We start from the raw sequence: 72,089 nt of genomic DNA, 5'->3' as shown, positions 1-72,089 counted from the left end.
GGCCGACACATAGCGACACCGCGACCTGGAGGCTCTCCTCCAGCCACTCACCATCCTGTATTAGAACTATATCTCTGTTACTTCACTACAGCTGGATTAATTTTATTTCTCTGATGTAATGTACCTGTCTCTGTGTATATCTCTGTCTGTGTGTACATGCGTGTTTCTATATATATGTGTGTATCTGAGAATATGTGTGAATGTTTATGTGCCTGTGTCTGTATACCTGTGTTTGCGGGTGTGTACAACTCTGTGTACTGTGTGTGTACACGTGTATATACCTGTGTGTGTATGTGTGTGTATCTTTGTGTGTGCAACTCTGTGTATAATGTGTGTGGGCCTGTACACTGTGTGTATACATGTGATTGTATGTCACTATTGTTTCCTCTCTGAGAGTCTTTTAACCATTTCTAAATCTCTCAGAGGTACAATTGTTGAGTCTGATTGCTTTTTGTGATTGCTATTTATGAATGAGTACAGTGTATTTCAGCATCTTACTCTGAACAACCGTTTGAGAATAATCCTGAATCTGTCATGCTCCAGGACTCAGTGGCATGATGGATCTTAGTCTGAACATGTGTTTGAGGATTATCCTGTACCTGTCAGGCTCTGTGACTCAGCGTGAAGATGCGGTTCAGGATGTGACCTTTCAATCTCTGGGACAGTTTATAAGTTTGCCTTCATTCCACGTAAGTTTCCAGCACAGAAAGAAACCATTGCTGTGGGAGGCTTGAAGCAAACAATGTGTGATAGTTTTGGACCAGCATTTAATATCAGAACACAATTGTGAAAGATAATGTAACCTTCAACCTGATACTGGATTGCTCTGGAAGTTTAACTCAGGTTGTACAGATTGATTTGATCTGTCACACTCAGTCTGATTCTTTCTGAGTCAGAATTTTGACATGAATGTAAAATGGACCACAGTCTGGAATTGCTGCAGTATCTTCCATCCGGAACAGAGTGAGTGAGGATTTTGCAATAGTTTGCAAGTTACAGCTCAGTTCATAGTCAGCGAAATTATATTGCATCTTTTATTTTCATAAATTAGGTGAGTTTTAAACGAGAATCAGTGTTTGTATCTTTGTCGCTTTCAGCATATCTCAATCTGAGAAGGCACCTGATATTTGTGTTTGCTTCTAATGTATTTGTGAGGACGCACTCTGAGGATTAGTACAGCCACCCCTGATGTGAGTGATGTGGCTGGTATTTCACTCTATTCTCAGAGTACATTATTACGGTTAATTGTGTAATTCTAAACCGGAATCCATGTGTCAGTTTTCTCTGATATCGATTATTTCACTAAGCTGCTCCATTGTGGAACTGATACAGTGATGATGAGAATGGGTGAGAATTTGCACTGGGATTTATGGGGCCTCCTGTCAGTGGTACTGTGTTCGGGTGACATGGACACAGCGTCTGTCTCTCCTGCTGTTTGATTGATGGGTTGAAAATGTGTCTCTGGAACTGTTTCTGCTGCCTGAGACTGTGGAACTGATGACCTGTCTGTGTCTCTTTGCTCTGTCAGTGACAATGTACGGATTGTGTGTGGGAAAGAGCTGGCGACACTCTTCCCTGTAACTTGTGTGGAGGAAACATCACCCCTGATCCCGTGTGACTTCACCTTTTGTACTAATCTACCATGAGGGACCTTGTCAAAGGCCTTACTGAAGTCCATATTGACAACATCCACTGCCCTACCTGCATCAATCATCTTAGTGACCTCCTCGAAAAACTCTATCAAGTTAGTGAGACACGACCTCCCCTTCACAAAACCATGCTGCCTCTCACTAATACGTCCATTTGCTTCCAAATGGGAGTAGATCCTGTCTCGAAGAATTCTCTCCAGTAATTTCCCTACCACTGAAGTAAGGCTCACCGGCCTGTAGTTCCCGGGATTATCCTTGATACCCTTCTTAAACAGATGAACAACATTGGCTATTCTCCAGTCCTCCGGGACATCCCCTGAAGACAGTGAGGATCCAAAGATTTCTGTCAAGGCCTCAGCAATTTCCTCTCCAGCCTCCTTCAGTATTCTGGGGTAGATCCCATCAGGCCCTGGGGACTTATCTACCTTAATATTTTTTAAGACACCCAACACCTCGTCTTTTTGGATCTGAATGTGACCCAGGCTATCTACACACCCTTCTCCAGACTGAACATCTACCAATTTCTTCTCTTTGGTGAATACTGATGCAAAGTATTCATTTAGTACCTCGCCCATTTCCTCTGGCTCCACACATAGATTCCCTTGCCTATCCTTCAGTGGGTCAACCCTTTCCCTGGCTACCCTCTTGCTTTTTATGTACGTGTAAAAAGCCTTGGGATTTTCCTTAACCCTATTTGCCAATGACTTTTCGTGACCCCTTCTAGCCCTCCTGACTCCTTGCTTAAGTTCCTTCCTACTTTCCTTATATTCCACGCAGGCTTTGTCTGTTCCCAGCCTTTTAGCCCTGACAAATGCCTCCTTTTTCTTTTGACAAGGCCTACAATATCTCTCGTTATCCAAGGTTCCAGAAAATTGCCGTATTTATCCTTCTGCCTCACAGGAACATGCCGGTCCTGAATTCCTTTCAACTGCCACTTGAAAGCCTCCCACATGTCAGATGTTTATTTGCCCTCAAACATCCGCCCCCAATTTATGTTCTTCAGTTCCCGCCTAATATTGTTATAATTAGCCTTCCCCCAATTTAGCGCATTCATCCTCGGACCACTCTTATCCTTGTCCACCAGTACTTTAAAACTTACTGAATTGTGGGCAGTGTTCCCGAAATGCTCCCCTACTGAAACATCTAGCACCTGGCCGGGCTCATTCCACAATACCAGGTCCAGTACCGCCCCTTCCCTAGTTGGCCTGTCTACATATTGTTTTAAGAAGCCCTCCTGGGTGTTCCTTACAAACTCCGCCCCGTCTAAGCCCCTGGCACTAAGTGAGTCCCAGTCAACATTGGGGAAGTTGAAGTCTCCCATCACCACACCCTGTTGTTTTTACTCTTTTCCAAAATCTGTCTACCTATCTGCTCCTCTATCTCCCGCTGGCTGTTTGGAGGCCTATACTAAACCCCCAACATTGTGACTGCACCCTTCTTATTCCTGATCTCTACCCATATAGCCTCACTGCCCTCTGAGGTGTCCTCCCGCAGTACAGCTGTGATATTCTCCCGAACAAGTAGCGCAACTCCGCCTCCCCTTTTACATCCCCCTCTATCCCGCCTGAAACATCTAAATCCTGGAACATTTAGCTGCCAATCCTGCCCTTCCCTCAACCAGGTCTCTGTAATGGCAACAGCATCATAGTTCCAACTACTAATCCAAGCTCTAAGTTCATCTGCCTTACCCGTAATACTTCTTGCACTAAAACATATGCACTTCAGGCCACCAGACCCGCTGTGTTCAGCAAATTCTCCCTGTCTGCTCTGCCTCAGAGCCCCACTGTCCCTATTCCCTAGCTTTTCCTCAATGCTCTCAACATCTGACCTATTGCTCCCGTGCCCACCCCCCTGCCATACGAGTTTAAACCCTCCCGTGTGACACTAGCAAACCTCGCGGCCAGGATATTTATGCCTCTCCAGTTTAGATGCAACGCGTCCTTCTTATATAGGTCACACCTGCCCCGGAAGAGCTCCCAGTGGTCCAGATAACGGAAACCCTCCCTCCTACACCAGCTGTTTAGCCACGTGTTTAGCTGCTCTATCTTCCTATTTCTAGAGTCACTGGCATGTAATCCCGAGATTACAACCCTAGAGGTCCTGTCTTTTAACTTTCTGCCTAGCTCCCTGAACTCCTGCTGCAGGACCTCATGCCCCTTCCTGCCTATGTCGTTAGTACCAATATGTACAACGACCTCTGCCTGTTTGCCCTCCCCCTTCAGGATGCCCTCTACCCTTTCGGAGACATCCTGGACCCAGGCACCAGGGAGGCAACATACCATCCTGGAGTCTCTTTCACGTCCACAGAAGCGCCTATCTGTGCCCCTGACTATAGAGTCCCCTATTACTATTACGCTTCTGCGCTTTGACCCTCCCTTCTGAACATCAGAGCCAGCCGTGGTGCCACTGCTCTGGCTGCTGCTGTTTTACGCAGATAGGCTATCCCCCCGACAGTATCCAAAGGGGTACACCTGTTCGAGAGGGGGACAACCATAAGGGATTCCTGCACTGATTGCCTGCCCTTTCTGGTGGTCACTCATTTCTCTGCCTGCACCTTGGGTGTGACCACATTTACATAACTGCGATCTATGACGCCGAGCTGTTTATGTTTATGTGGAGCTAATGCTTCCTCTTTTGCGGCATTCTAAAACGTGAGTTCTTAAGCTTAGAGTAAGAGATAGCAAATTTAAAAAACATTTGAGGAAAAACTACTTGTCGGATCGCAGTAATAGTTGTAACGGATGTGTTTGCGCGACATTGTGAGTTTCAAACTGAGGAAGACTGGCCAACAGTTTTTCATTCAGAATTAATGCGCAATTATGTAATTGAGGTGCATAAGATGTACACAGTACTCCAAATGTGGCCTTACCAAAGTTTTGTACAGCTGCATCATCACCTCACGGCTCTTAAATTCAATCCCTCTGCTAATGAACGCTAGCACACCATAGGCATTCTTCACACCTCTATCCACTTGAGTGGCAACTTTCAAAGATGTATGATCATAGACCCCAAGATCTCTCTGCTCCTCCACATTGCCAAGAACTCTACCGCTAACCCTGTATTCCGCATTCATATTTGGCCTTCCAAAATGGACAACCTCACACTTTTCAGGGTTAAACTCCATCTGCCACTTCTCAGCCCAGCTCTGCATCCTATCTATGTCTCTTTGCAGCCGACAACAGCCCTCCTTACTATCCACAACTCCACCAATCTTCGTATCGACTGCAAATTTACTGACCCACCCTTCAACTCCCTCATCCAAGTCATTAATGAAAATCACAAACAGCAGAGCACCCAGAACTGATCCCTCCGGTACGCCATTGGTAACTCGGATCCAGGCTGATTATTTGCCATCCACCACCACTCTCCGACTTCTATCGGTTAGCCAGTACGTTATACAACTGGCCAAATTTCCCACTATCCCATGCCTCCTTACTTTCTGCAGAAGCCTACCATGGGGAACCTTATCAATTCCTTACTAAAATCCATGTACACTACATACACTCTTTACCTTCATCCACATGCTTGGTCACCTCCTCAACGAATTCAATATGACTCGTAAGGCAAGACCTACCCCTCACAAATCCGTGCTGACTATCCCTAATCAAGCAGTGTCTTTCCAGATGCTCAGAAATCCTATCCTTCAGTACCCTTTCCATGACTTTGCCTACCACCGAAGTAAGACTAACTGGCCTGTAATTCCCAGGGTTATCCCTAGTCCCTTTTTTGAACAGGGGCACGACATTCGCCACTCTCCAATCCCCTGGTACCACCCCTGTTGACAGTGAGGACGAAAAGATCATTGCCAACGGCTCTGCAATTTCATCTCTTGCTTCCCATAGAATCCTTGGATATATCCCGTCAGGCCCGGGGGACTTGTCTATCCTCAAGTTTTTCAAAATGCCCAACACATCTTCCTTCCTAACAAGTATTTCCTCGAGCTTACCAGTCTGTTTCACAATGTCCTCTCCAACAATATGGCCCCTCTCATTTGTAAATACAGAAGAAAAGTACTCGTTCAAGACCTCTCCTATCTCTTCAGATTCAATACACAATCTCCCGCTACTTTCCTTGATCGGACCTACCCTCGCTCTAGTCATTCTCATATTTCTCACATATGTACAAAAGGCCTTGGGGTTTTCCTCGATCCCACCCTCCAAAGATTGTTCATGCCCTCTCTTTGCTCTCCTAATCCCTTTCTTCAGTTCCCTCCTTGCTACCTTGTATCCCTCCAACGCCCAGTCTCAACCTTGTTTCCTCAGCCTTACATAAGTCTCCTTTTTCCTCTTAACAAGATATTCAACCTCTCTTGTCAACCATGGTTCCCTCACTCGACCATCTCTTCCCTGCCTGACAGGACACGTAGTACCTGTTCCTTGAACAAGTTCCACATTTCACTTGTGTCCTTCCCTGACAGCCTATGTTCCCAACTTATGCATTTGAATTCTTGTCTGACAACATCGTATTGACCCTTCCCCCAATTGTAAAACTTGCCCTGTTGCACGCACCTATCCCTCCCCATTACTAAAGTGAAAGTCACAGAATTGTGGTCACTATCTCCAAAATTCTCCCCCACTAACAAATCTATCACTTGCCCTGGTTCATTACCAAGTACTAAATCCAATATTGCCCCTCCTCTGGTCGGACAATCTACATATTGTGTTAGAAAAGCTTCCTGACACACTGCACAAACACCACCCCATTCAAACTATTTTGATCTAAAGAGTTTCCACATAATGTTTGGGAAGTTGAAGTCACCCACGACTACTACCCTGTGACTTCTGCACCTTTCCAAAATCTGTTTCCCAATCTGTTCCTCCACATCTCTGCTACTATTGGGGGGCCTATAGAAAACTCCTAACAAGGTGACTGCTCCTTTCCTATTTCTGAATTCAACCCATGCTACCTCAGTAGGCTGATACTCCTCGAACTGCCTTTCTGCAGCTGTTATACTATCTCTAATTAACAATGCCACCCCCAACCCCACCTCTTTTACAACCCTCCCTAATCTTATTGAAACATCTACAACCAGGGACCTCCAACAACCATTTACGCCCCTCTTCTATCCAAGTTTCCGTTATGGCCACCACATCGTAGTCCCTAGTACCGATCCATGCCATAAGTTCACCCACCTTATTCCTGATGCTTCTTGCGTTGAAGTATACACACTTCAACCCATCTCCGTGCCTTCAAATACTCTCCTTTGTCAGTGTTCCCTTCCCCACTGCCTCATTACACGCTTTGGCGTCCTGAATATCGGCTACCTTAGTTGCTGGACTACAAATCCGGTTGTCATTACCCTGCTAAATTAGTTTAAACCCTCCCGAAGAGTACTAGAAAATCTCCCTCCCAGGATATTAGTGCCCCTTTGGTTCAGATGAAACCCGTCCTGCTTGTAGAGGTCCCACCTTCCCCAGAATGCGCTCCAATTATCCAAATACCTGAAGCCCTCCCTCCTACACCATTCCTGCAGCCACGTGTTCAGCTGCACCCTCTCCCTGTTCCTAGCCTCGCTATCACGTGGCACCGGCAACAAACCAGAGATGACAACTCTGTCTGTCCTGGCTTTTAACTTCCACCCTAACTCCCTAAACTCATTTATTGCCTCCACACCCCTTTTCCTACCTATGTCGTTGGTACCAATGTGCACCACGACTTCTGGCTGCTCCCCCTCCCCCTTAAGGATCCTGAAGACACGATCCGAGACATCCCTGGCCCTGGTACCCGGGAGGCAACATACTGGCTGCGAGTCTCGCTCGCGACCACAGAATCTCCTATCTATTCCCCTAACCATTGAATCTCCTACAACTATTGCTTTTCTATTCTCCCCCCTTCCCTTCTGAGCCCCAGAGCCAGACTCAGTGCCAGAGACCTGGCCGCTAGGGCCTTCCCCCGGTTGGTCATCCCCGCCAACAGCGTCCAAAACGGTATACTTGTTTTGAAGAGGAACGGCCACGAGGAATCCCTGCACTGTCTGCTTTTTTTTTCTTTCCCCTGACTCTAACCCAGCTATTCTTGTCCTGTACATTGGGTGTGGTTACCTCCATGTAACTCTTCTCTATCACTCCCTCTCCCTCTCGGATGATCCGAAGTTCATCCAGCTTCAGCTCCAGTTCCCTAACACGGTCTTTGAGGAGCTGGAGTTGGGTGCACTTCCCGCAGGTATAGTCAGCAGGGTCACCGGTGGTATCGCTCACCACCCACATCCTACAGGAGGAGCATGCAACTGGCCTAGCCTCCATCCCCTCTTACCTTACAGAATATAGCTGCCCTGTGGACCAACTGGACCTCCGCCCTCCGACTCCCAGTCAGCTGCACTCTCTGTAAACTCCTGGCTCTCTTCCAACTATTTGTGGAAATGTAGGAAAGAAAATGAAAGGAGCACCTTACTCCCTCCTCACCTAACTCCCTCAGTCACCAAACTCTCACTCTAGCACTCAAATGCACCAAATTCAGCACTCACTCAGTCACCAAACTCTCACTATAGCACTCAAATGCACCAAATTCAGCACTCAGTGCAAACAAAGTCTGCACTGTAGGGGATCACTTTTATACTGTGAATCTAGCCTCTAAAGGCTTGTGATTCTGTGGAATTCGCTACCCCAGAGTGCGGTGGATGCAGGTACAGTGAATAAATTTAAGGAGGAGGTCGAGAGATTTTTGTTGGTATTGAGTGGAAGGGTTATGGAGAACGGGTGGAGTTGCGGCCAGTATGGGATTAGCCAAGATCTCATGGAAGGTGTTAGGCTCAGGAGGCTAAATTGCCTTCTCCCGCTCCTAGGTGATGTGTTATAGTGAGGACGTATTCTAACTGAGATCAATCGCCCTCTTCATCTGTAACACTGTAGGTAACAGATGAGGAACACATCAACCGTGATAGAATGGCGGGGCAGACTCGATGGGTCTAATGGCTTAATTCTGCTCCTATATTATATGAACTTACGTTTTGCGCGACTTCGTGAGATTCAAACTGAGGGGAAGGAACATTTTCCAACTCAGAATTTATGCGCAATTAGGGCAGGGAGTGAAAAGTACCTTTCTCAGCTTTTTATTATTTGGCTTCACCATGGACAGTGTTCGACTGTTCACCGCCCGCCAAGCCCTGAAACAAAAGCTAAAAATCACAGCCTTTTTTCTATATCCTCATGAAGTGGACGAAACAGAGATACAACAGACACGTTACAGACAAGAATAGGATTTGATTCCACGTGTGCAGAGTACAATGGATTATTGTGCATCACCTTAACCACGTGGTACAACCCCTTTACTTCATGTAACTTTAATATCTGATCTTGTCACAGATAAGTAGCCGAAGCACCCCACCAATGTACAATCAGGAGGACGTTCATCCACGAGAGGTGGCAGAAGGTAATAATGGGAGAAGTGAATACGGTAACCTCGACTGCACAGTGGGTAGCCGAAGAAGAATTGGTGGCAATGTGGGGTTAAGCCCCAAACACGTCTGCCTCCGTTCGTACTTCCGTTCGTCCCTCCTCTAACCCAACTCGATGCAAGTGGCCTGACAACTTGGAATAGTTTGTCACATCAGTGATTGCAGATCCATCGTGTAAAATGAATCCCACTTCCGAGAAACAATGGGCGAAAAATCGACGAAGATTGGTTTCGAACCCACGTGTGCAGAGCACAATGGATTAGCAGTCCATCGCCTTAACCACTCGGCCACCTCGTCGCACAAATTTTTGCGGCAATACGTCTTAATTCGTTTTGCACCCATGAACTGATGGAAATTATTTGCCTCTTTCTATTCAACCAGGTGTTCAACAGGGGGAATTGCAGTGGTGGTGGTATAGTGGTGAGCATCACTTCTTTTGAAACCGTTGACTCCGTTTCAATTCCCGGCCATCGCAGTAGTAGTTGAATCGGATGTTTTTCGCGACATCCTGAGTTTCAAACTGAGGAAGACTGGTCAACTGTTTCTCATTCAGAATTTATGCGGATTATCTAAGTGAGGTGTTTAAGATGCGAAAAGGTGTAGATATTGTAGACGTGGAGTTGATGTTACCTGTTGTGGGTCAGTCTAAAACGAGAGGTCATCATCTTAGAATATGAAGCTGCAAATTTACAAAAGATTTAAAGAAAAACTACTTCTCCCAAAGGGTTTTAATTCTGTGGAATTCACTTCCTCAGAGTGTGGTGGATGCAGGGACAGTGAGAAAGTTAAGTAGGACTTAGAGAGACTTTTATTGGTAATGAGTTGAAGGGTTCTGGAGAACGGGCAGGACGGTGGTGTTGAGGCCATTATGTTTGATCAGGCAAGATCACATGGAAGGTTTTACGCCCAAGAGGCTGAATTGCACATCCCAGCTCCAATGTTATGTGTTCTCGGGAGCGAGGTGTTCTGGCTGATATCTCAATCGATCTCTTGTTCCGGAACATTTCAGGTAGCAGATGATGAACATTTCAGTCATGATCGAATGGCTGGCAGACTCGATGGGTCGAATGACGTAACACTGCTCACATATCTGAAGAATCTATCGTTTGCGCGGCTTCATGACTTTCTAACTGAGGGAAAGAAATAGTTTCCAACTCAGAATTTGTGCGCAATTATGGGGGGAAGTGAATTAAGTAACTTTCTCGTCATTTTCTAAAGTGGTTTCAATATGCAAAGTGTTCGATTATTCACAACCCCAAGTCCCAAACACTAAAAATCACAGCATTTTTCCGTCACCCTCATGAAGTGGATCAAACAGAGACACAACAGACACGTTACAGACGAGGATTGGATTCGAACTCAAGTGCGCAGAGCACAAAGGTTTCTTGTGCATCCCCTTAACCACGTGGTACAACTCCTTACTTCATGGAACTTTAATGTCTGACCTTCTCACAGACAAGTGACCGAAGCAACCCTCCAGTGCACAAACAGGAGGATGTTCATCCAGGAGAGGTGGCAGAAGGTAATTATGGGCGAAGTCAACCCGGTATCCTCGACTGTACTGTGGATAGCCGAAGAAGAACTGGTGTCAAATAACGGTTTAGCCCCAAACCCGTCTGCCTTCGTTCCTCCGTCCTCTAACCCAACTCGCTGCAATCTGGCCTGACAACTTGGAATAGATTGTCACATCAGTGATTGCAGATCCATCTAGGAAAAATAAGGCCCACGTCCGAGAAAAGTGGATTTAAAACCAACGAGAATGGAATTCGAACACACGTATATAGAGTACAATGGATTAGCAGTCCATCGCCTTAACCACTCGGCCACCTCGTCCCACAACTGTACATGTCAACAGGTTTTAATTCGTTTTGCATCCATGAACTGATGGAATGTATCTGCTTCCTTCTATTCACCTGGTGTTCAAAATTGGAAATGCAGCGATGGTGGGAGAGTGGTGAGCAAAGTTTTCTTCCAAGCAGTTGTCCCAGTTCGATTCCTGGTCATCGATCGAATAGTTGAATCGGATGTTATTGTGCGACATCGTGAGTTTTAAACTGAGGAAGACTGGTCCACAGTTTCTCACTCAGAATGTATGCGTAATTATCTAATTGAGATGTTCAAGGTACCAAAAGGTATGTAAAACGTTGACGTGGGGCTGTTACTTCCTCTTGTGGGGCATTCTAAAACGAGAGGTCATGCTCTTAGAATAACAGATTGCAATTTTTAAAAAAAATTGAGGAAAAACTACTTATCCCAAAGGGTTTATGATTCCGTGGAATTCGGTACCCCAGATTGCGTTGGATGGAGGGAGAGTGAGTAAGTTTAAGGAGGAGGTAGAGAGATTTTATTGGTAAGGAGTTCAAGGGATACGGAGAACGGGAAGACAGTGGAGTTGAGGCCAGGATGGGATCAGCCAACATCACATGGGAGGAGTTAGGCTCAGGAGGCTAAATTGCCTACTCCCGCTCCGAGGTCATGCGTTCTAGGGAGAAGGTGTTCCTGCTGATAACGCAATCGACCTTTTCGTCTGTAACATTGTAGGTCGCAGATGGGGAAGATATCAGCCATGATAGAATGGCTGGGCAGACTCGATGGGTCTAATGGCTGAAGTCTGCTTCTTTATTTTATGAACTTATCTTTTGCGCGACTTTGTGAGTTTCAAACTGAGAGGACGGAACTGTTTCTAACTCAGAATTTATACGCAATTAGGTCAGGGAGTGAAATAAGTAGCTTTCTAACCTTTTTATAATGTGGTTTCAACATGGACAGTGTTCGTCGAATTCACCACCCGCCAAGCCCGTGAACCAAAGCAAAAAATCACAGCATTTGTACTTCATGCTCATGAAGTGGACCAAACAGAGACACAACAGACACATTACAGACGAGGATGGGATTTGAATCCACGTGTGCAGAGTACAATGGATTATTGTGCGTCTCCTTAACCACATGATACAACTCATTTACTTCAATGGAATTTTAATATGCGATCTTATTACAGGCAAGTAGCCAAAGAACCCCTCCAGTCTACAAACAGGAGGAAGTTCATTCTGGAGAGGTGGGTGAGGAGAATTATGGGAGACGTCATCCCGGTAACCTCAACTGTACTGTGGGTAGCCGAAGAACTGGTGTCACGGTGCGGTTCCATTGACAACGTATCCAGAGGCACATATAGTGACGAAGACTGACAGGTTCAGAATGTCTCTTACACTCTCACACATTACCCGAGAGTGACAGGAATCCCCCATTTACAACCGGGACCAGAGAAGGGCAGAGAGAATGCACGTCACTCCCACATACAACATGTTGACGGATTCAACACAACCAAAATATAAGAAAAGATCATCACCACATATTATCTTCTTCGAAATCCCGCCGTCCCAACTTTAATATAATAAAACAATTTTTATCAGTTGTGTCTCACTCTAATCTGTGAACTTCGCTCTACCACAGTGTGTTGACATATACTGGCCACGACACAGAACCGCAACAGAGTGGGGGAGATTCACATGAACTGTCGGTGATAGAATGTGATCGGGTGGACGGAGAGGTGTTAGGAGTATGTAAAATTTAAACAATCTATATTCATGCATTTCCCAATGGAATTGGTGGAATTTGGAAGTGTTTATCTTGAGGATCAATTGAGCAGAGACTTTAAAGCATTTTATCTGTGGTTCCCTCTGTGTGAGCTATGCAACATTGTACTGTGTCATGCTGTCTCCTTCATTCCTGGGACGAGACTGCAAGAAGGATTCTGAAAGGTATTTGCTGCAAAGCAAACAGGAACGTGCGTGATGTTTACTTTTGCTGTGAGGTAGAATGTAAATAGCAGAGAATAGCCTCGATTCCTCGACCTCGGGCTAATGGCCCAGCACGCTTCGGCTGCGGCACGCTGCTCCTTAAACCAGGAGCTACAACAGTACTGCCTGGCTGTAGCCACACAACTATTCACTTCCGCATTTGTTCTTTCAACAAGAACACACGTTTGAGCACACTGATTCTGGTCTGCATAGTTCAGTTAATTTACTTTCGTGCTGAACGGTTGTTCTATGAAGGGCATGTGATTTATTCTGTGACTTTGTTCTGATGAGAAAGTGGGGAATGACTGGAATCACCTTCATAGAAGGAAGTTCGGGACGGCAGTTTCACCTCTTTGGGAACATTGATCACGCTCTTACTGATTTCTTCAAGCTTTGCTTCAAGTCCGACCCCAGAGAAGACAGCTACGAGCAAAGTGGCGCAGCGGACGTGTGCTGGACCCCTAACCCAGAGGTCTATGGATCTAAACCATCCTCTGCTATTTATATTCTCACTCACACGAAACGGAAACGAGTTGCTATATGTCAGCAGCACATCTGCCTTTTTCTTTATTAGTATCAAAGTTTTGCTTTCAGTCTGATCCGCTCTTTGGCACCGGTTCTTCAGCTACCCACAGTACAGTCGAGGAGACTAAGTTGAGTTCTCCCAGAACATTCTTCTGGCTCCTCTAGTGGATGAACGTTCACCTGATTGGACACTGGAGGGGTTCTTCGGCTACTTGTCCGTGAAAGCAGTACCGGAAGCAGCTGTGGAGAGAGATTGCAGTCGCCAGAATGCAACTCTCCATTTGTACACTTCACGTCGCTCAGATCTTAGTCTCTCAATAGCTTCGTGTGAGGAAGAGGTAGAGCGGGAATTCGGTTCTTGTTGATTGGAGCAAACTGTTCAATGCAGCAATGAGAAGCTCCTTCACCCCCAGCGGGTTGGATAAGGATGGCACTCAGATAAGGGCTCTGGCTAGGGATTAAAAGTAGGGAAAGCATCTATTGTTTGAAATGAAATGACGATGAAGATAGAATTTATGTCGATTTGCGAGTGGATCTTAGTTTGGACGACAGCCGAGTGGTCTAAGTTGCTGCGTTTAGATCGAAGTCTCTACTAGAGGCGTGGGTTTGACTCCCACAACTGATATTGCCTTTTTTCTCCATGAGGTTAAATTTCTCCAGCAAGATTTTCAACATCAGGAAGATCCAATACCTCCCTTTCAGTGGAAAAGCGTTGGTCTCAAGACATGAGATTCTTGTTTAAATACGCACAGCAAGACCACACAGGCAAAAGCGCAGTTAATGCCTCGATAATCTGCTTCAGTGACTCTGGTTGAGGAATTAATATTGAGCACAGGACTCCGGGTAAAATTCGTCTTATCTTCTTGTAAATAGTCTGGCTGGTTGGAGTGATTACATCCGTCTGAGAGGGGAAGTTGGAAACTCGGTTTCTATTGTGATTTACTGCTGGATAAAACTTTATTTCCTTATTGGCCCCCTGTGAGGTATTACTGGATATCGTTATTTCTCTATATTGCCCCTCTGTTGGGTACTATTGGATAACGTTTCCAGTCCAACTTTGACAAATGGTCACCTGGACTCGAAACGTTTGCTCTTTCTTCTCCCTACAGATGCTGTCAGATCTGCTGAGGCTTTAAGGCATTTTCTCTGTGGTTCCCTATGTGTGAGCTTTACAATGTTGTACTGCGTCATGCTGTCTCCTTCATTCTTGGGACTAATGTCGGGATGAGACTGCAAGAATGTTTCTGATAGGTATTTGCTGCAAAGCAAACAGGAACGTGTGTTATGTTTTCTTTTTGTGTCAGGGAGAATGTAAATAGCAGAGAACTACCTCTATTCCTCGACCTCGGGCTATTGGCCCAGCACGCTTCCGCTGCGGCACTCTGCTCCTTAAACCAGGAGCTACGATTTTACTGCCCTGCGGTAGCCACACAGGTATTCACTTCCTCATTTTTTTTCTTTCAACTAGAACACACGTTTGAGCACAGTAATTCTGGTCAGCATATTTCAGATAATTTACTTGCGTTCTGAATGTTGTTCTGTGAAGGTGATGTGATTTCTTGTGTGACGTTTTTCTGATGATAAAGTGGGGAGTGACTGGAATCACCTTCATAGAATGAAGTTCGGGGCGGCAGTTTCACCTCTCTGGGAACATTGATCACGCTGTTATTGATTTCTTCAAACATTGCCTCAAGTCCGACCCCGGACAGAGTCAACCACGAGCAGCGTGGAGCAGCGGCCCATAACCCAGTGGTCGATGGATCGAAACCACTCTCTGCTATATATATTCTCAATCACACCAAACGACAACAAGTCGCTATTAGTCAGCAGCACATCTACCCTTTTCTTTATTAGTATCAACGTTTTGCTTACAGTCTGATCCGCTCTTTGACACCTGTTCTTCAGCTACCCACAGTATAGTCGAGGTGACAAAGTTGACTTCTCCCAGAACACTCTTCTGGCGCCTCTCCTGGATGAACGTTCTCCTGTTTGGACACAGGAGGGATTCTTCGGCTACTTCTCTGTGAAAGCAGCACCGGAAGCAGCTGTGGAGAGAGAATGTAGTCGTCAGGATGCAACTCTCCAATTGGATACTTCACGTCGCTCAGATCTTAGACTCTCAATATCTTCGAGTAAGGAACATGTAGAGCGGGAATTCGTTCCTGGTTGATTGGAGCAAACTGATCAATGCAGCAATGAGGAGCTCCTTAACCCTCAGCGGCCTGGACAAGGATGACACTCAGATACAGGACTCTGGCTGGTGTTCAAAAGTAGGATAAGCATATCTTGTTTGAAATGGAATGACGATGAAGATAGAATTTGAGACGATGTGTGCACGGATCTTAGTTTCGGCGACAACGCATCAGGGTGACCGAGCGGTCAAAGGTTCAGGTCGCAGTCTCTTCTGGAAGCGTGGGTGCGAATCCCACTCCTGATATTGACCTTTCCCCCACGAGGTTAATTTTCTCCAGCGAGATTTTCAACCTCACGAATGTCCAATACCTTCCTTTCAATGGAAAAGCGTTGGTCTCAGAACATGAGATTCCCGCTTAAATACGCACAGCAAGACCACACAGGCAAAAGCGCAGTTAATGACTCGATAATCTGCTTCAGTGACTTTGGTTGAGGAATTAATATTAATCCCAGGACTCCGGGTAAAATTCGTCTTCTCTTGGAAATAGTCAGGCAGGTTCGATTGTTCACATCCGCCCGAGAGGGGAAGATGGAAACTTAGTTTCTATTGTGATTTGTTGCTCGATAAAGCTTTATTTCCTTATATGCCCCATGTGAGTTATTAATGGATATCGTTATATATCTATATTGCCCCTTTGTGGGGTACTACTGGATATCGTATCCGGTCCAGCTTTGACAAAGTGTCATCTGGACTCGAAACGTTAACCCTTTTCTCTCCCTGCAGATCTGGTCAGTCTTGCTGAGACTTTAAAGCATTTTCTCTGTGGTTCCCTCTGTGTGAGCTTTACAATGTTGGAAGGTGTCATGCTGTCTGCTTTATCCTGGGTTTAATGTCGGGATGAGACTGCAAGAAAGTTTCTGATCGGTATTTACTGCAAAGCAAACAGGAACGTGCGTTATTTTTACTTTACGTGTCAGGGAGGATGTAAATAGCAGAGAATAGCCTCGATTCCTCGACCTCGGGCTAATGACCCAACACGCATCCGCTGCGGCACTCTGCTCCTTAAACCAGGAGCTACAACATTACTGCCCTGCGGTAGCCACACAACTATTCACTTCCTCATTTTTTCTTTCAACAAGAACACACGTTTGAGCACACTGATTCTGGTCAGCATAGTTCAGATAATTTACTTTCGTGCTGAATGGTTATTCTGTGAAGGGGAGGTGATTTCTTCTGTGACGTTGTTCTGATGGGAAAGTGGGGAGTGACTGGAATCACCTTCATAAAATGAAGTTCGGGGCGGCAGTTTCACCTCTCGGGGAACATTGATCACTCTGTTACTAATTTCTTCAAGCTTTACCTGTATTTATAGAACGAATACACAAACAATGAAGCGGGAGAATGTATTAAATCAGAGATTGGATATTCTTGTAACCAATACGGCTGTAATGGGAATCCTTCATTTTCCGATAAATCGGGATGAACAGATCGCTCAGTCAGAAATCAGATATCTGGGGATTTAAATGTGATTACTACAGTGATAATATTAACCATGTTAATGTTATTTTGCTCCAATTGAAACGTATCACGAATACCTCGTTAACTTGTTGCACAACTTGCTTTCAGCCAGGAGATGGCAGAAGTGCGCAATAGTTTGGGTCTCCTGATTGTGTCCACAGATCTCGATGGGAATGGAGCTGCTGCTTCCCGGGGAGCTGCCAAGCAAGAGGCACAGATACTGACCAACTGCACCCGCTCCAAATAGATTCCCCAAATTACTGAACAAAACAAAAACAAGCACAAATCATATTTTAAGAAACTATGACAGTGACTCTGAAAACAATACACCATGACCTCTGAAAGAATCGATTTGCTGTAACTAATCAAAGATGAACCGTTTCAATATCAGCCGTAATTCCTTACCAGTTCTCAGACAGGCACCGACTAGTTAGAAGTTTGCTTCACTTTTCAAGGTCTGGCTCAATAAAATCAATCACAGGCCCATGATCTGCTTTCCTCCTGTTCTCAGACACATCCACTTTGTACAAGGGCGCACTAACTGGTTTTCAGAGTAAGAGTCAGACTGCAGTCACTTCGTTCTCTCTCGATCCCTTTATCCCAGAACCACCTCACAACCAGGAATGGAACTTCTCACAGAGCCAAGAATGGAATAGTTTGTCGATTCTTCCACTGATTCAGGACCGCCCATCGCCAGGATGTATTCGTCCAAAAGAGTTGGGATGAAATAGGGCTGAGTTTCACTGTATCCAATCAGTCCCCGGAGAAGCACAAAAACAGTGAGTGAGGGAGAGAGAAAGAAACAAAGAAACAGATAGAGAGATAAAATATGTTCCATTTCTACCACGATCTTTTTACCCCAAAAAACATTCAGCTGAATGAAACCGAACCACGTTTCCATTCGCTGCCGTTGCTGCTTCTCCTTCCAAACGTTGCAGGAAACGTTATTATTTATTGATTGTTGTTTTGAGTGCGAGCTTCTTTATATTTCGTTCAGTTTCCAAAACAAATGCTGAACATCTGACTGACTCAAACCGTTCATTTACAAACATTCCAATTCATTCTCGAGTCAGTGGCTTGCAAACACTTCGAAACACAGTCGCTGCGAGCAGAGTTCGAACCAGCGTGGGGAAGCCCCACGGGATTTCAAGTCTAACGCCTTAACCACTCGGCCATCGCAGCTGTAATTTGGTTTCATTAGTAATTTGGTCGATAGAATACATTCTAAAACCAGCCTGGAATCACTCCAGGAAGTTATTGCATTCAAACGATCAACGGGGCCCCGGTGTTTATATGAGGAGGGGTTGAATCTTCGTGGAAAATGACCATAGGATTTGGAGAGAGGCCTTGAGAGACTCGAAAACCTCAGCTCCCGAAACGCACAATTCCACCGATTAAATAGATTGTGGAACAACATCAGTTACATTGGAAATATATTGGAAATTCAAATGGAACAGGACCACACTTTACAGTCTGGAAGAAAAATTAAATGATGAAATCTAGAAATTACAGCACAGAAGGAGACCTGTGCAGGCCGAACGGTCACCTGATGACGCAACTAAAATGGTCACGTGTCGGGATTTCGGCAGTTCCCCGGATCGCGGTCAGAGCACAAGCCAGGAGGTGCTGCTCAATTATTAAGTCAGTTATTTTTTATTACATGTCATTGGTCGTCAGTCATTGAGAGACCAGCATTCCTACATGGTATCAGGGGTGGGCAGAACGTCTTCACCGCATCAACATGCTTGTATCACAGAATCGTAGAATATCCAGCTCAGAAGTAGGCCATTCGGCCCAACAAGTCAGCACTGACCTTCCGAATGAGCACCGCAGCAACTCTCTTCAAGAAGAGGTTTAATAGACAGTGCACCAGCAGCCCGGCTAGCTCAGTCGGTAGAGCATGGGGCTCTTAATCCCAGGGTCGTGGGTTCGAGCCCCACGTTGGGTGCTTTCTTGTTATTATCTGAAAATATTGATGCTGAATGAACTGTCTTCATAACAGGAACACAAGGTTCTGTCCCTTGACTGGGAATCCAGAGCTCTAAACGAACCTCGTGACAAAATTTAATAAATATGTAATTAAAATTTCGTCTCAGAAACGGCGCAGAAAGGTTCTGCTTCCGACGGATCTTACTTCCACAACTGGGAACACATTACTAGTATGGCAGGGGGGTGGGTACGGGAGCAATAGGTCAGAAGGGCAGGGGGGTGGGTACGGGAGCAATAGGTCAGAAGGTGAGAGCATTGAGGGAGAACGAGGGAATAGGGACAGTGTGGCTCTGAGGCAGAGCAGACTGGGAAAAGTTGCTGAACACAGCGGGTCTGGTGGCCTGAAGTGCATATGTTTTAATGCAAGGAGCATTACGGGTAAGGCAGATGAACTTAGAGCTTGGATTACTACTTGGAACTATGATGTTATTGCCATTACAGAGACCTGGTTGAGGGAAGGGCAGGATTGGCAGCTAAACGTTCCAGGATTTAGATGTTTCAGGCGGGATAGAGGGGGATGTAAAAGGGGAGGCGGAGTTGCGCTACTTGTTCGGGAGAATATCACAGCTATACTGCGAGAGGACACCTCAGAGGGCAGTGAGGCTATATGGGTAGAGATCAGGAATAAGAAGGGTGCAGTCACAATGTTGGGGGTATACTACAGGCCTCCCAACAGCCAGCGGGAGATAGAGGAGCAGATAGGTAGACAGATTTTGGAAAAGAGTAAAAACAACAGGGTTGTGGTGATGGGAGACTTCAACTTCCCCAATATTGACTGGGACTCACTTAGTGCCAGGGGCTTAGACGCGGCGGAGTTTGTAAGGAGCATCCAGGAGGGCTTCTTAAAACAATATGTAAACAGTCCAACTAGGGAAGGGGCAGTACTGGACCTGGTATTGGGGAATGAGCCCGGCCAGGTGGTAGATGTTTCAGTAGGGGAGCATTTCGGTAACAGTGACCACAATTCAGTAAGTTTTAAAGTACTGGTGGACAAGGATAAGAGTGGTCCGAGGATGAATGTGCTAAATTGGGGGAAGGCTAATTATGACAATATTAGGCGGGAACTGAAGAACATAGATTGGGGGCGGATGCTTGAGGGCAAATCAACATCTGACATGTGGGAGGCTTTCAAGTGTCAGTTGAAGGGAATACAGGACAGGCATGTTCCTGTGAGGAAGAAAGGTAAATACGGCAATTTTCGGGAACCTTGGATGACGAGTGATATTGTAGGCCTCGTCAAAAAGAAAAAGGAGGCATTTGTCAGGGCTAAAAGGCTGGGAACAGACGAAGCCTGTGTGGCATATAAGGAAAGTAGGAAGGAACTTAAGCAAGGAGTCAGGAGGGCTAGAAGGGGTCATGAAAAGTCATTGGCAAATAGGGTTAAGGAAAATCCCAATGCTTTTTACACGTACATAAAAAGCAAGAGGGTAGCCAGGGAAAGGGTTGGCCCACTGAAGGATAGGCAAGGGAATCTATGTGTGGAGCCAGAGGAAATGGGCGAGGTACTAAATGAATACTTTGAATCAGTATTCACCAAAGAGAAGGAATTGGTAGATGTTGAGTCTGGAGAAGGGGGTGTAGATAGCCTGGGTCACATTGTGATCCAAAAAGACGAGGTGTTGGGTGTCTTAAAAAATATTAAGGTAGATAAGTCCCCAGGGCTTGATGGGATCTACCCCAGAATACTGAAGGAGGCTGGAGAGGAAATTGCTGAGGCCTTGACAGAAATCTTTGGATCCTCGCTGTCTTCAGGGGATGTCCCGGACGACTGGAGAATAGCCAATGTTGTTCCTCTGTTTAAGAAGGGTAGCAAGGATAATCCCGGGAACTACAGGCCGGTGAGCCTTACTTCAGTGGCAGGGAAATTACTGGAGAGAATTCTTCGAGACAAGATCTACTCCCATTTGGAAGCAAATGGACGTATTAGTGAGAGGCAGCACGGTTTTGTGAAGGGGAGGTCGTGTCTCACTAACTTGATAGAGTTTTTCGAGGAGGTCACTAAGATGATTGATGCAGGTAGGGCAGTAGATGTTGTCTATATGGACTTCAGTAAGGCCTTTGACAAGGTCCCTCATGGTAGACTAGTACAAAAGGTGAAGTCACACGGGATCAGGGGTGAACTGGCAAGGTGGATACAGAACTGGCTAGGCCATAGAAGGCAGAGGGTAGCAATGGAGGGATGCTTTTCTAATTGGAGGGCTGTGACCAGTGGTGTTCCACAGGGATCAGTGCTGGGACCTTTGCTCTTTGTAGTATATATAAATGATTTGGAGGAAAATGTAACTGGTCTGATTAGTAAGTTTGCAGACGACACAAAGGTTGGTGGAATTGCGGATAGCGATGAGGACTGTCTGAGGATACAGCAGGATTTAGATTGTCTGGAGACTTGGGCGGAGAGATGGCAGATGGAGTTTAATCCGGACAAATGTGAGGTAATGCATTTTGGAAGGGCTAATGCAGGTAGGGAATATACAGTGAATGGTAGAACCCTCAAGAGTATTGAAAGTCAAAGAGATCTAGGAGTACAGGTCCACAGGTCACTGAAATGGGCAACACAGGTGGAGAAGGTAGTCAAGAAGGCATACGGCATGCTTGCCTTCATTGGCCGGGGCATTGAGTATAAGAATTGGCAAGTCATGTTGCAGCTGTATAGAACCTTAGTTAGGCCACACTTGGAGTATAATGTTCAATTCTGGTCGCCACACTACCAGAAGGATGTGGAGGCTTTAGAGGGGGTGCAGAAGAGATTTACCAGAATGTTGCCTGGTATGGAGGGCATAAGCTATGAGGAGCGATTGAATAAACTCGGTTTGTTCTCTCTGGAACGAAGGAGGTTGAGGGGCGACCTGATAGAGGTATACAAAATTATGAGGGGCATAGACAGAGTGGATAGTCAGAGGCTTTTCACCAGGGTAGAGGGGTCAATTACTAGGGGGCATATGTTTAAGGTGAGAGGGGCAAGATTTAGAGTAGATGTACGAGGCAAGTTTTTTACGCAGAGGGTAGTGGGTGCCTGGAACTCGCTACCGGAGGAGGTAGTGGAAGCAGGGACGATAGGGACATTTAAGGGGCATCTTGACAAATATATGAATAGGATGGGAATAGAAGGATACGGACCCAGGAAGTGTAGAAGATTGTAGTTTAGTCAGGCAGTATGGTCGGCGCGGGCTTGGAGGGCCGAAGGGCCTGTTCCTGTGCTGTACATTTCTTTGTTCTTTGTTCTTTATTACACAACAGATAATGATTTGAAACAACTTCAGTGAAGATCTGTCACCGGCAGTGTCACGGTTCCATGGCAGAGAGCACGGCTACACAGCAGAGAGCTCAGTTACACAGCAAGATATAATTTTACAAACAGGGTCTCTCTGTGTGCAGCAGAAAACACATTTTCCGAAAAAAACAGTTTCTCCATCTCGGCACCTTTTCTGTGTGTCATTGTATGTGTGTCCTGATAGTCTCTTCGTGACTTTTTGTGTATCTTTCTCTGTCTGTTACAGCAGTGCTGCTGTTATGTATTAATCTCACTTTTCCCAAACAGTAATTGTGATTAATAGATACAGAAACATTTCCAAACTGACATTCAGTACCAATGTCTGATAGAGACTGAAACCCACCCTCACATACAGTCCCAGACATTGACTCATAATGAAGGAACCCTGCTCTCACAAACTATTGAGACTGAGGTGCAGAGTGTTCCCTCCACTCGCGAATACTACCTGTGATTTACAGAGACAGAACACATCTCAGTCAGGTGAGTAGCAGAGTTTGATGGGTACAACATGTATTCCACAATCACCTTCTCTGCGCCAGATAATCAGATGCAGACGACATGCGGCGTCTGTGTTGGTTTAACAAGGGTTTTACCCAAGAACAGGAACAGATTTACACAATATCAGGGTATAAGACGTAGGAGCAGAAGTAGGCCATTCAGCCCATCGAATATGCTCCGCATTTCAATGAGATCATGCTTGATCTGATATATGACGTGTTATGGCCTTATACGGTGGCATATTATCACAGTGGTTACCTCACAGAGCCAGCGATCCGGGTTCAATTCCAGCTTTTGGTCACTGACTGTGTGGAGTTTGCACTTTCTCTCCGTGTCTGTGTGGGTTCCCTCCGGGTGCTGCGATTTCCTCGCACAGTCCAAATGTGTGCGCGTTAGGTGGACTGTCCATGCTAAATTGCCCCTTAGTGTTCAGAAAGTTGGGTGGTGTTCCAGGGATGTGATGGGGACACAGAGGCTCTTTCAGAATATCGTTGCCGAGTCCATTGGAAGAATGGCCTCCTTTTACATTTTAATGATCTCATGATAATACTCATGTCCACTTTCCCGGCATTTTATCTCTAGATTTCACGATGAACCTTTAAAACCAGCAATCCCACCAAGCCTCAGGTAGCGGTAACTCCTCAATGGTCGTTAATTTCCCGGCTGTCAGTCATTTGGCCAGTCTTGAGTGAAGTCACATCCTGGAAATGACATACATTGATCCAGTTCTAAAATAAATTAAGTCGCTCTAGTCCCTGATGACCATAGGCCCTTTGAGTCTAAGATCTGACTGGTGGTGATTTAACCTGAGGATCACCATACTTCAGGCGAGGATCAATAATAATAATACTAATAATCTCTTATTGTCACAAGTAGGCTTCAATCAAGTTACTGTGAAAAGCCCGGAGTCGCCACATTCCGGCGCCGGTTCGGGGAGACTGGAACGGGAATTGTGAGATGGCGGGGTTTTCATGTTTCAAGTCGAGTATAACCGTGTGATCTCTATCTAATTAATTTGGTTTTGCTTCTGCTAATCTTGTCTCACAGTGAGGCAAACCTCACTGATTTGATAGACGAGTGATCGTTCTTCAGTCTTGTCATTGTCGGACCCGCTGAATATGCAGGCATATCCTGTGTGGCACGATTTAGCTCCAACTCAAGCTATAAGTTTGTGGATGATACCACTGCGGTAGGTCGTATCGCAAACAATGACGAATCAGATGCAGGAGGTAGATAAATCACATGGTTGCATAGTGCACTGTCATGTGAGTGTACATTTAAGACATGTAAGTTTAAGCAATGCACATTTAAGAAAACAGTGATGTCAGAGAGTGGGTGGAGCTGGGCTTTAGGTCAGCCATTTTGCAGATTTTTACTTTCAGTTTAAAAAGCAGTTTGTGTGTGTCTGTGTGTTTCCAGAGAGCTGCAAGTTTGAAAAGAGATTGGGAGTGTCTTCGTTTGCAGGGTGCTGGATCTCTGACATAAAAGACCATCTCTGGATCATTTGGGTGATTTAAACTGATAATTATAAAGCCTTCAACCTGATGTGATTCTGTTTAAAGGTGTTAAGTCTCTTGGAAGTTTGAAGGAACATTTTAAGGAATTGTTTCTGTTGCGATATTTTCTGAGTTATCTTTGAAGTAAGGGGCGTGAAGAGATCCAATGTTTATTTAAGATGTTAAGTTGAGTTCATGGAATAAACAGTGCTTTGTGTTTAAAAGCCCTCGAGTCCATAATTGTATAATAATAATACACCAAGGGAAAAAGCCGTGTGCCAGGAAAAGCAACAAATCCATTAAAGGGAGAGGTTGGTTGAACTCCATGATACATTTTGGGGTTCTGAAAACGCCTCACCCATAGAAATTGGGGGCTCGTCCGGGATAAAAGTCTATCTATTGGATTGGCTTTTGTGAACTTAAAGACAGTGAAGGATTGTTCCTTTTCCGGTGTGGTATTTTAGTTTACGTGGGGCGAGTGTTGTGAACAATGGTTCTTTCAGAGGCTCAGAAGTTTTTGTGGGTGGAGAATGTCACACGAAGTACTTTACGGGCAGAAACGAACAGCAGACTGTTAGATTTGGCAAGAACATTGCAGTTAACCTTACCTGACAAAATGCGAAAAGATGAAGTAATTATGGCAGTGGTTAAGCATTTAAATTTGCATGCGATAGAGTTTGACTCATTGGAAATGGCAAAAATTCAGTTGCAAATTAAACAAATGGAACATGAGAAAGAATGAAAGCGGCTTGAATATGAGAGGGAGAGAGAGGAAAAAGAAAGAGAAAGAGAGAGAGAGAGGAAAAAGAAAAGGAGAGAGCAGAAAGGCGAAAAGAAAGAATAGTCCTAGCAGAAGAAAAAGAAAAAGAAATGGAAATACAGAGGAGGGAAAAAGATAAAGAGAGCGAGTTTGGACTTCAGAAAATGGCCATGAAACATGACAATCAGTTAACATTGGCAGACGTAAAGGGAAACGTACAGCTGGATGATAGTGATGAGGATAGTGTGAAAGCGCGTCACAGTCGAAGGCTTTTTGGGAAACTATTTAAATATGTCCAAGCACTGCCACGGTTTGACGAGAAGGAAGTGGAAGCCTTTTTCATTTCATTTCAGAAGGTAGCTAAACAAATGAAATGGCCACAGGACATGTGGGCGTTACTGATTCAAACAAAGCTGGTAGGTAGAACTCGTGAAGTGTTTGCATCACGACCGGAGGTGGAATCTGGAACGTATGAGCAGGTGAAGAAACCCATCTTAAGTGCATCTGAGCGAATGCCTGAAGCTTACAGACTAAGGTTTAGAAATTTAAGGAAAGAATTTGGTCAAACATACATGGAGTTTGAAAGGCTGAAACAGAGTAATTTTGATAGGTGGATAAGGGCTTTGAAAATAGACCAAATGTATTAAGTTCTCAGAAAATTATACTTTTGGAGGAGTTTAAAAATTCAATTCCTGATGTAGTGAGAACTCATGTGGAAGAACAGAAGGTTAGAGCTGCGAAATTAGTATCGGAAATGGCAGATGATTATGAATACGTTCATAAATCAAAGATTGTTTTCCGACATCAGTTTCAGCCGATGAGGGATAGAAACTGGGGACATGAGAAATACTCAAGTGGTAAAGGTAAAGGTGATATGATGGGAGACAATAAAGGGAGTGTACCTCTGATTAAAAAATAAATCCAGGAGGGTGGAAAAGAAATGAAAAGTTTCAAATGTTTTCACTGTAATAAACTTGGCCATTAAAGTCACAGTGTTGGTGGTTGAAGACAAGCACTGAGAAGGGTGATGTGGTAAAACACGATAAGACGGTGGGGTTTGTAAGAGTGGTAAAGGAAATCCCAAGGGACGCGAAGGAGGTGCAAACAATTGTACAGCCTGTTCAAGAAGTAATTGTTAAGAAGGTGCCAGATGTATTTAAAGAATTTACTTGTGTGGGTAGAATTTACTTATGTGTATCAAGAGGAGCAGGTGAAGAAGTCACAATGTTTTGAGATACAGTGGCTTGTCAATCTTTAATGGTAAAAATGAGGAATTATGTAGTTTGGGAAGAATGTTGCCAGAAAAGGTGGTGATATGTGGAATTCAGGGTGAGAGGAGTCGCGTTCCATTGTATAAGGTGAGGTTGGAAAGTCCAGTGAAGAATGGTGAAGAGGTAGTATGAGTAATAGATAAACTATCTTGTCCAGGAATACAGTTTATCTTGGGTAATGATATACCTGCATCGCAGGTGGGAGTGATGCCTACTGTGGTTGATAAGCCAGTGGAAAATCAGTCAACTGAAGTGTTGAAGGACGAATATCCTGGGATTTTTCCGGTTTGTGTAGGAACAAGGTCGCAAAGTTACAGGTTAAGACAAGAGGAGAAATCAAAGAGTAAAGGTGAAGTTGAAGTGCAATTATCAGCAACAATTTTTGATCAGATGGTTGAAAAAGAACAAGAACAGGTGGAGGATGAGGCGGATATTTTTAGTTCAGGAATATTTGCGGAGTTATAACAGAAAGATGTGGAAATAAAACGGATATATCAGAAAGCATATACGGAAGAGGAATCTGAGAGTATACCAGTGTGTTATTACCGTAAACATGATGGCCTGATGAGAAAATGGAGACCTGTACATATGCAGGCGGATGAAAAGTGGGCAGAAGATCATCAAGTAGAATTGCCGGTAGGGTATAGAAAGGAGGTGTTGCGAGGTGCACATGAGGTACCAGTGGGAGGTCATTTGGGAATAAGGAAAACACAAGCTAAAATCCAGAATTGTTTTACTCGCCTGGACTACATAAAGATGTAGTTAAATTTTATAAATCATGTCGCACATGTCAAGTGATAGGGAAACCTCAAGCAATGATAAAACCAGCGCTCTTAATACCCATTCCAGCATTTAAGGAACCTTTTACAAGGGTCCTAATCGATTGTGTAGGACCGCTTTCTAAAACAAAATGTGGGAATCAATATCTTTTGACTGTAATGGATGTGTCTACTAGGTTTCCAGAGGCCATTCCAGTACGTAATATTACAGCTAAAAGGATTGTGGAGGAGTTACTTCATTTCTTTACTAGATATGGACTACCACCAGAAATTCAATCCGATCAAGGAACTAATTTTACTTCAAAGTTATTCAAAGAAGTTATGGATAGCTTAGGAATAAAACAATTTAAATCAACTGCGTCCCATCCAGAATCGCAGGGAGCGTCAGAAAGTTTGCATCAGACATTAAAGCCAATGTTGAGGCCGTATTGTCAAGATTAACCAGAGGATTGGGATAAATAAATCCCATTCGTATTGTTTGCAATTAGGGATGCACCTAATGAGTCTATCAAATTTAGTCCTTTAGTCCGCCTAAATTGATTAAGGAAAAATTGGTAGGTGCGAAATCGGAAATTACACTATTGGATTACATGCCAAATTTTAGGAAACGATTAAATAGAGCAGGTGAATTGCCTAGACAACATTTGAAAGTTGTACAAAATGGAATGAAATTGGTAGCGGACAAGAAATCTAAAGTTCTTAGTTTTGCCAGTGGGGATAAAGTTGTTACCAGTGGCAGGGGAGCCTTTAAAAGCTAGGTTTTGTGGACAGTATCAGATAGAAAGGAAATTAAATGAGGTGAATTAAGTGGTAAAAACACCAGATAGAAGGAAGACTCACCGAGTGTGTCATGTGAATATGCTTAAAAGGTACTTTGAAAGGGAAGGAGAGAAAAAGGAGGTTTTAATGATTCTAATTCAAAGTGACGAACCAAATCCAGATGACTGTGAATTTGACATCCTCAAATTAAATTGGATAATGAGGATGTTCTTAAAATTTGGTATGAATTGTTAAGTTACCTTCCAGAGGAAAAACGAACTGACCAGAGAGAGTTATTGAAATCACATGGGCAAGTTTGTAGTGATAAATTGGGTAGTATTAAAATGGCTATACATGATGTAGCTGTAGGAAATGCTGTTCCTATCAAACAACATTCATATAGACTTAATCCTTTAAAATTGGCACAGGTTAACAAAGAGATTGAGAGTATGCTTAAAATGGCATAAATGAAGTGGGTAGCAGCCAATGGAGCTCACCCATAGTGATGGTACCTAAACCAGACGGTACCCAACGGTTGTATGTGGACTATAGAAAGGTGAATGCAGTTACAAGAACTGACTCTTACCCTATCCCACGTTTGAATGATTGCATTGAGAAAGTAGGACAATCTGCTTTTATTTCCAACTTCCAGGTATGGAAAGAACATTTAAAGCATCGTATGGAGTTCTTCGATCGACTTCAGGTGGCGGGGTTGGTAATGAAACTAGCCGAAAGTGAATTTGCAGGAGCCCGAATCACTTTCCTTGAGGAGTTTCTGATACCCTCAAGAGGAAGGGAAATAATGCGATTTCTTCGAATGAGTGGATTTAATCGAACTTTAGTGCAAACGTTTTGTGGCGTGATTACTCCACTGATGGAATTGCTGAAGAAACGTAAAAATATTCAATGGACAGCGTACTTTCAACAGGCATTTGACTGCCTGAAAGCTGTGATCACCAATGTTCCTGTATTGGAGAATTGCAAGGGACTATGTGGTCAGATTGAACTAAAGTATCTGATTCTAAAGAGAAATGCAGAGTAGTAGAGGAATTGATGGATCATTATCATAGAATTTACAGAGCAGAAGGAGGCCATTCAGCCCATCGAGTCTGCACCGGTTCTTGGAAAGAGCACCCTACCCAAGGTCACCCAAGGTCAACACCGCCACCCTATCCCCATAACACAGTAACCCCACGGGCAATTTTGGACACTAAGGGCAATTTATCATGGCCAATCCACCTAACCCGCACATCTTTGGACTGTGGGAGGAAACCGGAGCACCCGGAGGAAACCCACGCACACACGGGGAGGATGTGGAGACTCCGCACAGACAGTGACTCAAGCCAGAATCGAACCTGGGACCCTGGAGCTGTGAAGCAATTGTGCTATCCACAAGGCTACCGTGCTGCCCCCGTGCAGAGATCTCGTGCAGAGATTTTGTTCAAAGAGACTGTCAATCGAGAAGGATTTCGGTTGGAGGAAGAAGAACAAAGAAAAAATGGACGAGATTATTATACCTGTTTGCATGTGTTGTTTTTTTTTTAAGCGAAAGTGTATATTTACTGTGTATATTTCTTATTGAATGGTGCAAAAGTGAAAAATGAAACCATCTTGAAATTGAAGTTTTTTTTTCTTGGGTGGAGGTGTCATGTAAGAGTACCTTTAAGACATGGATGTTTGAGCAATGTACCTTTAAGAAAACAGTGATGCCAGAGAGTGGGTGGAGCTGGGCTTTAGGTCAGCCATTTTTCAGGTTTTTACTTTCAGTTTAAAAAGCAGCTTGCGTTTGTCTGTGTGTTTCCAGGGAGCTGCAAGTTTGAAAAGAGCTTGGGAGTGTCTGTGTTAGCAGGGAGCTGGATCTCTGACATAAAAGACCATCTTTGGAGCATTTGGGTAATTTAAACTGTTGATTGTAAAGCCTTTAACCTGATGTGATTCTGTTTCAAGGTGTTAAGTCTCTTGGAAGTTTGAAGGAACAGTTTAAGGAATTATTTACTGTTGCAATATTTTCTGAGTTATCTTTGAAGTAAGCTGTGGTAAGAGATCCAATGTTTATTTAAGATGTTCAGTTGAGTTCATGGAATAAACAATGTTTTGTGTTTAAAAACCCACGTGTCCATAATTGTAATCCCACACCTAGGGAAAAAGCCATGTGCTAGGAAAAGCAACAAATCCATTAAAGGGAGAGATCGGTAGAACTCTCTGATGCATTTTGGGGTTCGGAAAACGCCTCGCCCATAACAGTACCTAAAACAGCCTGTCTCTAAATATCGGAAAGACCAAGGAACTGATCATCGACGCCATGAAGCGTTGCACAACACACACACCCGTCTGCATCAATGGGTGCTAAGTGGAGATGGTCGATAGCTTTACATCTCTGGTGGTCGCCATCACCAACAGTCTGTCCTGGTCCACTCACGTTGATGCAACAATCTAGAAAGCCCAACATCGTTTCTACCTCCGAAGGAAGGACAAGAAATTCGTCATGTCTGCTTCGACTCTCACAAACTTCTACAGATGCGCCATAGAGAGCATCCTATCGGGCTGCATCATTGCTTGGTATGGCAACTGCCCGGTCCAACTTCGCAAGAAACTGCAATGTGGTGAACTCAGCCCAACCCATCACACAAGCATGCCACACGCACAGTGATTCTGCCTACAACTCCCGCTGCCGCAGGACAGCAGACAACATTATCAGAAACCCTCCCACCCAGGTTTTGACTTTTTACAGACTATTTCATCAGGCAGAAGGCACTGAAGTCTGAAGACCCGCACATCCAGACATAGGAACAGCTTCTTCCCCACAGCTACTAGACTCCTCAACAACTCTCCCTCGGACTGATCTGTTCCCTGTAAGAACACTATTCAGGACGCCCTATGCTGCTCTTGCTCATGGATTTACTTTGTTTGTCCACTTGTTCCGCGCTGTAACCAATCACTGTTTGTCGATGTACCATTTGGCAATGCACTGTGTCGATTATTCTTTTTTTGCCCACTCTGTATGTAATGTGTATGTGCCTTGGTAGCAGAAAAATACTTTTCACTGTACTTCAGTACATGTGACAGTCAGTCAAATCAAAGTGGTTCCTCTCTCCCTATCCGATCAATTCATCTCAATCAGAACAAGACTGAATTTTGAATTCTCGCTTTTCCGACACAGCTCGATGCAATCCGGCCTCACAACCTGGAATGGATTTGCACGTCAGTGATTGCAGATCCATCATCGAAAAATGAGTCCCACTTCCGAGAAAACATCGTATGAAAAATCGACTAGGATGGGATTCGAACGCCGTTACAGAGCGCAAAGGACGAGCAGTACATCGCCTTCACCACTCGGCCACCTCAACCAACAAGTGCATGCGTCGAAACGTCTTAATTCGTTTTTCATCCATGAACTGATGGAAAATATCCGCCCAGAGTCCAAAGATGTGCAGGTTAGGTGGATTGGCCATGATAAATTGCTCTTAGTGTCCAAAAGTGCCCTTAGTGGTGGGTGGAGTTAGTGGGTTATGGGGATAGGGTGGGGGTGTTGACGTTGGGTAGGATGCTCTTTCCAAGAGCCGGTGCAGACTCGAAGGGCCGAATGGCCTCCTTCTGCACTGTAAATTATATGATCTTTGACTCCAGCCCCGTGTTCAATGTTGGAAATGCAGTGTTTTTCAATAAAATGAATTCCCATCACATTCAGGGACTTTTATGAATGGACTGATGTGAAACACTTCAATATTATTTCCAAGAGGTTTCCACACAGTGTGAAAGGCCCCCGCTGAAAGACTGGAATCAACCAGCATTTGACAGCAAAAACAAACGCTCCCGGCCTCACAGAGGAATCCGTCGATCATCGGAACACACATTTCACGATGGACATTTTCTGATCATTCAGTTACAGGTTTCTACTCCTGCCTGGCTTTATTCCCCAGGAAATACCTGTCCAACAGGTATGAGGCACTTGGCTGAAAGAGTGGTGTGCGAAAGAGGGGTTCCTTTTCATGGGACACTGGCATCAGCTTTGGAACAGGGGGGACCTATACCGTTGGGATGGTCTCCACCTGAACCGAGCTGGGACCAGTGTTCTGGCGAAAAGAGTAAATAGGGTGGTCAATAGGACTTAAAACTAAAGATTGGGGGGGAAGGGAAAGTCAGGGAACCAAGAGGTGAAGTAATCAGTGGGAAGCATAGCTGCTTAGGAATACAAAAAAGCACGAAAAGACAAAACTCAGGAGAGGTTACGATAGTCCCCATCCCACAAAATATGACACAGTGTATGGAAAGGCTCAGTAAACCAAGGTACACCACACTCAGAAAACAAAAAGGGACGGTCAATAGAGAATTAAAGGTGCTATATTTAAATGCGCGCAGTGTACGGAACAAGGTAGATGAGCTTGTGGCCCAGATTATGATTGGCAGGTATGACGTGGTAGGCATCACATAGACATGGTTGCAGGGGGTTCAGGATTGGCATTTAAACATCCAGGGATTCACAACCTATCGAAAAGACAGAGAGGTGGGCAGAGGGGGCGGGGTTGCCTTGTTAATTAGGAATGAAATTAAATCAATAGCACTAAACGACATAGGGTCAGATGATGTGGAGTCTCTGTGGGTAGAGTTGAGGAACCACAAAGGCATAAAAAACATAATGGGAGTTACGTACAGGCCTCCAAACAGAGGTCAGGACCGGGGGCACAAAATGCACCACGAAATAGAAAGTGCATGTCAGAAAGGCAAGGTCACAGTGATCATGGGGGACTTCAATATGCAGGTGGACTGGATAAATAATGCTGTCAGTGGACCCAAGGAAAGGGAATTCATTGAATGTTTACAGGAGGGCTTTTTGGAACAGCTTGCGATGGAGCCCACGAGGGAACAGGCCATACTGGACTTAGTGTTATGCAATGAGCCAGACTTGATTAAAGATCTTAAAGTAAGGGAGCACTTAGGAGTTAGGATTAGTGATCATAATATGGTAGAATTCAATCTCCAATTTGAAAGAAAGAAGGTAGAATCAGATCTAAAGGTGTTACAGTTAAATAAAGGTAACGACAGGGGCATGAGGGAGGAACTGGGTGAGAGAGAGAGGGGTGAGAGAGAGAGAGGGCGTGAGAGAGAGAGGGGGGGGTGAGAGAGAGAGGGGTGAGAGAGAGAGGCGGTGGGTGAGAGAGAGGGGGTGGGTGAGAGAGGGGGTGGGTGAGAGAGAGAGGGGGTGGGTGACGAAAATCGACTTGGAGCAGAGCCTAGTGGGAATGACAGTAGAACAGCAATGGCAGGAGTTTCTGGGTGTAATTGAGGACACAGTACAGAGGTTCATCCCAAAGAAAAGAAAGATTATCAGAGGGGGGATTCGGCAGCCATGACTGACAAAGGAAGTTAGGGAATGCATCAAAGCAAAAGAGAAAGCCTATAAATGTGGCAAAGAGTAGTGGGAAGTCAGAAGATTGGGAAGGCTACAAAAACAAACAGAGGATAACAAAGAGAGAAATAAGGAAAGAGAGGATCAAATATGAAGGTAGGCTAGCCAGTAACATTAGGAATGATAGTAAAAGTTTCTTTAAATACATTAAAAACAAACGGGAGGCAAAAGTTGACATTGGGCCGCTCCAAAATGACACTGGTAATCTAGTGATGGGAGACAAGGAAATAGCTGAGGAACTAAATAAGTACTTTGCGTCAGTCTTCACTGTAGAAGACATGAGTAAAAGCCCACCAATTCCGGAGAGTCAGGGGGCAGAGTTGAATATGGTAGCCATCACAAAGGAGAAAGTGCTAGAGAAATTAAGAGGTCTAAAAATTGATAAATCTCCGGGCCCAGATGGGCTACATCCCGGAGTTCTAAAGGAGATTGCTGAAGAAATAGTGGTGGCGTTAGTTATGATCTTTCAAAAGTAACTGGAGTCAGGGTAAGTCCCAGAGGATTGGAAAATCGCTGTTGTAACCCCCTGTTCAAGAAGGGAACAAGGATAAAGAGGGAGAACTATAGGCCAATTAGCCTAACCTCGGTTGTTGGCAAGATTCTAGAATCCATTGTTAAGGATGAGATTTCTAAATTCTTGGAAGTGCAGGGTCGGATTAGGACAAGTCAGCATGGATTTAGTAAGTGGAGGTCGTGCCTGACAAATCTGTTAGAGTTCTTTGAAGAGATAATAAATAGGTTAGACCAAGGAGAGCCCATGGATTATATCTATCTTGACTTCCAAAAGGCCTTTGATAAGGTGCCTCACGGGAGACTGCTGAGTAAAATAAGGGCCCATGGTATTCGAAGCTAGGTACTAACATGGATTGACGATTGGCTGTCAGGCAGAAGGCAGAGAGTTGGGATTAAAGGTTCTTTTTCGGAATTGCAACCGGTGACGAGTGGTCTCCCGCAGGGTTCAGTGTTGGGGCCACAGCTGTTCTCTTTATATATTAACGATCTAGATGACGAGACTGGGGGCATTCTGGCTAAGTTTGCCGGTGATACAAAGATAGGTGGAGGGACAGGTAGTATGGAGGAGGTGGGGAGGCTCCAGAAAGATTTAGACAGTTTAGGAGAGTGGTCCAAGAAATGGCTGATGAAATTCAACGTGGGCAAGCGCGAGGTCTTGAACTTTGGAAAAAAGAATAGAGGCATGGACTATATTCTAAACGGTGACAAAATTCATAATGCTGAAGTGCAAAGGGACTTGTGGGTCCTAGTCCAGGATTCTCTAAAGGTAAACTTGCAGGTTGAGGCCGTAATTAAGAAAGCAAATGCAATGTTGTCATTCATCTCAAGAGGCTTGGAATATAAAAGCAGGGATGTACTTCCGAAGCTTTATAAAGCATTAGTTAGGCCCCATTTAGAATACTGTGAGCAATTTTGGGCACCACGCCTCAGGAAGGACATACTGGCACTGGAGCGGGTCCAGCGGAGATTCACACGGATGATCCCAGGAATGGTAGGCCTAACATACGATGAACGTCTGAGGATCCTGGGATTATATTCATTGGAGCTTAGGAGGTTGAGGGGAGATCTAATAGAAACTTACAAGATAATGAATGGCTTAGATAGGGTGGATGTAGGGAAGTTGTTTCCATTAGCAGGGGAGACTAGGACAGGGGGGCACAGCCGTAGAATAAAAGGGAGTCACGTTAGAACAGAGATGAGGAGAAATTTCTTCTGCCAGAGCGTGGTGGGTCTGTGGAATTCATTGCCACAGAGGGCGGTGGAGGCCGGGACGTTGAGTGTCTTTAAGACAGAAGTTGATAAATTCTTGATTTCTCGAGGAATTAAGGGCTGTGGAGAGAGAGCGGGTAAATGGAGTTGAAATCAGCCATGATTGAATGGCGGAGTGGACTCGATGGGCCGAATGGCCTTACTTCCGCTCCTATTTCTTATGGTCTTATATTTAGCGGATTCGTCCATGACAAGACTGAAGAACGATCACTCGTCTATCCAATCAGTGAGGTCTGCCTCAGCGTGAGACAATATTAACAGAGTGAGAACCAGGTTAATTAGATTCAGATCACACGGTTACAATAGAACTGAATCAGGAAAACCCCGCCTTCACAGCCTTGCCATTCGCCTGAGGTATCGTGATCCTCAGGTTAAATCACCATCAGTCAGATCTCACCGTCAACGGGGAAAGCAGCCTATGGTTATCAGGGACTGAAGCGACTTAATTTACTTTGGAACTGGATCAATTTATGATGTTTCCAGGATGCGACTTCCCTCAGACTGATCAAATGATTGGTAGCCGGAAAATTAGCGCCCATTGAGGAGTTACTGGTACCTGAGGCTTAGTTGGAGTATTGGTTTTAAAGGTTAATCATGAAATCTAGAGATGAAAAGCCGGGAAAGTGGGCATGAGGATCATCATGAAATCATTAAAATGTAAAAGGTGGCCATTCGGCCCATCGACTCTGCACCGACCCTCTGAAAGTGTCCCTATGCCCCAACCACACCCCTGTAACGCACTACCCAACTTTATAAACACAAAGGGGCAATTTAGCATGGGCATTCCACCTCGCCCACACACATTTGGACGTGCGAGGAAATCGCAGCACCCGGAGGAAACCCATAGACAAAGAAAAAAAGTGCAAACTCCATTCAGTCAGTGACCAAAGGCTGGAATTGAACCCGGATCGCGGGCGCTGTGAGGTAGCCACTGTGACAGCGTGCCACCGTATGAGGTCATAACACGTCATATATCAGATCAAGCATTATCTCATTGAAATACAGAGCACATTCGATAGGCTGAATGGTCTACTTCTGCTCCTCCGTCTTATACCCTGATATTGTGTAAATGTGTTCCCGTTCTTGTGTAAAACTCTTGTTAAAACAACACAGACACCGTATGTCGACTGCGTCTAATTATCTGGCGCAGAGAAGGCGATTGTGGAATACATGTCGTACCCATCAAACTCTGCTACTCACCTGACTGAGATTTGTTCTGTATCTGTAAATCACAGGTAGTGTTCGCGAGTGGAGGGAACAGTCTGCACCTCAGTCTCTGGAACAGGTTGTGAGAGCAGGATGCCTTTATTATGAGTCAATGTCTGGTACTTTTTGTGAGAGTGGAATTCAGTCTCTATCAGACATTGGTACTGAATGTCAGTGTGGAAATATTTCTGTATCTGTCAATCACAATTACTGTTTGGGAAAAGTGAGATGAATCCGTAACATCATCACGGCTGTGACAGACAGAGAAAGACACAGAGAAATGCAGGAAGAGACTATCAGGACACACACACAATGACACACGATATGAAGAGACTGTTTTTTTCGGAAAATGTGTTTTCTGCTGTGTCACTGTGCTCTCTGCTGTGTAACTGTGCTCTCTCTGTCGGAACCGTCACTCTGCTGGTGACAGATCTTCACTGTGATTGTGTCAAATCGTTCCCTGTTGTGTAAATGTGTTCCCAGTTGTGGAAGTTGATCCGCCTGAAGCAGAACCTTTCTCTGCCATTACTGAGACGAAATTTCAATTCCAGATTTGTTAAATCTTGTCACTAAGATTAGTTCACCAAGGGTTAGTTCAGACCTCTGGATTCTCAGTCCAGCGACATAACCTTGCCTTCTTGATTGATTCAGCATCAATCTTTACCGATAATAGTAAGGAAGCGCCCAACATGGGGCTCGAACCCACGACTCTGGGATTATAGAGTTTCATGTTTTACCGACTGAGCTAGCCGAGCTGCTGCGTTGCCCATTAAACCTCTTCTTGTGGAGAGTGGCTGCGGTGCTCATTCGGAGGGTAAGTAATGACTTGTTGGGCCGAATGGCTTTCTGCGCTGGAGAATCTACGATTCTATGAAGCAAGGAGGTTGATGCGTTCAAATGCTTCTGCTATAATGTCCACTCCTGACACCATGTAGAAATGGTCGTCTTTGAATGACTGGAAACCAAGGAGTTGTAATAAAAAAATAATTGATTTAATAATTGAGCTGCTCCTCCTGGCTTGTGCTCTGACCGCGATCCGGGGAGAATTGCAGGAATCCAGACACGTGATCATTTTAGTTGCGTCATCACGTGACCATTCGGTCTCCACTGGTCTCCCTCTGTGCTCTATTTTCTAGATTCATCATTTTAATTTTCATCCAGACTGGGAAGTTTAGTGCTGCTGCATTTGAAAAGGAACATGCATTTCTAATATTTTTCCAATGTAACTGATGTTGTTACACAAACTATTTAATCAGTGGAATTGTGCGTTTAGGGAACTCAGATTTTCGAATATCTGAAGGCTTCTCTCCAAATCGAATGGTTATTTTCCACAAGATTCAACCCCTCCTCACATAAACCCCGGGGACGCTTTGATCGCTTGAATGCAATGACTTCCTGGGGTGATTCCAGGCCGGCTTTAGAATGTATTCTATCGACCAAATTACTGTTGATTGATGCAGCTGTGATGGCCGAGTGGTCAAGTCGTTGGACCTCAAATCCAATAGCGTTTCTCCCCCGCAGATTCGAGTGTGATTCGAAATGTTTGTTCAACTCCCCGGAAAAGCTGCCGGCTCGACAATGAATCGGAATTTCGGTTGGTTGTCTGTCAACGGTACTAACATTTATCGAATTCAGTTTTTTAGAAAAACGTTCTTTTTGGAAACTAAACGAAACATAAAGATAAATAAGGAGTTCACACTCAAAGCAGCAATCAATAAATAATAAAGTTTCCTGCAACGTTCGGAAGGAGAAGCAGCAACGGCAGCGAATGGAAACGTGGTTCGGTTTCATTCAGGTGAATGTATTTCTGTGTAAAAAGATCGTGGCAGAAATGGAACATTTAAAAAATATATTTTCTTGTTCTCTTTCTGTTGTCTCTCTATGTTTCTTTCTCTTTCCCTCACTCACTGTTTTTGTGCTTCTCCGGGGGCTGATTGGATACACAGTGAAACTCAGCCCCATCTCATCCCAACTCTTTTGGACGAATACGTCCTGGTGATGGACGGTCGTGAATCAGTAGAAGAATCGACAAACTATTCCATTCTTGCTCTGTAAGAAGTTCCATTCCTGGTTGTGAGGTGGCTCTGGGATAAAGGGATCGAGAGCTAACGAGTCTGACTCTTACTCTTCAAATCATTTCGTGCGCACTTGTAGAAAGTGGATGTGTCTGAGAACAGGAGAAAAGCAGATCATGGGGGTGTGATTGATTTTACTGAACCGGACCTAGAAAAGTGACGGAAACTTCGAAACAGTCAGCTTCTGACTGAGAGCTGGTAAGGAATTACGGCTGACATTGAGGCAGTTCATAGTGAATTCTTACAGCAAATCGAATCTTGAAGCGGTGTTGGCATATTGTTTTCGAAGAGACTGACATAGTTTCTGAAAAGATCAGTTGTGCTTGTTTTTGTTTTGTCCAGTAGTTTGGGGAATCTATTTGGAGCGGGTGCAGTTGGTCAATATCTGTGTCTCTTGCTTGCCCAGCTCGCCGGGCAGCAGCAGCTCCATTCCTCGCCAAATGTGTGGACACAAACGGCAAACCCACATTATTGTATCCCCGTGGAAGTTCGAACCCCGCTCGCAGCGGCTCTGCTCTGGAATATTTACTCAGCTCCATAAACAAACCACTGACCACACAAATGATCGGGGCTCCCTTTGCATCTCAGTGATGGTTTTTACCCAATTTGGCTGTTTCGGGAATGAAAGTAAAAATTTATCGCGTCTGGTAATTAGTATTTTTAAATAAACTGCACTAAACGTATGAAACAATACTTAATAAATGATAATTAACGAATATTAATCAATATTTAAAAAGTGTTCTGCAACGATTGGAAGGAAAAGCCCATCCCATCAGGGCAGGATATGTTGGGAATGGACCGGAGTGAAACATTCCCAGACCATGTCCAACATGTTTCTCCTCAGCATGAAAACTCCCTGCGGAAAGACTGAAACAGACACACATTTGATCACATCATGATTAACATCACTCACACCTTAACCATGAGGCCACTGATGAAGTCATGATGACTTCGAATTTCTCCTAAAATGCCAACTGAACCCACTGACTGGCAGAAATACATTACCGACGTGATTGGCGAGGCGCATCCACAGACCGACTAGGTGAGTGGTGCAAACTGACATCACTGCTTCTGATCAGCGCCAGAACAGAGAGATAAATGTCACATTGTCCATTCATGTTTCTGATTTATAATTGTGTGGGGAAACTGATGTGCTTTGGACGCAATTAAAAGTTGCTTCAAGTGAGATCAAATCAGCGGCTGGCTCGTTGGTCTGGGGAGACCTGTGCCACACAAAGCAACAGAGTCTGCAGATAGAGAATGAATCGAATATTTACATGTCACACCAGAGAACACGTAGGAGAACACTTCAGCAGTCAAGGGCATTGAGCCTCTGATCTCCGGGTAAGCGTTCTGCAAGGCGTCCTTCAGGACACGCGACAATGAAAATCGCCGAACAGAAACTTCTAGCCAAGTTCCGCATTCATGTGTACGGCCTCAACCGGGACCTTGGATTCATGTCGCATTTCATTTATCCCCCACCATCTGGCCTGGGCTTGCGAAATCCTACCAACTGTCCTGGTGTGAGCCAATTCACACCCCTTTAATGGGGGGGTTACTCCTATATGGTTTAGCACAGGGCTAAATCGCTGGCTTTAAAAGCCGACCAAGTCAGATCAGAAGCACGGTTCAATTCTCGTACCAGCCTCCCCTAACAGGCGACGGAATGTGGCTTTTCACGGTAACTTAATTTGAAACCTACTTGTGACAATAAGCGATTTTCATTTTCATTTTCATTTCATCTCTGGACCTGTAAAGACTTAATTACCTGCAAATGCTGGCATTCAAAGCATTGTCTTGCATTTTTGACTTTGCCTATATATATATGTTTCCGGAACATACCTCTTCATTCACCTGAGGAACGAGCAGTGCTCCGAAAGCTAGCGTTTGAAACACACCTGTTGGACTTTAACCTGGTGTTGTAAGACTTGTTACTGGGCACAGCAGGGACTGACAGATAAAGATTCATTCACCACCCAAATGTCTATATGCACCTCCCCCAACACACGCGCATGCCCACTGCCACTGAAAGTTTTGTCATGATTCTGATATGCAGACGTTTTAACGGAAACTAGCAAACAACATAATGATTTTGTCCACTCAATAACAATATCAGAGATTGATCATTACAGATTTAGTTCAACCTTCACAGAGATTTTCAGAGTATGAAAGATATTGAATGAATGACAGACTCTCATACAGTCCCAGAGACTCTCGCAAAGCGATTTAACTGAATCCCAAATACAGATAGTTGCAGAAGATATGTAACAAGCCGAAGAATGATTGGTATATTACAAATATGGAATGAATCTGACTCTGCCATATAGTGTCAGAGACTGAATGATGCAGCAATTGTATTTCAAAATTGATCGCACTTAGCAGGGTGGTAGTGTCAAATAACCGGATGGTGCGAATCCTCAATGTGCAAATGGGACCTTGTCGCCACAAGGACTGTGTAACGGTCACTCTGAACGTCAAGACTATGGGAGACAGAGCTCCACAGACTGACTCCTACTTTCCACAGACTACCACTGACTGAATCATGGTGAATACCAAGAGCTGAATTATGTTGTCAACACTCACATAGAAATGGCACACAGAATAAAATGGCGGGATCGTGGAAAATGTGGACCGTTTTCCATGACCGGAAGCCACCACTGGAAAAAGGCAGATCCATCAGATAGGATTCGCCCTCACCTCCAATGTGTCAGCTCAGCCTTCAGCAGATTGAGAAAGAGAATACTTGAAGAGCAGCTTCATGACAGAATCGTTCGGAGTGACCATTGCACAGTGCTTACTCAGCAACGGCAAAGACTGGTCCCGTATGTGTTTTATTCTGTTTTCAGTGGAGGCCAACAAACCAAAAATACTCCAATTTACTCAATGATCCCAGTACGAAAAGCAAGGGACAAAAAATGTTTCTTTTGATTTTATTTCAACAACGAAACAAATTGAAAAGGAATTAAAAAGCGCATTGAGCTGATACAATAGGCTGCGAGAAGCAATGGTTTGAGTGACGGCCGCTGGTCGGTTGGCTCGTTGGTCTAGGGGTATGATTCTCGCTTAGGGACATCCGTTAACGGTAAAATGCGAGAGGTCCCGGGTTCAAATCCCGGACGAGCCCTGTTTATGTTTAATCAGTACGATCCATGTGGTGTCATTGACTGAATTAGGGAGCAGGTTTGAGCTCCAGAGAATGTGTCAGTACAGAACACGTGAAGAAACGAACGCGACATTTTAAGACCGTTTCACCATGGTGTAGGACTCTGAATTTATCCTCAGATATCAAGTACAACAAACGAACGCTTGTGCATCCAGGTAGTTGGCTGAATGCAATGTTTGTATGTAACCCCGATAAACCTTTGATTTATTTGCTGAATCTCCGCCTTTAAAATAATCAATGTCCCGCTTCCGCCGCCTTCTGAGGCAGAGTTCCAAAGTCGCACAACTCTCTGGGAGTGAGAAATTTCCACATCTCCATCCGAAAAGGGCGACATCCTTGTTTTTAACTGCCCAGTAGTTCTGGTCTCACCCACAAGCAGCGACATCCTTTCCACGTCCACCTTGCCAAGACCATTCAAAATCTGATGTACTTCAATCAAATCAACTGTCGCTCTTCACATCTCCATTGGAAACAAGTGCAGTCTGTCTAACCTTTCCTCAATAGAAAACCCGCTCATCACTGGACCAATCGAGGAAACTTCCTCTGAACCGTATTTACCTAAATAAGGAAACCAAAACTGCACAGAATTAGCGAAATGTGTAGCTCCTGGAATAAAAGGGACAGTAGCAATATGGATATAAATGTGGTTGAATAATCAGAAACAGAATATAATGGCCAGTAGAGAATTTTCGGACTGGAAGAAGGTTTGTAGTGTTCGACATGGGTTCCTACTGGAATATTTGCTTTCCCTGGTATATAACAATGTGCTCGAACATGGTGTCGAGGGAACAGTTTCAAAGTTTGATGGTGGTACAAACTTGGACATTTTCTGAACTGATACGTGGACAGTCTAGAACTTCAAACGACGAAAGATGATTTTCAGTCTGGAGACGTGTGAGATGAATGGTTTAGACTAAAAACCAGACAGGGGCTGGTTTAGCACCCTGGGGTAAATCGCTGGCTTTTAAAGCAGACAAAAGCAGGCCAGCAGCACGGTTCAATTCCCGTACCAGCCTCCACGAACAGGCGCCGGAATGTGGCGACTATGGGCTTTTCACAGTAACTTCATTTGAAGCCTACTTGTGACAATAAGCGATTTTCATTCATTATGCATTTTTTAAGGGAATATAGAATCATAGAATTTACAGTGCAGAGGTGGCCATTCGTACCATGGAATCTGCACCGGCTCTTCAAATAGCACCCCACTGAAGCCCACGCGTCCACCCTTTCCCCGTATCCCAGCAACCACATCTAACCTCAGGGTAATTTAGCATGGCCAATCCACCTATACTGCACATCTTTGGAGTGTGGTAGGAAACCGGAGACCCGGAGGAAACCCACGCAGACACAGGAAGAACACAGGCAGCGATCCAAGTGGGAATCGAACCTGAGACCCGGCGCTGTGAAGCCATAGTGCTAACCACTATTCTACCGTGCTGTCCCTGAATCATGGTGAATACCAAGAGCTGAATTATGTTGTCAACACTCACATAGAAATGGCACACAGAATAAAATGGCGAGGTCGTGGAAAATGTGGACCGTTTTCCATGACCGGAAGCCACCACTGGAAAAAGGCAGATCCATCAGATAGGATTCGCCCTCACCTCCAACGTGTCAGCTCAGCCTGCGGCAGATTGAGAAACAGAATACTTGAAAAGCAGCTTCATGACAGAATCGTTCGGAGTGACCATTGCACAGTGCTTACTCAGCACTCAGCAACGGCAAAGACTGGTCCCGTATGTGTTTTATTCTGTTCGCAGTGGAGGCCAACAAACCAAAAATAACCCAATTTACCCATGATCCCAGTACGAAAACCAAGGGACAAAAATTGTTTATTTTGATTTCATTTCAACAACGAAACTGCGAGGGCAGCATGGCGGCACAGTGGTCAGCACGACTGCCTCACGGCGCCGAGGTCCCAGATATGATCCCGGCTGTGGGTCACTGTCCGTGTGAAGTTTGCACATTCTCCCGTGTTTGCGTGGGTTTCGCCCCCAGAATCCAAAGATGTGCATGCTAGGTGGATTGGCCACGCTAAATTGCCCCTTAATTGGGAAAAATTAATTGGGTACTCTAAATTCTTTTAAAACAAGGTGAAGACTGCGGATCCCGCTCCTGCTGTTTAATACAGATCACTATAACTGGCACAGTGAGCAGAAAGAAATTCGTGTTGTTTGTGCGCATTTCACTCCAATTTAAAACGCTCCTGAATGAAAGTGTCCGTGTCACACGGCTCCCGTTCAGCCAGGAGATTGCACCAGTCCACAATAAATGTATTTATGCAATATGTTTCTGATGTTCTGTGTGTCATCACATTGGACTCTTACTCTGGTCTGAGACATTACCTTGTCCTTGTGCCCTGGATGCTGCCCTTTTCATCCTGTTTCATTAATAACTTTTTACTGGTAACAATTATGTAACTTACTTAGTGATTAATTTATTCAGCCACTAGGAGTGTTTTAAACTCATTTTGTAAACGGAACTTTGCGTGGCTCGTATTTTTGTCCCGTTTAACCCACATACTTACTATTGTTTCAGACTGAGAACGTAGTTATTAATGTTGAAGATTGTCGTTTATTTAAACTAAGTTTCCACTCAAAACATATTGATGCTGGTTATTACATAAGGAACCCATGGGTGATGAAAACAATTGGTGAATTTTATTTGAGGAGTGTCCACTCCTTTTCTGCCCTGACCTGCGGTATCTAATTAAATAATTCACCACTGTGATGGGCAGGAACTGAATCTGGGTCAAATGCTGGGACAGTCACCACTATACCACCACCTGTCCCTGGGCAATGTTGCCCCCTCTGTATTTATAGAACGAATACACAAACAATGAAGCGGGTGAATGTATTAAATCAGGGATTCGATATTCTTGTAACCAATATGGCTGCAATGGGAATCTTTCATATTCCGATAGATCGGCTAGAGCTGGGTAGCTCAGTCAGAAATCAGATATCTGGGTATTTCAAGATGATTACTACAATGATAATATTTAACCATGTTAATGTTCTTTTGCTCCAATTGAAATGTGTTACGAATACAGAGTTACCGTGTTGTACAACTCGCGTTCAACCAGGGGATGGCAGCAGTGCGCAATAGTTTGGATATCATGTTTGTGTCCACAGATCTCGATAGGAATGGAGCTGCTGCTTCCCGGGGAGCTGCCAAGCAAGAGGCAAAGATATTAACCAACTGCACCCGCTCCAAATAGATTCCCCAAAATATTGAACAAAACAAAAACAAGCACAAATCATATTTTAAGAAAGTGGTATATTGTTTTCAGTGTCTCTGAAAACAATATACCAACACCTCATAAAGAATCGGTTTGCCTAAACTAATTCAATATCAACCGTTTCAATATCAGCCTTAATTCCTTACCAGTTCTCAGACAGGCACCGACTGGTTAAAAGTCTCCTTAACTTTTCAAGGTCCGGCTCAATAAAATCAATCACAGGCCCATGATCTGGTTTCCTCCTGTTCTCAGACACACCCACTTTCTACAAGGGCGCACTAACTGGTTTTCAGAGTAAGGGTCAGACTGCAGGCACCTCGTTCTCTCTCGATCCCTTTACCTCAGAGCCACCTCACAACCAGGAATGGAACTTCTCACAGAGCCAAGAATGGAATAGTTGTCGATTCTTCCACTGATTCAGGACCGTCCATCACCAGGACGTGTTGGTCCAAAAGAGTTGGAATGAGATGGGGCTGAGTTTCGCTGTGTATCCAATCAGTCCCCGGAGAAGCACAAAAACAATGAGTGAGGGAGAGAGAAAGAATCAAAGAAACAGATAGAGAGACAAAGGAGAAACAAGAAAATATTTTAAAAATATGTTCCATTTCTGCCACGATATTTTTACCCCGAAATCCGTTCACCTGAATGAAACCAAACCACGTTTCCATTCGCTGCCGTTGCTGCTTCTCCTTCCGAACGTTGCAGGAAATGTTATTATTTACTGATTGCTGTTTTGGGTGTGAGTTCCTTATTCATCTGAATATTTCGTTCAGTCCCCCCCAAAAATGTTAAGTATCTGACTGAACTTGATTAACGTTCAAACCGCTTATTTACAAACAATCGGAAAAAGCAATAATTTTCGAGTCAGCGGCTTGTGCGGGGAGTTGAAGAAACAATTCGAATCACAGTCGCTGCGAGCAGGATTCGAACCTGCGCGGGGAAACCCCATTAGATTTCAAGTCCAACGCCTTAACCACTCGGCCATCGCAGCTGCGTTTAATTCGTCATTCATAAGTAATTTGGTCGATGGAATACATTCTAAAACCAGCCTGGAATCACTCCAGGAAGTTATTCCATTCAAGCGACCAATAGTCGGCCGGTGCAGACACGGTGGGCCGAATGGCCTCCTTCTGCACTGTAAATTCAATGATAATCTATGATTAATAGACAAAGGTTCGGCACAACATCGTGGGCCGAAGGGCCTGTTCTGTGCTGAATTTTCTATGTTCTAATCGTGTTTATGTGAGGAGGGGTTGAATCTTCGTGGAAAATGGCCATTGCATTTGGAGAGAAGCCTTGAGAGACTCGAAAATCTCAACTCCCTAAACGCACAATTCCACTGATTAAATAGTTTGTGTAACAATATTTACTCAGCTCCATAAACAAACCACTGACCACACAAATGATCGGGGCTCTCATTGATGGTTTTCACCCAATTTGGCTGTTTCGGGAATGAAAGTAAAAATTTATCGCGTCTGGTAATTTGTATTTTTATATAAACTACACTAAACATATGAAACAATACTTAATAAATGATAATTAACGAATATTAATCAATATTTAAAAGTGTTCTGCAACGATTGGAAGTAAAAACTCATCCCATCAGGGCAGGATATGTTGGGAATGGACCGGAGTGAAACATTCCCAGACCATGTCCAACATGTTTCTCCTCAGTATGAAAACTCCCTGCGGAAAGACTGAAACAGACACTCATTTGATCACATCATGATTGACATCACACACACCTTAACCATGAGGCCACTGATGAAGTCATGATGATTTCGAATTTCTCCTAAAATGCCAACTGAACCCACTGACTGGCAGAGTTACATTACCCACGTGATTGGCGAGGCGCATCCACAGACCGACTTGGCGAGTGGTGCAAACTGACATCACTGCTTCTGATCAGCTCCAGGACAGAGAGATAAATGTCACATTGTCCATTCATATTTCTGATTTATAATTGTGTGGGGAAACTGATGGGCTTTGGACGCAATTAAAAGTTGCTTCAAGTGAGATCAAATCAGCGGCTGGCTCGTTGGTCTGGGGAGACTTGTGCCACACAAAGCAACAGAGTCTGCAGATAGAGAATGAATCGAATATTTACATGATACACCAGAGAACACATAGGAGAACACTTCAGCAGTCAAGGGCATTGAGCCTCTGATCTCCGGGTAAGCGTTCTGCAAGGCGTCCTTCAGGACGCGCGACAATGAAAATCGCCGAACAGAAACTTCTAGCCTAGTTCCGCATACATGTGTACGGCCTCAACCGGGACCTTGGATTCATGTCGCATTTCATTTATCCCCCACCATCTGGCCTGGGCTTGCGAAATCCTACCAACTGTCCTGGTGTGAGCCAATTCACACCCCTTTAACGTGGGGTTAACCCTATCTGGTTTAGCACAGGGCTAAATCGCTGGCTTTAAAAGCCGACCAAGTCAGATCAGAAGCACGGTTCAATTCTCGTACCAGCCTCCCCTAACAGGCGACGGAATGTGGCTTTTCACGGTAACTTAATTTGAAACCGACTTGTGACAATAAGCGATTTTCATTTCATCTCTGGACCTGTAAAGACTTAATTACCTGCAAATGCTGGTATTCAAAGCATTGTCTTGCATTTTTGACTTTGCCTATATATATGTTTCCGGAACATACCTCTTCATTCACCTGAGGAACGAGCAGTGCTCCGAAAGCTAGCGTTTGAAACACACCTGTTGGACGTTAACCTGGTGTTGTAAGACTTGTTACTGGGCACAGCAGGGACTGACCGATAAAGATTCATTCACCACCCAAATGTCTATATGCACCTCCCCCAACACACGCGCATGCCCACTGCCACTGAAAGTCTTGTTATGATTCTGATATGCAGACGTTTTAACGGAAACTAGCAAACAACATAATGATTTTATCCACTCAATAACGATATTAGAGATTGATCATTACAGATTTAGTTCAACCTTCACACAGATTTTCAGAGTATGAAAGATACTGAATGACAGACTCTCATACAGTCCCAGAGACTCTCGCAAAGCGACTTAACTGAATCCCAAAGACAGATTGTTGCAGAAGATATGTAACAATCCGAAGAATGATTGGTATATTACAAATATGGAATGAATCTGACTCTGCCATTTAGTGTCAGGGACTGAAATGTGCAGCAATTGTATTTAAAAATTGATCGCACTTAGCAGGGTGGTAGTGTCAAATAACCGGATGGTGCGAATCCTCAATGTGCAAATGGGACCTTGTCGCCACAATGACTGTGTAACGGTCACTCTGAACGTCAAGACTATGGGAGACAGAGCTCCACAGACTGACTCCTACTTTCCACAGACCACCACTGACTGAATCATGGTGAATACCAAGAGCTGAATTGTGTTGTCAACACTCACATAGAAATGGCACACAGAATAAAATGGCGAGATCGTGTAAAATGTGGACCGTTTTCCATGACCGGAAGCCACCACTGGAAAAAGGCAGATCCATCAGATAGGATTCGCCCTCACCTCCAATGTGTCAGCTCAGCCTTCGGCAGATTGAGAAGGAGAATACTTGCAGAGCAGCTTCATGGCAGAATCGTTCGGAGTGACTATTGCACAGTGCTTACTCAGCAACGGCAAAGACTGGTCCCGTATGTGTTTTATTCTGTTCGCAGTGGAGGCCAACAAACCAAAAATAACCCAAGTTACCCATGGTCCCAGTACGAAAAGCAAGGGACAAAAATTGTTTATTTTGATTTCATTTCAACAACGAAACTGCGAGGGCAGCATGGCGGCACAGTGGTCAGCTCGACTGCCTCACGGCGCCGAGGTACCAGATTCGATCCCGGCTCTGGGTCACTGTCCGTGTGAAATTTGCACATTCTCCCGTGGTTGCGTGGGTTTCGCCCCCAGAATCCAAAGATGTGCAAGCTAGGTGGATTGGCCACGCTAAATTGCCCCTTAATTGGGAAAAATTAATTGGGTACTCTAAATTATTTTAAAACAAGGCGAAGGCTGCGGATCCCGCTCCTGCTGTTTAATACAGATCACTATAACTGGCACAGTGAGCAGAAATAAATTCGTGTTGTTTGTGTGCATTTCACTCCAATTTAAAACGCTCCTGAATGAAAGTGTCTGTGTCACACGGCTCCCGATCAGCCAGGAGATGGCACCAGTCCACAATAAATGTATTTATGCAATATGTTTCTGATGTTCTGTGTGTCATTACATTGGACTCTAACACTGGTCTGAGACATTACCTTGTCCTTGTGCCCTGATGCTGCCCTTTTCATCCTGTTTCAGTAATAACTTTTTACTGGTAACAATTATGTAACTTACTTAGTGATTAAGTTATTCAGCCACTAGGATTGTTTTAAGCTCATTTTGTAAACGGAAATTTGCGTGGCTCGTATTTTTGTCCCGTTTAACCCACCTATTTACTATTGTTGCAGACTGAGAACGTAGTTATTAATGTTGAAGATTGTCGTTTATTTAAACTAAGTTTCCACTCAAAACATATTGATGCTGGTTATTACATAAAGAAACCCATGGGTGATGAAAACAATTGGTGAATTTTATTTGAGGAGTGTCCACTCCTTTTCTGCCCTGACCTGCGGTATCTAATTAAATAATTCACCACTGTGATGGGCAGGAACTGAATCTGGGTCAAATGCTGGGACAGTCACCACTATACCACCACCTGTCCCTGGGCAATGTTGCCCCCTCTGTATTTATAGAACGAATACACAAACAATGAAGCGGGTGAATGTATTAAATCAGGGGTTCGATATTCTTGTAACCAATATGGCTGCAATGGGAATCTTTCATATTCCGATAGACCGGGTAGAGCTGGATAGCTCAGTCAGAAATCAGATATCTGGGGATTTCAAGATGATTACTACAATGATAATATTTAACCATGTTAAGATATAGTTCGAGTACAATAGATGGGTCGTTTTTTGTACAGTGTGTGCAGGAGGGTTTCCTGAAACAATATGTTGACAGGCCAACAAGAGGCGAGGCCACGTTCGATTTGGTTTTGGGTAATGAACCAGGCCAGGTGTTGGATTTGGAGGTAGGAGAGCACTTTGGGGACAGTGACCACAATTCGGTGACGTTTACGTTAATGATGGAAAGGGATAAGTATACACCGCAGGGCAAGAGTTATTGCTGGGGGAAGGGCAATTATGATGCCATTAGACGTGACTTGGGGGGGGATAAGGTGGAGAGGTAGGCTGCAAGTGTTGGGCACACTGGATAAGTGGGGCTTGTTCAAGGATCAGCTACTGCGTGTTCTTGATAAGTATGTACCGGTCAGACAGGGAGGAAGGCGTCGAGCGAGGGAACCGTGGTTTACCAAGGAAGTGGAATCTCTTGTTAAGAGGAAGAAGGAGGCCTATGTGAAGATGAAGTGTGAAGTTTCGGTTGGGGCGATGGATAGTTACAAGGTAGCGAGGAAGGATCTAAAGAGAGAGCTAAGACGAGCAAGGAGGGGACATGAGAATTATTTGGCAGGAAGGATCAAGGAAAACCCAAAAGCTTTCTATAGGAATGTTAGGAATAAGCGAATGACTAGGGAAAGAGTAGGACCAGTCAAGGACAGGGATGGGAAATTGTGTGTGGAGTCTGAAGAGATAGGCGAGATACTAAATGAATATTTTTCGTCAGTATTCACTCAGGAAAAAGATAATGTTGTGGAGGACAATGCTGAGCCCCAGGCTAATAGAATAGATGGCATTGAGGTACGTAGGGAAGAGGTGTTGGCAATTCTGGACAGGCTGAAAATAGATAAGTCCCCGGGACCTGATGGGATTTATCCTAGGATTCTCTGGGAGGCCAGGGAAGAGATTGCTGGAGCTTTGGCTTTGATTTTTATGTCATCATTGGCTACAGGAATAGTGCCAGAGGACTGGAGGACAGCAAATGTGGTCCCTTTGTTCAAAAAGGGGAGCAGAGACAACCCCGGCAACTATAGACCGGTGAGCCTCACGTCTGTAGTGGGTAAAGTCTTGGAGGGGATTATAAGAAACAAGATTTATAATCATCTAGATAGGAATAATATGATCAGGGATAGTCAGCATGGCTTTGTGAAGGGTAGGTCATGCCTCACAAACCTTATTGAGTTCTTTGAGAAGGTGACTGAACAGGTAGACGAGGGTAGAGCAGTTGATGTGGTGTATATGGATCTCAGCAAAGCGTTTGATAAGGTTCCCCACGGTAGGCTATTGCAAAAAATACGGAGGCTAGGGATTGAGGGTGATTTAGAGATGTGGATCAGAAATTGGCTAGCTGAAAGAAGACAGAGGGTGGTGGTTGATGGGAAATGTTCAGAATGGAGTACAGCCACAAGTGGAGTACCACAAGGATCTGTTCTGGGGCCGTTGCTGTTTGTCATTTTTATCAATGACCTAGAGGAAGGCGCAGAAGGGTGGGTGAGTAAATTTGCAGACGATACTAAAGTCGGTGGTCTTGTCGATAGTGTGGAAGGATGTAGCAGGTTACAGAGGGATATAGATAAGCTGCAGAGCTGGGCTGAGAGGTGGCAAATGGAGTTTAATGTAGAGAAGTGTGAGGTGATTCACTTTGGAAGGAATAACAGGAATGCGGAATATTTGGCTAATGGTAAAGTTCTTGAAAGTGTGGATGAGCAGAGGGATCTAGGTGTCCATGTACATAGATCCCTGAAAGTTGCCACCCAGGTTGATAGGGTTGTGAAGAAGGCCTATGGAGTGTTGGCCTTTATTGGTAGAGGGATTGAGTTCCGGAGTCGGGAGGTCATGTTGCAGCTGTACAGAACTCTGGTACGGGCGCATTTGGAGTATTGCGTACAGTTCTGGTCACCGCATTATAGGAAGGACGTGGAGGCTTTGGAGCGGGTGCAGAGGAGATTTACCAGGATGTTGCCTGGTATGGAGGGAAAATCTTATGAGGAAAGGCTGATGGACTTGAGGTTGTTTTCGTTAGAGAGAAGAAGGTTAAGAGGAGACTTAATAGAGGCATACAAAATGATCAGGGGGTTGGATAGGGTGGACAGTGAGAGCCTTCTCCCGCGGGTGGATATGGCTGGCACGAGGGGACATAACTTTAAACTGAGGGGTAATAGATATAGGACAGAGGTCAGAGGTAGGTTCTTTACGCAAAGAGTAGTGAGGCCGTGGAATGCCCTACCTGCTACAGTAGTGAACTCGCCAACATTGAGGGCATTTAAAAGTTTATTGGATAAACATATGGATGATAATGGCATAGTGTAGGTTAGATGGCTTTTGTTTCGGTGCAACATCGTGGGCCGAAGGGCCTGTACTGCGCTGTATTGTTCCATGTTCTATGTTCTATGTTCTAATGTTCTTTTGCTCCATTTGAAATGTGTTACGAATACAGAGTTACCGTGTTGTACAACTCGCGTTCAACCAGGAGATGGCAGCAGTGCGCAATAGTTTGCATATCCTGTTTGTGTTCACAGATCTCGACCGGAATGGAGCTGCTGCTTCCCGGGGAGCTGCCAAGCAAGAGGCACAGATATTAATCAACTGCACCCGCTCCAAATAGATTCCCCAAATTATTGAACAAAACAAAAACAAGTACAAATCATATTTTAAGAAAGTATGACAGTGTCTCTGAAAACAATATACCAACACCTCATAAAGAATCGATTTGCCTAAACTAATTCAAGGTCAACCGTTTCAATATCAGCCTTAATTCCTTGCCAGTTCTCAGACAGGCGCTGACTGGTTCGAAGTTTCCTTCACCTTTCAAGGTCCTGCTCAATAAAATCAATCACAGACCCATGATCTGCTTTTCTCCTGTTCTCATACACATCCACTTTCTACAAGGGCGTACGAACTGGTTTTCAGAGTAAGAGTCAGACTGCAGTCACCTCGTTCTCTCTCGATCCCTTTATCTCAGAGCCACCTCACAACCAGGAATGGAACTTCTCACAGAGCCAAGAATGGAATAGGTTGTAGATTCTTCCACTGATTCATGACCGTCCATCTCCAGGACGTGTTGGTCCAAAAGAGTTGGAATGAGATGGGGCTGAGTTTCGCTGTGTATCCAATCAGTCCCCGGAGAAGCACAAAATCAATGAGTGAGGGAGAGAGAAAGAAACAAAGAAACAGATAGAGAGATAAAATATGTTCCATTTCTGCCACGATCTTTTTACCCAGAAATACATTCAGCTGAATGAAACCAAACCACGTTTCCATTCGCTGCCGTTGCTGCTTCTCCTTCCGAACGTTGCAGGAAATGTTATTATTTACTGATTGTTGTTTTGGGTGTGAGTTCCTTATTCATCTGAATATTTCGTTCAGTCCCCCCCAAAAAATGTTAAGTATCTGACTGAACTTGATTCACGTTCAAACCGCTTATTTACAAACAATCGGAAAAAGCATTAATTTTCGAGTCAGCGGCTTGTGCGGGGAGTTGAAGAAACAATTCGAATCACAGTCGATGAGAGCAGGATTCGAACCTGCGCGGGGAAACCCCATTGGATTTCAAGTCCAACGCCTTAACCACTCGGCCATCGCAGCTACATTCAATGTGTCATTCATTAGTAATTTGGTCGATGGAATTCATTCTAAAACCAGCCTGGAATCACTCCAGGAAGTTATTGCATTCAAGCGACCAATAGTCGGCCGGTGCAGACACGGTGGGCCGAATGGCCTCCTTCTGCACTGTAAATTCAATGATAATCTATGATTAATCTAGGACAAAGGTTCGGCACAACATTGTGGGCCGAAGGGCCTGTTCTGTGCCGTATTTTTCTCTGTTGTAATAGTGTTTATGTGAGGAGGGGTTGAATCTTCGTGGAAAATGGCCATTGGTTTTGGAGAGAAGCCTTGAGAGACTCGAAAATCTCAACTCCTAAACGCACAATTCCACTGATTGAATTGTTTGTGTAACAACATCAGTTACATTGGAAATATATTAGAAATTCAAATGGAACAAGACCACACTTCCAGTCTGGAAGAAAATTAAAATGATGGAATCTAGAAATTACGGCACAGAAGGAGACCTGTGCAGGCCGAAAGGTCACGTGATGACCGGATGACGGAACTAACATGATCAGGTGTCTGGATTCGAGCAGTTCTCCCCGGATCGCGGTCAGAGCACAAGCCAGGAGGGGCTGCTCAATTATTAATTTAATTATTTTTTATTACAAGACCTTAGTCGCCAGTCGTTGAGAGAGCAGCATTTCTACATGGTGTCAGGAGTGGGCGGTATGGCAGAAGGACTCCACCGCATCAACCTCCTTGTATCATCGAATCGTAAAATCTCCAGCGCAGAAGGAGGCCATTCGACCCAACGAGTCAACACTGACCCTCCGAATAAGCACCGACGCCTCTTAATCTCAGGGTCGTGGGTTCGAGCCCCACGTTGAGCGCTTCCATATTAGTATCTTAAAATATTCATACTGAATTAACTGTCTTCATAACAAAAACACAAGGTTATGTCGCTTGACTGGGAATCCAGGGGTGTGAACTAACCCTTGGTGACAAGATTGAATAAATCTGGATTTGAGATTTCGTCTCCGTAATGGCGCAGAAAGGATCGATTTCCACAACCGGGAACACATTTACACAACAGGGAATGATTTGACACAACCACAGTGCAGATCTGTCACCGGCAGAGTCACTGTTCCACGACAGACAGAACAGTCACACAGCAGAGAGCACGGTTACACAGCAGGATATACATTTACAAACAGGGCCTCTCTGTGTGCAGCAGAAAACACATTTTCCTAAATACCCAATTTCTCCATCTCAGTATCTTGCTGGTTTGCACTGCACCTTTTCTGTGTGTCACTGTGTGTATCCTGATAGTCTCTTTCTGTGTGTCTTTCTCTATCTGTTACAGCAGTGCTGATGTTACGTATTAACCTCACGTTTCCCAAACAAGAATTGTCATTGATAAATACAGAAAGATTTCCACACTGACATTCAGTACCAATGTCTGATAGAGACTGAATCCCACCCTCACATACAGTACCAGACATTGACTGAGAGGGAAACCGAGAATGGGAGGCAGTGTCATACTGGACTCGGAACTGTAACTTTCTCTCTCCACAGGTGTTGCCAGACCAGTCGAGTTATTCAACATTTTATATTTCTCTTTCAGGATTTTATGAAGAATCTCCATAGCGGCATTGCCCTTGTTCTCGACGCTTCTATTTATAAAGATTGGTCCCGGATGTCTATTGTTCTGTTCGCAGCGGAGGTCAACAAACCAGAAAGAACCAAATTGACCTAATGACCCCGATAAGAAAAGCAAGGGACAAAAAAGAGTTTCTTTCGTTTTACTTTAACAACCAAACCAAATTGAACAGGAATTAGGAATCCCATTGAGTTGATAAAATAAATTTTGCTTGGGAGGTAATGGTAAAATGGTGTCAGCGGCACGCTGACCACCGGCTGGCTCGTTGGTCTAGTGGTCTGATTCTCGCTTAGGATCTTCTGCTGCCATAAAATGAGAGAGATCCCGGGTTCAGATTGCGGACTGTGCAAATAGCTTTTTAAAATCTGTACGATCGATATGGTGCCATTGATTGAACGCGGGAGTAGTTTGGAGGAAAGGGAGGGAGGGAGCTAGGGTCATGTTTAGAGCTTAACCACTTCTTCACGCCAGTTCTTCGGCTGCCAACAGTACAGTCGAGGTGACCCAGTTGACCTCTTCCAGAATCCTCCTCTGCCGCTTCCACTGGATGAATTTCCTCATGTTTGTCCACTGGAGGGGTTCTTCGGCTATTTGTCTGTGAAAGCAGCACCGGAAGCAGCTGTGGAGACAGATTCCAATCTCCAGGATGCAACTCTCCAATTGGATACTTCACTTTGATCAGATCTTACACTCTTGTGTAGAGAATCATTGAATAGTTACAGATCAGGCGAAATCCATTCCGCCCACCGTATCCACGTTGGTCACCGAGAGCTGGCGGTAGTCCCGTGATAAAAACAGAAAATGCTGGAAAATTCCAGCAGGCCTGGCAGCATCTGTAGAGAGGGAAACAGAGTATGAGAAGCAGGGTCATACTTGACTCGGAACTGTAACTCTCTTTCTCTCTCCACAGATGTTGCCAGACCAGCCGAGTAATCCAACATTTTCCAATTCTCTTTCAGGATTTTATGAAGAATCTGCATTATGAAGAATGTGCTCGACGCTTCTATTTATAAAGATTGGTCCCGGATGTCTATTGTTCTGTTCGCAGTGGAGGCCAACAAACCAGAAAGAACCAAATTGACCCAATGATCCCGATATGCAAGGGACAAAAAATAGTTTATTTGGATTTTACTTTAACAACCAAACCAAATTCAACAGGAATTAAGAAGCCCATGAGTTAATAAACTAAGCTTCGGTTGGGAAGTAATGGTAAGATTGTTTCAACTGGACGTTGATCACCAGGTGTTTGTCTAAGGGCATGATTCTCGCTTTGGCGATTCTCACGTAGGAAATTCTGCTGCGATAATATGCCGGAGGTCCAGAGTTCCAATCCCGGACGAGCCCTGCAAAGCACTTTTTAACACCTGTGCGATCGATATGGTGCCATTGACTGAACGCTGGAGCAGTTTGGAGGAAAAGTAGGGAGGGACGTGTCTGGCGCTTAACCGCTCCTTGACACCTGTTCTTCGGCTGCCCACAGTACAGTCGAGGTGACTCAGTTGACCTCTTCCAGAATGCTACTCTGCCACCTCCACTGAATGAAGTTCCTCCTGTTTGTCCACTGGAGGCGTTCTTCATTGAGTTCTGAATTTGGTGCATTTGCGTGCTATAGTGAGAGTTTCGTGACTGAGGGTGTATAAGGGTTAATTTTGATCTAAAGTCTAGTCTTTCTTTAATTTAGTTAATTAACTTAAAAGTTCCTGTTTGGTTGAGAAGGTGAATTTTCAACAAGCTTTAAACAAAGGTTCGACTTGTAGGTACTTGCAGCTGGAGCTTATTAATTAGCTAATTGGATTAGGCCAGTCTCCAGAGGCTAGATTCACAGTATAAAAGTGATCCAGCTACAGTGCACACTTTGTTTGCTCTGAGTGATGAATTTGGTGCATTTGACTGCTACAGTGAGTGTTTGGTGACTGAGAGAGTTAGGTGAGGAGGGAGTAAGGTGCTCCTTGCATTTCATTTCAGCAAAGAGCGAGAACGGAACCAGGAGTTTATAGAGTCTGCAGCTGGCTGGGAGCAGAGTCAGAGGCCGGAAGTCCAGTTGATCCACAGGGCAGCTATATTCTGTAAGGTCAGAAGGGTTGGAGGCTAGGGCAGTTACATGCTCATCCTGTAGGATGTGGGTGGTGAGGGATACCACCGGTGTCCACGTTGACTGTACTTGAGGGAAGTGCACCCAACTCCAGCTACTCAGAGACCGTGTCAGGGAACTGGAGCTGGAGCTGGATGAACTTCGGATCATCCGCGAGGCAGAGGGGACTATAGAGAATAGTTACAGGGAGGTAAGCACACCCAAGGTACAGGAAAAGAGTAGCTGGATTACAGTCAGAAGAAAGAAAACAAACAGGCAGACAGTGCAGGGATCCCTCGTGGCCGTTCCTCTTCAAAACAAGTATACCGTTTTGGATGCTGTTGCGGGGGGGGGGGGGGGGCGGAGTGGGGTGGGGGTGGGGGGGGGGGGGGGGGGGGGGGGTGGGGGGGGGGGGGATGACCTACCGGGGGAAGGCCTTATCGGCCAGCTCTCTGGCACTGAGTCTGGGTCTGGGGCTCAGAAGGGAAGGGGGAGAAGAGAAAAGCAATTGTAATAGGAGATTCAATGGTTAAGGGAATAGATAGGAGATTCTGTGGTCGCGAGCGAGACTCCCAGAAGGTATGTTGCCTTCCGGGTGCCTGTGCCAGGGATGTCTCGTATCGTGTCTTCAGGATCCTTCAGGGGGAGAGTGAACAGCCAGAAGTCATGGTGCACATTGCTATCAACGACGTAGGTAGGAAAAAGGGTGTGGAGGTAATAAACGGAGTAAGGCTGGAAGTTAAAAGCCAGAACAGACAGAGTTGTCATCTCTGGTTGGTTGCCGGTCCCACGTGATCGCGAAGCTAGGAATAGGGAGAGAGTGCAGTTAAACACTTGGCTGCAGGAATGGTGTAGGAGGGAGGGCTTCAGGTATTTGGATAATTCGAGTGCATTCTGGGGGAGGTGGGACCTGTACAAGCAGGATGGGTTGCATCTGAACCAAAGGGGCACCAATATCCTGGGAGGGAGGTTTTCTAGTAATCTTCGGGAGGGTATAAACTAATTTGGCAGGGGAATGGGAACCGGATTTGTAGTCCAGCAACTAACGTAGCCGATATTCAGGACGCCAAAGCGTGTAGTGTGGCAGTGGGGAAGGGAACACTGACAAAGGAGAGTACTTGCAGGCACGGAGATGGGTTGAAGTGTGTATACCTCAACGCAAGAAGCATCAGGAATAAGGTGGGTGAACTTAAGGCATGGATCGGTACTTGGGACTACGATGTGGTGGCCATCACAGAAACTTGGATAGAAGAGGGGCAGAAATGGTTGTTGGAGGTCCCTGGTTATAGATGTTTCCATACGATTAAGGAGGGTGGTAAAAGAGGTGGGGGGTGGCATTGCTAATTAGAGATAGTATAACAGCTGCAGAAAGGCAGTTCGAGGAGGATCTGCCTACTGAGGTAGTATGGGTTGAAGTCAGAAATAGGAAAGGAGGGGTCACCTTGTTGGGAGTTTTCTGTAGGCCCCAAATAGTAGCAGAGATGTGGAGGAACAGATTGGGAAACAGATTTTGGAAAGGTGCAGAAATCACAGGGTAGTAGTCATGGGTGACTTCAACTTCCCAAACATTGAGGGAAACTCTTTACAAAGAACAAAGAACAAAGAAAATTACAGCACAGGAACAAGCATTCGGCCCTCCCAGCCTGCGCCGATCCAGATCCTTCATCAAAACCTGTCGCCTATTTTCCAAGGATCTACTTCCCTCTGTTCCCCGCCCGTTCATATATCTGTCCAGATGCATCGTAAATGACGCTATCGTGCCCGCCTCTACCAGCTCCGCTGGCAAAGAGTTCCAGGCACCCACCACCCTCTGCGTAAAATACTTTCCACGCACACCTCCCTTAAACTTTCCACCTCTCACCTTGAAATCGTGTCCCCTTGTAATTGACACCCCCACTCTTGGAAAAAGCTTGTTGCTATCCACCCTGTATATACCTCTCATAATTTTGTAGACCTCAATCCAGTCCCCCTTCAACCTCCGTCTTTCCAACGAAAACAATCCTAATCTACTCAACCTTTCGTCATAGCTAGCACCCTCCATGCCAGGCAACATCCTGGTGAACCTCCTCTGCACCCTCTCTAAATCATCCACATCCTTCTGGTAATGTGGCGACCAGAACTGCACGCAGTATTCCAACTGTGGCCTAACCAATGTTCTAGACAACTGTAACATGACCTGCCGACTCTTGTACTCAATACCCCGTCCGATGAAGGCAAGCATGCTGTATGCTTTTTTGACCACTCTATCGACCTGCGTTGCCACCTTCAGGGTACAGTGGACCTGAACTCCCAGATCTGTCTGTACATCAATTTTCCCCAGGACTCTTCCATTAACCGTATAGTCCGCTCTTGAATTAGATCTTCCAAAATGCATCACCTCGCATTTGCCTGGATTGAACTCCATCTGCCATTTCTCTGCCCAAATCTCCAATCTATTTATATTTTCCTGTATTCTCTGACAGTCCACCACGCTATCTGCAACTCCACCAATCTTAATATCATCTGCAAACTTGCGAATCAAACCACCTATTACTTCGTCCAGATCATTTATGTATATCACAAACAACAGTGTTCCGAGCACGGATCCCTGTGGAACACCACTAGTCACCTTTCTCCGTTTTGAGACACTCCCTTCCACCACTACTCTCTGTCTCCTGTTGCCCAGCCAGTTCTTTATCCATCTAGCTAGTACACCCTGAACCCCATACGACTTTTTCCATCAACCTGCCATGGGAAACTTTATCAAACGCCTTACTGAACTCCATGTATATGACATCTACAGCCCTTCCCTCATCAATTAACGTTGTCACTTCCTCAAAGAATTCTATTAGGTTTGTAAGTTATGACCTTCCCTGCACAAAACCATGCTGCCTATCATAGATCAGACTATTTTCTTCCAAATGTGAATAGATCCTATCACGCAGTATCTTCTCCAACAGTTTGCCTACCACTGACGTCAAGCTCACAAGTCTATAATTCCCTCGATTATCTCTGCTACCCTGCTTAACCAAAAGGATAACATTAGCAATTCTCCAGTCCTCCGGGACCTCACCAGTGCTCAAGGATGCTGCAAAGATATCTGTTAAGTCCCCAGCTATTTCTTCCCTCGCTTCCCTCAGTAACCTGGGATATATCCCATCCGGACCTGGGGACTTGTCCACCTTAATGCCTTTTAGAATACCCAAACTTCCCCCTTCCTTATGCCGACTTGACCTAGAGTATTTAAACATCCATCCTTAGCCTCAACATCCGTCATGTCCCTCTCCTTGGTGAATACCGATGCAAAGTACTCATTAGGAATCTCACCCATTTCCTCTGACTCCACGCATAAATTCCTTATTTTGTTTTTGAGTGGGCCAATCCTTTCTCTAGTTACCCTGTTGCTCCTTTCTACGAATAAAAGGCTTTGGGATTTTCCTTAACCCTGTTAGCCAAAGATACGTCATGACCACTTTTAGAACTCTTTATTGCGCGTTTGAGATGTGTCCTACTTTCCCGATATTCCTCCAAAGCTTCATCAGATTTAAGTCGCTTAGATGAAAAAGGTATGCTTCCTTTTTCATCTTAGCAAGTCTCACAATTCCACCCGTCATCCATGGTTCCCTAATCTTGCCATTTCTATCCCTCAATTTCACAGGGACATGTCTGTCCTGCACTCGAATCAACCTTTCCTTAAAAGACTCCCACATTTCAAATGTGGATTTACACTTAAAGAGCTGCTCCCAATCCACATTCCCTAGCTCCTTCCGAATTTTGTTATACTTGGCCTTTCCCCAATTTAGCACTCTTTCTTTAGGACCACTCTCGTCTTTGTCCATGAGTAAACAAATAGTTTGGACGGCGTGGTGTTTGTGCAGTGTGTCCAAGAAGCTTTTCTAACACAGTATGTAGATCGTCCGACCAGTGGGGAGGCCATATTGGATTTGGTACTTGGTAATGAACCAGGGCAAGTGATAGATTTGTCAGTGGGGGAGCATTTTGGAGATAGTGACCACAATTCTGTGACTTTCACTTCAGTAATATAGAGGAACAGGTGCGTGCAACAGGGCAAGGTTTACAATTGGGGGAAGGGTAAATACGATGTTGTCAGGCAAGCGTTGAAGTGCGTAAGTTGGGAACATAGGCTGTCAGGAAAGGACAGTGAAATGTGGAACTTATTCAAGGAACAGGTACTACGTGTCCTTGATATGTATGTCACTGTCAGGCAGGCAAGAGATGGTCGAGTGAGGATACCATGGTTGACAAGAGAGGTTGAATGTCTTGTTAAGAGGAAGAACGAGACTTATGTAAGGCTGAGGAAACAGGTTTCAGACAGGGCGCTGGAGGGATACAAGATAACCAGGAGGGAACTGAAGAAAGGGATTAGGAGAGCTAAGAGAGGGCATGGAAAATCTTTGGCGGGTAAGATCAAGGAATGCCCCAAGGCCTTTTACACAGATATGAGAAATATGAGAATGACTAGAGCGAGGGTAGGTCCGATCAAGGACAAGAGCGGGAGATTGTGTATTGAGTCTGAAGAGATAGCAGAGATCTTGAACGAGTACTTTTCTTCAGTATTTACAAATGAGAGGGGCCATATTGTTGGAGAGGACAGTGTGAAACAGTAAGCTCGAGGAAATACTTGTTAGGAAGGAAGATGTGTTGGGCATTTTGAAAACGTTGAGGATAGACAAGTCCCCCGGGCCTGACAGAATATATCCAAGAATTCTATGGGAAGCAAGAGATGAAATTGCAGAGCCGTCTGCAATGATCTTTTCGTCCTCACTGTCAACAGGGGTAGTACCAGGGGATTGGGGAGTGGCGAATGCCGTGCCCCTGTTCAAAAAAGGGAATAGGGATAACCCTGGAAATTACAGGCCAGTTAGTCTTACTTCGGTGGTCGGCAAACGAATGGAAAGGGTACTGACGGATAGGATTTCTGAGTATCTGGAAAGACACTGCTTGATTAGGGATAGTCAGCACGGATTTGTGAGCGGTAGCTCTTGCCTTACAAGTCTCATTGAATTATTTGAGGAGGTGACCAAGCATGTGGATGAAGGTGAAGCAGTGGACGTAGTGTACATGGCTTTGACAAAGGCATTTGATGAGGTTCCCCATGGTAGGCTTCTGCAGAAAGTAAGGAGACATGGGATAGTGGGAAATTTGGCCAGTTGGATAACGCACTGGATAACCGATATAAGTCAGAGAGTGGTGGTGGATGGCAAATATTCAGCCTGGACCCCAGTTACCAGTGGCGTACCGGAGGGATCAGTTCTGGGTCCTCTGCTGTTTGTGATTTTCATTAATGACTTGGATGAGGAAATTGAAGGGTGGGTCAGTACATTTGCAGACGATACGAAGATTGGCGGAGTTGTGGATAGTGAGGAGGGCTATTGTCGGCTGCAAAGAGACATAGATAGGATGCAGAGCTGGGCTGGGAAGTGGCAGATGGAGTTTAACCCTGCAAAGAGTGAGGATGTCCATTTTGGAAGGACAAATATGAATGTGGGATATAGGGTTAACGTTCTGGTTCTTGGCTATGTGGAGGAGCAGAGAGATCTTGGGGACTATTGTCATAGATCTTTGAAAGTTGCCACTCAAGTGGTAGAGCTGTGGAGAAAGCAAATGGTGTGCTAGCGTTCATTAACAGAGGGATTGAATTTAAGAGCCGTGTGGTGATGATGCAGCTGTACAAAACTTTGGTAAGGCCACATTTGGAGTACTGTGTACAGTTCTGGCCGCCTGATTTTAGGAAGGATGTGGGTGCTTTGGAAAAGGTGCAAAGGAGATTTAACAGGATGTTGCCTGGAATGGAGAGTAGGTCTTTCGAGGAAAAGTTGAGGGGGCTCGGCCTTTTCTCATCAGAACGGAGAAGGATGAGGGGCGACGTGATTGAGGTTTATAAGATGATCAGGGGAATAGATAGAGTAGACAGTCAGAGACTTTTCCCCCGAATGGAACAAACCATTACAAGTGGACATACATTTAAGGTGAACGGTGGAAGATAAAGGGGGGATGTCAGAGGTAGGTTCTTTACCCAGAGAGTAATGGGGGCATGGAAAGCATTACCTGTGGAAGTAGTTGAGTCGGAAACATGAGGGACCTTCAAGTGGCTATTGGATAGGTACATGGATTACGGTATAATTATATAGTGTAGATTAATTTGATTCTAAGGGCAGCACGGTAGTATTGTGGGCAGCACAATTGCTTCACAGCTCCAGGGTCTCAGGTTCGATTCCGGCTTGGGTCACTGTCTGTGAGGAGTCTGCACATCCTCCCCGTGTGTGCGTGGGTTTTCTCTGGGTGCTCCGGTTTCCTCCCACAGTCCAAAGATGTGCAGGTTAAGACTATAAGACATAGGAGCGGAAGTAAGGCCATTCGGCCCATCGAGTCCACTCCACCATTGTATCACGTCTGATTTCAACTCCATTTACCCGCTCTCTCTCCATAGCCCTTAATTCCTCGAGAAATCAAGAATTTATCAACTTCTGTCTTAAAGACACTCAACGTCCCGGCCTCCACCGCCCTCTGTGGCAATGAATTCCACAGACCCACCACTCTCTGGCTGAAGTTAGGTGGATTGGCCATGATAAATTGCCCTTAGTGTCCAAAATTGCCTTTAGCGGTTAATGGGTTATGGGGATAGGGTGGAGGTGTTGACCTTGGGCAGGGTGCTCTTTCCGGGAGCCGGTGGGCCGGCTGGCCTCCTTCTGCACTGTTCTGCAAAATTCTATGATAATCCATGATCAATCTAGGATACAGGTTGGGCTACTTGGCTGTGAAAGCAGCACCGGACGCAGCAGGAGAGAGAGATTCCAGTCGCCGGGATGCAACTCTCCAATTGAGCACTTCACGTTGCTCTGATCTTACACACTCGTTTCGAGATTCGTAGAATGCTTACAGGTCAGGGTGAGTCCATTCCGCCCACCGTGTCCACGTCGGTCGCCTCGAACTGGCGTGTAGTCCCGTGTTAAAAACAGAAAATGCTGGAAAATCTCAACAGGCCACCACTTCCCCATTGACCCGGAAGTATTGGATCTTCCTGGGGTTGAACGTTTATTTGAAGAAACGTAACCTGGTGGAAGAAGAGTGAATGCCAGAAGTGAGATTCGAACCCACGCCTCCAGAGAAGGCTGCGACCGTATGGCAGCGCCTTCGACCGCTCGGTCATTCTAACGCTTTGTGGCAAAACACATGCTCCGTGCACAAAACGATTTAAATTCTATCTTCATCGTAATTTATTTTCAAACTTGATGTGCTTTTCCTATTTTTGTGCCCCAACCAGAGTCCTGTATCTGAGTGCCATTGTTCTCCAAGCCGCTGGGGTTTAACGAGCTTCTCATTGCTGCATTGATCAGTTTGCTCCAATCAACATTGACCGAACTGCCGCCTATCTGTTCCTCACGCGAAGGTATTGAGAGTCTAAAAGATCTGAGCGGGGTGAAGTATCCAATTCGACAGTTGCATCCTGGCGACTGGAATCTCTCTCCACAGATGCTTCTGGTGCTGCTTTCACAGACAAGTAGCCAAAGAACCCCTTCAGCGTCCAAGCAGGAGGACATTCATCCAGTAAAGGCGGCAGATGAGGATTCTGGGAGAGGTCAACTGAGTCACCTCGACAATCCAGCCAGACAGACTATTTACAACACGAGAAGAGGAATTTTACCTGGCGTCCCGGGATCAATATTAATTCCTCAACCAGACTCACAGAGCAGATTATCCAGCCATTAGCTGGGTTTTTGCCTGTGGTGTTTTGCTGTGCCAACTTAAGCAGGAATCTGACGTCCTGAGGCCACCACTTCACCATGGAATGGGAGATAATGGATATTCCTGGGGTTGAACATTTTGCTGGAGAAATGTAACCTCGTGAGGAAAAGCTAATGTCAGAAGTGTGATTCGAACCCACGCCTCCAGAGGAGCCGAAAATTTTAAGGCAACGCGTTCGACCGCTCGGCCATCCCGACGCGCTACGGCAAACCATATGCTCCGTGCACAACTCGATTTAAATTCTATCTTAATCGTCTGCTATTTGCGATTTTTATCAATGACTTGGAGGAGGGAGCTGAAGGGTGGGTCAGTAAATTTGCTGATGACACCAAGATTGGTGGAGTAGTGGATGAGGAGGAGGGTTGTTGGACGCTGCAAAGAGACATTGATAGGATGCAGAGCTGGGCCAGAAAATGGCAGGTGGAGTTTAACCTTGATAAGTGCTAGGTGATTCATTTTGGTAGAAAAAAATTGAATGCGGATTACAGGGTCAACGGCAGGGTTCTGAGGAATCTGGAGGAACAGAGAGATCTTGGGGTTCATGTCCACAGATCTCTGAAGGTTGCCACTCAAGTGGATAGGGCCGTGAAGAAGGCTTATAGTGTGTTAGCATTTATGATCAGGGGCCTTGAGTTTAAGAGCCGCGGGATTATGCTGCAACTATACATGACCATGGTGAGACCGCATTTGGAGTATTGTGTGCAGTTCTGGTCACCTCATTATAGGAAGGATGTGGAAGCATTGGAAAGGGGGTAAAGGAGATTTACCAGGATGCTGCCTGGTTTGCAGGATAGGTCTTATGAGGAAAGGTTGAGGGAGTTAGGGCTTTTCTCTTTGGAGCGCAGGAGGATGAACATAAGAACATAAGAACATACAAACTAGGAGCAGGAGTAGGCCATCTGGCTCCTCGAGCCTGCTCCACCATTCAATGAGATCATGGCTGATCTTTTGTGGACTCAGCTCCACTTTCCGGCCCAAACACCATAACCCTTAATCCCTTTATTCTTCAAAAAATTATCAATCTTTATCTTAAAATCATGTAATGAATGAGCCTCTACTGCTTCACTGGGCAAGGAATTCCATAGATTCACAACCCTTTGGGTGAAGAAGTTCCTCCTAAACTCAGTCCTAATTCTACTCACCCTTATTTTGAGGCTATGCACCCTAGTTCTGCTTTCACCCGCCAGTGGAAACAACCTGCCCGCATCTGTCCTATCTATTCCCTTCATAATCTTATATGTTTCTATAAGATCCCCCCCTCATCCTTCTAAATACCAACAAGTACAGTCCCAGTCTACTCAACCTCTCCTCGTAATCCAACCCCTTCAGCTCTGGGATTAACCTAGTGAATCTCCTCTGCACACCCTCCAGTGCCAGTACGTCCGTTCTCAAGTAAGGAGACCAAAACTGAACACAATACTCCAGGTGTGGCCTCACTAACACCTTATACAATTGCAGCAGAACCTCCCTAGTCTTAAACTCCATCCCTCTAGCAATGAAGGACAAAATTCCATTTGCCTTCTTAATCACCTGTTGCACCTGAAAAGCAACTTTTTGCGACTCATGCACTAGCACACCCAGGTCTCTCTGCACAGCAGCATGTTTTAATATTTTATCATTTAAATAATAATGCCTTTTTCTGTTATTCCTACCAAAATGGATAACCTGACATTTGTCAACATTGTATTCCATCTGCCAGACACTAGCCCATTCACTTAGCCTATCCAAATCCCTCTGCAGACTTCCAGTATCCTCTGCACTTTTTGCTTTACCACTTATCTTAGTGTAGTCTGCAAACTTGGACACATTGCCCTTGGTCCCCAACTTCAAATCATGAGAGGTGACTTCATAGAAATTTATAAGATAATGAGGGGGATAGAGTGGACGTTCAGAGACTATTTCCTCGGGTAAATGTAGCTGTTACAAGGGGCATAAATATAAGATTCAGGGTGGGAGATATAGGAGGGTGTCCGAGGTAGGTTCTTTACTCAGAGAGTGGTTAGGGTGTCGAATGGACTGCGTGCTGTGAAAGTGGAGTCGGACAATTTAGGAACTTTCAAGCGGTTATTTGATAGGCACATGGAGCACACCAGGATGACAGGGAGTGGGATAGCCTGATCTTGGTTTCGGAAAATGCTCGGCAAAACATCGAGGGCCGAAGGGCCTGTTCTGTGCTGTACGGTTCTATGTTCTATGTCCTTTCATTTCAAACTAGATTTGCTTTTCCTATTTTTGAAGCCCAGCCAGAGTCGTGTATCTGAGTGCCATCCTTCTCCAGGCCGCCGGGGGTTAAGGAGTTTCTCATTGCTGCATAGATCAGTTTGCTCCAATCAACAAGGACCGAACTGCCGCCGACCTGTTCATCACACGAGGATATTGAGAGTGTAAGATCTGAGCGGCGTGAAGGATCCAATTAGTCAGTTGTATCCAGATGACTGGGATCTCTCTCCACAGCTGCTTCTGGTGCTGCTTTCACAGACAAGTAGCCGAAGAACCCTTCAGTGTCCACACAGGAGGAGGTACATCCAGGAAAAGCGTCAGAGAAGGATTCTGCGAGAGGTCAACTGAGTCACCTCGACAATCCAACCAGACATGCTTTTTGCAACAAGAGAGGGGGAATTTTATCCGGGGTCCTGGGATCAATATTAATTCCTCAGCCAGTGTCACTGAGCAGGTCATCCAGTCATGAACTGGGCTTCGGCCTGTGGGGTCTTGATGTGCGAATTTAAGTAGAAATCTCTTGTCCGGAGACGACCGCTTCCCCATTGAATTGGCGTAATTGGAACTTCCTGGAGTTGAACATTTTGCTGGAGAACTGTAACCTCGTGGAGGGAAACTTAATGTCAGAAGTGGGATTCAAACCCACGCCTCCAGAGAAAACTGCGACCTTAACGCAGCGCCTTCGACTGATCAGCCATCCAGCCGCGTAGTGGCAAACGACACGCTTCTTGCACAAAACGATTTAAATTATATCTTCATCGTCATTTCTCTGCAAACTCGATGTGCTTTTCCTCTTTTTGAAACCCAACCAGAGTCCTGTATCTGAGTGCCATACTTCTCCAAGCCGCTGGGGGTTAAGGAGCTTCCAATTGCTGCATTGATCCGTTTGCTCCAATCAACAATGACCGAACTGCCGCTCTACCTGTTCCCACACGAAGGTATTGAGAGTCTAATATCTGAGCGGCATGAAGGGTCCAATGAGATAGTTGCATCCTGGCGACTATAATCTCTCTCCACAGCTGCTTCAGGTGCAGCTTTCATAGAACTGACAGATGACTGCCTCTCAGCAAGTAGGGTGGGGGCAGCTTCAGCAAGTCATACACTAAGCTAAACACTGCACCTTTAACTGAGAAGCAGCAGAATTTGACTTCCCACTTACCTTTCCTGATTTCCTCACTGCACCAAATTACCAAGTTTCAATTCACATTCTGGATGTGTCTCACTCACTCAGGATGTGTCTCCTTGAACTGGGCAAAATCAGATGTGCTTTTCCTATTTATCAACTCCAGCCAGAGTCCGGTATCTGAGTGCCATCCAAGCCGCTGGAGGTTAAGGAGCTTCTCATTGATACATTGATCCGTTTGCTGCAAACAACAAAGTCCGAACTGCCCCCTGCCTGTTCCTCACATGAAGGTATTGAGTGTCTAAAATCTGAGCGGCGTGAAGGATCCAATTAGACAGTTGCATCCTGGCGACTGGGATCTCTCTCCACAGCTTCCTCTGGTGCTGCTTTCACAGACAAGTAGCCGAAGAAGCCCTTCAGTGTCCACACAGGATGAGGTACATCCAGGAAAGGCGGCAGAAGAGGATTCTGGGAGACGTCAACTGAGTCACCTCGGCAATCCAACCAGACAGGCTATTTAAATAATGAGAAGAGGAATTTTACACGGAGTCGTGGTATCAATATTAATTCCTCAAGCAGACTCACTGAGCAGGTCATCCAGTCATGAACTCGGCTTCTGCCTGTGGGGTCTTGCTGTGCGAATTTAAGTAGAAATCTCATGTCCTGAGGCCACCGCTTCCCCATTGAATGGGAGGTATTGGATCTTCTTTGGGCTGAACATTTTGCTGGAGAAACGTAACGACGTGGAGGAAATGTTAATGCCAGAAGTTGGATTCGAACCCACGCCAACAGACGAGACTGCGATTTTAACGCAGCGACTTCGACGGCTCCAACATCCTGACGCGTTGCGGCAAAGATATGCTCCGTGCACAAATCGATTTAAATTCTATTTTCATCGTCATTTCTTTTCAAACTTGATGTGATTTTCCTAATTTTGAACCCCAGCCAGAGTCCTGTATCTCAATGCCATCCTTCTCCAAGCCGCTGGGGGTTAAGCAGATTCTCATTGCTGCATTGATCAGTTTGCTCGAATCAACAAGGACCGAACTCCCGCTCGACCTGTTCCTCACACGAAGATATTGAGAGACTAAGATCTGAGCGACGTGCAGTATCCACTTCGGTTGGAGAGTTGCAACCCGGCGACTGGAATCTCTCTCCACAGCTGCTTCCGGTGCTGCTGTCACAGAGAAGTTGCCGAAGAACCCCTCCAGTGTCCAAACAGGAGGACGCTCATCCAGTCGAGGCGCCAGAAGAGTGTTCTGGGAGAAACCAACTTCGTCACCTCGACTGGTACTGTGGGTAGCTGAAGAACAGGTGTCAAAGAACGGATCATACTGAAAGCAAAACTTTGATGCTAATAAAGAAAAAGGCAGATATGCTGCTGGCAAACAATGACTTGTTTCCGTTTGATGTGAGAGAGAATATAAATGGCAGATGATGGTTTCGATCCATGGGGTTATGGGCACAGCACGCTTCCGCTGCGTCACTCTGCTCGTGGTTGTGTTCTTTCGGGGTCGGACTTGAGGCAAAGTTTGAAGAAATCAGTGACAGCGTGATCCATGTTCCCGGAGAGGTGAAACTGCCGCCCGAAATTCATTCTATGACGGTGATTCCAGACACTCCCCACTTTCCCATCAGAACAACGTCACAGAAGAAATCACATCACCTTCACAGAACAACCATTGCGCACGAAAGTTAATTATCTGACCTATGCTGACCAGAATCAGTTTGCTCAAACGTGTGTTCCTGTTGAAAGACTAAATGAGGAAGTGAATAGTTGAGTGGCTACCGCAGGGCAGTAATGTTGAAGCTCCTGGTTTAAGGAGCAGAGTGCCGCAGCGGAAGCGTGCTGGGTCATTACCCCGAGGTCGAGGAATCGAGGCAATTTTCTGCAATTTACATTCTCCCTAACACCAAAAGTAAACATAACGCACGCTCCTGTTTGCTGTGCACCAAATACCTGTCAGAATGTTTCTTGCAGTCTCATCCCGTTATTTGTCCCAGGAATGAATGAGACAAAATGACACATTACAACATTGTAATGCTCACAAATATGGAACCACGGAGAAAACGTTTTAAAATCTCTGCCGGTCTGACAGCATCTGTAGGGTGACAAATGAGGTAACGCTTCGAGTCCAGGTGACGCTTTGTCAAAGCTGGACTGGAAACGTTATCCAGGAGAACGCCACAGAGGGGCAACATAGATATATAACGATATCCAGTAATCCCTCACAGGGGGCAATAAGGAAATAAACCGAGTACCCATCTTCCTCTCTCGGACGGATGTGAACAATCCAACCAGCACAACTTTTAAAACAAGAGAAAACCAATTTTACTCGGAGCCCTGGAATCAATATTATTTCCTCAACTAGAGTCACTGAAGCAGATTATCGAGTAATTAACTGGGCTTTTGCCAGTGGCGTCTTGCTGTGCGTATTTAAGCAGGAATCTCCTGTCCTGCGACCGACGCTTATCCATTGAATGGGAGATATTGGATCTTCCTCAGGTTGAAAATCTAGCTGGAGAAATTTTACCTGCGGGGGGAAAAGTCAATATCAGGAGTAGGATTCGGACCCAAGCCTCCAGAAGAGACTGCGACCTGAATGCAGAGCCTTAGAACGCTCGGCCTTCATAGAACATAGAACGATACAGTGCAGTACAGGCCCTTCGGCCCACGATATTGCACCGACATGGGAAGTCAAAAAACAAAAGCCATCTAACCTACACTATGCCATTATTATCCATATGCTTATCCAATAAACTTTTAAATGCCCTCAATGTTGGTGAGTTCACTACTGTTGCAGGTAGGGTATTCCACGGCCTCACCACTCTTTGCGTAAAGAACCTACCTCTGACCTCTGTCCTATATCTATTACCCCTCAGTTTAAGGCAATGTCCCCTCGTGCTAGCCATTCCCATCCGCGGGAGAAGGCTCTCACTGTCCACCCTATCTAACCCCCTGATCATTTTGTATGCCTCTATTAAGTCTCCTCTTAACCTTCTTCTCTTTAACGAAAACAACCTCAAGTCCATCAGCCTGTCCTCATAAGATTTTCCCTCCATACCAGGCAACATCCTGTTAAATCTCCTCTGCACCCGTTCCAAAGCTTCCACGTCCTTCCTATAATGAGGTGACCAGAACTGTACGCAATACTCCAAATGCGGCCGTACCAGAGTTTTGTACAGCTGCAACATGACCTCATGACTCCGGAACTCAATCCCTCTACCAATAAAGGCCAACACTCCATAGGCCTTCTTCACAACCCTATCAACCTGGGTGGCCACTTTCAGGGATCTATGTACATGGACACCGAGATCCCTCTGCTCATCCACACTTCCAAGAATTTTACCATTAGCCAAATATTCCGCATTCCTGTTATTCCTTCCAAAGTGAATCACCACACACTTCTCTACATTAAACTCCATTTGCCACCTCTCAGCCCAGCTCTGCAGCTTATCTATGTCACTCTGTAACCTGCAACATCCTTCCGCACTGTCGACAACACCACCGACTTTAGTGTCGTCTGCAAATTTACTCACCCACCCTTCTGCGCCCTCCTCTAGGTCATTTATAAAAATGACAAACAGCAACGGCCCCAGAACAGATCCTTGTGGTACGCCACTTCTAACTGAACTCCATTCTGAACATTTCCCATCAACCACCACCATCTGGCTTCTTTCAGCTAGCTAATTTCTGATCCACATCTCTAAATCACCCTCAATTCCCAGCCTCCGTATTTTCTGCCATAGCCTACCGTGGGGAACCTTATCAAACACTTCCTGGCGCGTTGCCGTCGAAATGAAGATCCGTGCATGAATAGACTTAAATTCTGTCTTCATCGTCATTTCATTTCAAACAAGATACGCTTTTCCTGATTTTGAACCCCAGCCTGAGTCCTGTATCTGAGTGCCATCCTTGTCCAAGCCGCTGGGGTTAAGCAGCTTCTCATTGCTGCATTCATCAGTTTGCTCTAATCACAAGGACTGAATTCCCGCTCTACCTGTTCCTCACACGAAGTTATTGAGAGTCTGAGATCTGAGCGACGTGAAGTATCCAATTGGAGAGTTGCATTCTGGCGACTGGAAT

General features: G+C 45.1%; 6 non-coding genes across 6 annotated transcripts; 2 read left to right on the top strand and 4 right to left on the bottom strand.

Annotated features, from left to right (window-relative positions):
• Positions 1-9,257: 9,257 nt before the first annotated feature.
• trnas-gcu (transfer RNA serine (anticodon GCU)) lies at positions 9,258-9,339 on the bottom strand. The gene has a single exon. It is a non-coding gene; the product is annotated as a tRNA-Ser (tRNA).
• An 8,777-nt stretch (positions 9,340-18,116) lies between these two features.
• trnas-uga (transfer RNA serine (anticodon UGA)) lies at positions 18,117-18,198 on the bottom strand. The gene has a single exon. It is a non-coding gene; the product is annotated as a tRNA-Ser (tRNA).
• A 693-nt stretch (positions 18,199-18,891) lies between these two features.
• trnak-cuu (transfer RNA lysine (anticodon CUU)) lies at positions 18,892-18,964 on the top strand. Its single transcript has one exon. It is a non-coding gene; the product is annotated as a tRNA-Lys (tRNA).
• Positions 18,965-41,342: 22,378 nt separating this feature from the next.
• trnap-agg (transfer RNA proline (anticodon AGG)) lies at positions 41,343-41,433 on the top strand. Its single transcript is given in 2 exon segments — positions 41,343-41,378; positions 41,398-41,433. It is a non-coding gene; the product is annotated as a tRNA-Pro (tRNA).
• A 4,186-nt stretch (positions 41,434-45,619) lies between these two features.
• trnas-uga (transfer RNA serine (anticodon UGA)) lies at positions 45,620-45,701 on the bottom strand. Its single transcript has one exon. It is a non-coding gene; the product is annotated as a tRNA-Ser (tRNA).
• Positions 45,702-53,136: 7,435 nt separating this feature from the next.
• trnas-uga (transfer RNA serine (anticodon UGA)) lies at positions 53,137-53,218 on the bottom strand. The gene has a single exon. It is a non-coding gene; the product is annotated as a tRNA-Ser (tRNA).
• Between the last annotated feature and the right edge of the window lie 18,871 nt (positions 53,219-72,089).

The sequence above is a fragment of the Scyliorhinus torazame genome, chromosome 24 (assembly GCF_047496885.1).
Source record: "Scyliorhinus torazame isolate Kashiwa2021f chromosome 24, sScyTor2.1, whole genome shotgun sequence".
In the NCBI taxonomy this organism is placed as follows: Eukaryota; Metazoa; Chordata; class Chondrichthyes; order Carcharhiniformes; family Scyliorhinidae; genus Scyliorhinus; species Scyliorhinus torazame.
The sequence above is the reverse complement of the archived record's forward strand: the minus strand, read 5'-3'. Positions and strand labels throughout refer to the sequence as shown.